The sequence below is a fragment of the Apium graveolens genome, unplaced genomic scaffold, assembly GCF_009905375.1.
Source record: "Apium graveolens cultivar Ventura unplaced genomic scaffold, ASM990537v1 ctg988, whole genome shotgun sequence".
NCBI classification, from domain to species: Eukaryota; Viridiplantae; Streptophyta; class Magnoliopsida; order Apiales; family Apiaceae; genus Apium; species Apium graveolens.
This window is the reverse complement of record NW_027421890.1, coordinates 76,142-148,230: the sequence shown is the minus strand read 5'-3', so window position 1 is coordinate 148,230 and position 72,089 is coordinate 76,142. Positions and strand designations below refer to the sequence as shown.

Here is a 72,089-nt window from a genome sequence, read left to right as displayed (position 1 = left end):
CTGACAATTTTGTCTAAATATTAGGAGTACTAAAAAAATTTGAAATTTTCATTGAAAAATATTAAATATTAATTTTCCCTAAAGAATATTAAAAGAAATAAATAATAAATAATTCTGTTATTTTTATGCATTTTAAGTAGAGCTCTCTGTTTTGGTATATGAGTGAACACTGTATTAAATGATGCGATTAATTAGTGTGTAGGTACGAAAATTTGGTATACGAATACGAAAAAATATGAACTTAATTATTTTTCGGTTTAATTTTCTGATATAGGTACACGACACGAAATGAAAGTAAACGGAATAGATAAATGATTAATTTTTAAAAATATAGAATATTTATAATATAATTTATATATCTTATTTTATACTCCCTCCGTCCTTTTCAATTGTTTACATTTTTTAGAGAGTGTCCGACACGCATTTTAAGGTGCATATAAAGTATAGTTTTGTAACTTTTTTTTACAATTTTGTTTTTCTGAATAAAAATTAAAACATTCAACTTTTATTCAGAAAAAGAAAATTGTAAAAAAAAGTTACAGAACTATACTTTATATGCACCTTAAAATGCGTGTCGGACACTCTCTCAAAAATGTAAACAATCGAAAGGGACGGAGGGAGTACTTAATAACAAATAAAAATAACATATTCCATTTCTATATAACTTTTAAAAAAAATAAATAGATTATATTTGACTGATATATTCATTATCCTGCTATTTAATCATCATGCATTTTCTAACAATTGATTTCTTTCCGTATATATTCGTGTATTTCCATGTATCAAACGGGTAGACACGAATATATTAATTTTTGGTTAGTGTCAACTAAATGGTACATAAATATAATCCAAGTCGGGTTCGGTTTTAAGATTTCGACACAAAAATATGAAATTATATTAAATTATCGTAAAGGACCCATTTCCAGGTCTAATTTTAAGTTATTATGTATAACTACCATAATTGCACGGGTCATTTTCTAGAATATTATTATTTATCATGCAATTATAATGTTCTTAGAGCAACTCCCACATTATCCCTATATAGGCTCTTAATTCAAATTTTGAAGAAATAAAAATAAAAATTTTCTCCAACAAGCTCCATGTCCCTTTCGATGACATTAGGAGCTCCGAATATTTTCTCACTTTTAGGAGTGAATACCCCCTCCTCAATTATTATTATATTATTTTTTTTTACCCGTCTATTTAATATAAATGACTTTCATAAGTAAAAAGATAGATATAGAGTGAGTTTAAAGAGAATTGTTGGAGAAATTGTTTGATTTTGGAAAAATAATTAGGAGCTCATTTATTTATATTATTTGTAGTGAAAATGCAAGGAGGTTGTTGGAGTTGTTTTTAGTTGTTTTCTTATTTGTAAATGTCATATAATGTCTAACGTATATCAAATACAAATTTATTGTTTATCAATGTGAATTATTTTTATACAAGACATTACTAAATTAGACAACGTTTCTAATATAGTTCATTAAGCAATATATATATATATATTCTTGTTTGTGTTATATAATTTGTATTTAATTAATGAATATAAACAGAATAGTCAGTGTATGTTTAAAATGAAATTATTAAACTTAATTTGTAGAATGCCGTTAATATGTTACAAAGAAAAAACTAAAAATTAACACATATGTTGAATACAGAGTTGACCAAAAATTTGAATTTTATTTAAATAAACTATATGTACTGGTCTATATTATTATTGAGTTCACTACTAACTTATAATTAACTTATTCAATTTAAAAAGATAAAAAAATGCATAATTGAAGTCAGAATGACCTGCAATCATAATATACAATAATGTAAAATTTATATTAGTGTTAATATAAAAGTTGATTTTAATGAAAAATGTTAGTTTTTGAAATTGAACGTATGTATGTATGGAACAATGTTACTTTTTTATTTACACGATTGTTAACAAAGTAACATTAAGTTATGTGTGTGTTGGTATGTAATTATCGTATTTTCTATTTCTTAGTAAATTATGACAGTTTCAATTATTTATATGCTAAATAACTGATTTATATACATGTATAATCGTTACTAACATCTAGTGAGACAACTGATTACTTAAATAACATGCATTTATAATTATTCAAAAATTAAAATTATGTAATAAATAAATTGCTATAATTTATATATGGTATTCACATTATCACCGACAAACAATCAATATCTATATTTTACGCAACCGAGTATCAATCATGGTTGTAACATAAAAATAAATTATATTTTTTAAGACTTATTATTGATATTCATGATTTTTTTCAAGAATTTGAAGGAAATTTTTTAATTATATTGTTATTTAAACCGTTTAAGTTTCTTTAATTATGACTCTAATATTTCTTCATATAATAATTTGATAACATTGTATACTATTGTCCTAAAATTAAATATTTTTCAATTCGATAAAGTTTTATAAATATCAGTTGAATTGGTTAATTCCTTCAAATTATTGAATAATATATATTTTTCTTTAAATAATATAAAATGCATTGAATCAAATGCTAATATTGTATAGATATAACCTTTATTTGAATAATTCAAAATATTAAAATAATTCAAAATATTTGTACAATATTATCTTGATAAATGAATATTGCTTATCTAAAATAATTATTTTGAAAAAGTTAGTTTTTTAAAAGTGAAAAATGAAAAATAAATAGATTTAATATATCATCGTAGTTTTAACAAATCTCGTGAGATCTCATATCAAATTTCGAATATTCTTAAAATCGGGACAAATCCCAAAAATAACAATGTGCTACCAGTGAAGTTAGTAATTTTAATACAAATAATCAATTGACTTGATCATATAAAGATTTCAAACACTTTAATTTATATTAACATAAGATATTAAAAAAAATTACATTATTGGTAGGATATTCTCGTCGAACTTGTAATTTAAATTTACTAAACGTAGAATGTGACGATGTTTTTCGGTCGGGTCATGTAGTCAAATTTTGAGTATTTTTTGAACAATGAGCCAAGTTCTGATTTAAAATTCGAAATAAACTAAAATACATTGACTCATTATAATTCGAAATTATCTAAATATGTAATACCGATATAGATTATTTATATATAAGCGATTCTATTTTCAATATTTTTTAAAAAATTATATATGTACATTTTAATTACTTTTTATATTAAAAAATATGTTAAAAATATATGAGATATATTTTCAAACTAAAAAATGATTAATAAATAAGATAATAATCCATTTATGTACTATGCCTAACTTTATATCTGGAATTCAAATATTTAAAATTAACTGTACAAATATTTAAGTAACTATCCTTTTTTTACGAAATTCAATTAACTATCTTTTAGTTAATTAAAATATTCATTTAGCACATTTAGCACACTTACATATTATGTGTATGATAAAAATCAGATGTGACAATATGGTGTAGTGGTACGAGGTTGTATAGGTGAATGAAATATCTCGAGTTCAATTCCCACAAATCACATCTTTTATATAAATATTAAAAATATGGGTAGTTTAGTCTTTTAAATGAGACTTTTTTATCTCATTAATATTATCTCATTGTTCTCCTACTATATATAAAAGAGTAAGGAAAGCAGAATACTAATATCGGATAAAAATAAGAAAACGCGAGAGTTCCCGAAAAGGTTCCTGAATGCTTAGTTATTATTTTTTATTGTTTATTCTTTAAGAATTGTGATAGGCTCTCTTGTGCATAAATATGAGTTCATAAATAAAAACACGCCACGTGTAATTTGAAAAAAAAAACTGAGATTACTTTCGGGGTATGTAGCATTTCTCGAGAAATATTTTGAAGTATTGAGATTTATTAGAAATTTCAGTTTGCTAATTAAGGGAGTTCACTACTAGAAAAAATAGACCAGATATCGCACTTTAGACATTAGTTAGTAATGACACCGATGTTAAATGTTTAACTAAGAACCGATGTCTTTTATTTTAGTGGACATCAGTTGAGTTGTTAAACAATGTTTAAGACTTGTGTTTAAAAAATTTAAGTGTGACCCTCCTGTTCTCTCCCCACTTTAGCCAATTTTTTTATAAATTAACTTCCGCCCTTAACATTTTTTCACTTCTACTTTATTAAAAAAACACAATATGTCTCCCACCTTAAAAAAATTCATATAGAATAAAACAAAAACAATTGAAAGCATATTACTATATACTAAAAAACATTAATGTTATGTATATGTGTGGACGACTCTTAGATTTCTCATCTTTTAGATTTCTCACCCTTTTATATACTCTCATTATTAGCTAACCTTTGGCCCTTCATTTTCCATGTAACTTAGATTTATAGCCCTATATATAGAGGGATTGTATGAGTTTGTAATATACATCAAAATGATAATGAGACAATGAGACTGCATTTCACAAAATTTCTTGTTTTGCCTTTTCAAATTTTGACTTATCTCCCCTAATGCAGGAAAAATTGTCTCATCAAATCGGCAATCAACGAATCTTGCCTTGAATAAATCACTAGTCATGGGCTCCAAATATTTAAGGGGGAATCAAATCCGACAGATACCCCTAATCTTCTTTGTGGTCCCATTTTTGTTCATTGGGAAGGAGATATTGGAACATAAACTGCACAACCAAAAACTCTTAAATGAGAGATATTTGGTTCCTTACCATTTATAAGTTGTATAGAGGAATATATCAGATAAGAAGTCGGTCTTAACCGAACTAAAAAGGCCGCATGTAAAAAATATGAACTTAATTATTTTTCGGTTTAATTTTCTGATATTGGTACACGATGAAATGAAAGTAAACGGAATAGATAAATGAATAAATTTTTAAAAATATATAATTTTTAATATAATTTATATATCTTATTTTATACTTAATAACAAATAAGAATAACCTATTCCATTTCTATATAACTTTTAAAAATACTAAATATATTGTATTTGCCTAATATATTCATTATCCTATTATTTAATCATCATGCATTTTCTAACAATTGATTTCTTTCTGTATATATTCGTGTATTTCCTTGTATCAAACAGGTAGACATGAATATATTAATTTTTGGTTAGTGTTAATTAAATGCCAATGCCTCATATTAGGTCTACTGGTAAACCTTCCCAGCAATCCCACGACATAGGCTATGTCTGGTCTAGTGTCATCAGTAACATATCTAAGGATGCCGATGATACTTGCATATTATTGGCGTCTTACACCATATCCCTTATTTTTAAATAACTTGTCACTGGGGTCATATGGTGGACTAGCAGGTTTGCAGTCAAAGTAATTTATATCTCTTTAAGATCTTCTCAACGTATTGAGACTGAAAAAAAGAAAGTCCCTTTTCTGACCTAGTAATCTTGACACCATGGATTACATTTGCTTCTCCGAGATTTTTCATTTCAAAGTTGGAGTTCAACAATAATTTCACTTTATTTACTGCATGAATATTTGAACCAAATATCAGCAGGTCATTTATATACACGCGGATAATAGTGCAAATGTCATTTTTGAATTTGTATGAAATGTATTTGTCACTTTTATTGACTCTAAAGTCATCCGACATGATAAGTTTGTCGAAATTTTCATGCCACAAAGTAGGTGATTGCTTAGGACCATATAAAGTCTTATCTAAATTGGACACCTTTTTTTCCTTCCCATGGATCACGAAACCTTCGGGTTGATCCATATAAATTTCCTCCTCTAGTTCACTATTTAAGAAGGCCGTCTTAACATCAATTTGGTGAATCATTAGATTATGGATAACAACTATAGAAATAAAAATTCTGATGGACGTCATCCTAAGACTGGTGAAAATGTGTCAATGAAATCCACAATTTCTTTCTGTTGAAAGCATTTGACTACTAAACGAGTCTTGTACCTTTCAATAGTATCATCGGGTCTTAACTTCTTCTTAAAAACCATTTACATCCTATTGACTTACAACTAAGAAGTAAATCAACTAAATGCCAAGTCTTATTGGATTCCAAAGAATTCATCTCATTATTAATAGCTTATTGCCAAAGGTCAGCATCTGAAGAAGTCATAGCTTCTTTAAAACTAAAGGGATATTCTTCCAGATTACAAGCATAGAAGTTGATGCCAAAATCTTTGGCGATTCTAGCTCTCTTGCTCCTCATCGGTTAGATATCTGAGTCCTCGGTTTGTTCTTTCTCCTTTAATAAAGGAGTGATACTCGACGACACACCCCCACTATTCCTCAATTTAAATGGAAACTTATCTTCATAGAAATCAACATCAATTGACTCTATTATAATTCGTGCATTTAAATCAAATAAACTGTAGGTTATGCTATCGAGGCCATATCTAACAGATACATACTCATAGGTTCTACTCGCAAGTTGAAGCCTCTTAGGATTAGGAATCTGAATATAAGCTAAGAAATCCCAAGTCCTTAAGTAGAAGATATCGGGTTGTCTACGCTTAAGCGTCTCATAGGAAGTTATCATACTTCTAGATTTAGGTACTCTATTAAGTACATGACAGATTGTTATTATGATATCCCCTCACCAATGAGATGCATCACCAGAACCAAGCATAATGGAATCTACCAACTATATGAGAGTTCTATTTTTTCTTTCGACATTTCCATTCATTTATGGTGAATAAGGAGTAGTTCTCTCATGAATAATTCCATAAGAGTCATAATATTTGGTAACTAGATGTTCATTTTCTTAAGAAATAAATCCTTCTGGTTGTGTATATACACATCATCTTCAAGTTTTTCATTGAGGAAGGTCGTTTTTACATCCATTTTCCAGATCTCATAGTCATAGTAAGCCGCAATCGCAAGCAAAATCCGAATGGATTTAAGCAAGGCTACCGGCGAATAGGTTTTATTAAAGTCAATCCCTTGTCTTTATTTAAATCCTTTTGCCACAAGTCTAGCCTTATAGGTCTCCACCTGGCCATCTGCTCCAATCTTTCTCTTATATACCCACTTACACCCAATAGTCTTAACACCTTCAGGAGCCTCAACCAGAGTCCACACTTGGTTGGCATACATGGAGTTCATTCTGGATTTCATGGTACTCTGCCATTTCTTTGAGTCTTCACAACTCATAACCTCATCATAAGTTATAGGGTCTTCCCCGTCAAAAAGTGACAAGTCATTGTCATTCTCAATGACAAGGCCATAATACCTTTCAAGTTGACAATACACCCTATTTGAACTACGCACAGGCTGTTCTACAGAAGGTTGTACTTTCTGAATAGGTACTTCCTCTTGAACCATTGTAGGTTATGCTTCTTGAACTTCATTAAGTTCAAACTTGCTCCCACTATTCTTTTCAAGGATAAACTGTTTCTCCAAGAAGGTCGCGTGTCTGGAAACAAACACCCTTTGTTTGGTGTAAAAGTAATATCCTAAAGTCTCTTTTGGATATCCCGCAAACCTACATTTTATGGATCTTGATTCCATCTTTTCATGTTCAACTTTCTTGACATAAGCTGGACATCCCCAAATCTTAATGTATTTAAAACTTGGCTTTCTTCTTTTCCATATCTCATATGGAGTTTTTGGAACAGATTTAAAAGGTACTTTATTCAGTAAATATGCTGAAGTTTCTAAGACATAACCCCAAAGGGATACTAGAAGATTTGTATAGCTTATCATGGACCAAACCATGTCCAACAAAGTCTGGTTCCTCCTTTCGGAAACTCCATTCAATTGTAGAGTTGTAGGAGGTTTTCATTGTGATAGTATACCGTTTTCTTTGAGATGATTCAGGAATTCCCCACTTAAGTATTCACCTCCTCGATCTGATCGAATAACTTTAATACTCATTTTGGTTAGTTTCTCTACTTTATATCTATACTCTTTGAACTTTCCAAAGGCTTCAGACTTGTATTTTGTGGCACCCTCTAAACCCGGGTCAGAAGTTTGGGGTTCACAACACACACCCAATATATAAACTTGTATATAAAATATTATATGTATTGACCGTTCTTTAAACAACCACGGATCGCAACAAGTTAAAGTATGAGACACAACCTTAACTTTTATTACATCGTACCAAATCCCAACTAGCCCAACTTACAACTAAGAATGATGTCGTTCTTAGAATCTTGCATAACTCATCTACAATACAAATCTCCTGCTAGCTCGATCCAACTAAACCTGGAATCCTAGCTCACACACTGGACAGGGAATCCTCGTTACCAATAATTTCCTTTTAAACTGTTGTAAACATAAAAAGGTTTGCAAGAGTGAGCTAACTAGCTTACAAGTCATAATAGAAATAACTGAGGTTAAACAATGACCAATTGAAATGATTCAGAAGAATCAAGTTTCTGGATAAGCAATGATTAGAATTGGATATTCACTTTTTATTTTGAAAAGCAAGGTTAGGTTGCTGATCAGTCACGCACTAACCCCGAGCAAGGCACACAACACTGCTCTCTATACTGGATCCAAGGCACGTATTGGCCTATTATGACCACGAATCTGGTCTGACCACGAATCTGGTCCACATTTATAAAACCATCCAATTCTAAAATGATTCAATATGATAATCATTGTAATTTAATAAAAACAGAATCATAATTAACATTGATAAAGCATTTATCTCAGAGCATAAACCATTTCATAGGTATCACCAGGGTATATCAAGGTGTAAAGATGAAGAACGGCTTCAAGCATGATAAAGAATCAAGTATCTGATGAACAATGGTTCAATGATAAAGCAAGGTGTAGATCTTTGAAGATATAGGGTATTATATGGTATATCAGTTTCTGTATGCTCAAGTAATTCGGTTTCAGTATTTTGTTTATGGTGGGTATGTATTTGTGGACTAGTATCGTATTTGTATGGTTTTATATTTGGGAAATCAATTGTTGGTGGTTTACAAGAATTAAGGCTTACAACTCAAGTTCAATGATATAATCAAGGTTCAAAGTTGAACAGTTTAAAGCGCTTGCAATATAAAACAAGATTTATTTTGAATACTAGCAACATGATATGAGAAAGTTCAGAAATATTTGCAAAATATCTCGAAGAAAGGTTCAGAAGTACTTGCCATATCATAGATGATTTCCAACTTTACTTGTACTCATCTAACAGTTTTATTCAACAATCATTTTCCTTCTCCTTCTATGTCTTGCTTCTATTCATCAATCACTTGCCTTCTCTTTCTACGCTTCAGTTCTATTTATGGATCACTGACTTTCTTTTTTCTATGCCTCGATTGCTCTGCTAGACATCATAAGTATCTAACAATACTCAATATCATATCATTCTAATCGTCACATAGACGTCATAAGCTTTTATCTACCCTTCGTTTTACCCAAATCCGATTTACGGATTGAAAGTTACAGCAAAAACAGCTAAACAATAACCACATAGGCATATAACACACCAACCAGATAGCACGTAGCACATGGCACACAAGATATTCGATCAAAATAATTTTATAAACAAGATTCGGGTCAAAATGATTTTCCAGGTATTTAATACGAATTTTTAAATATTTTTCGGAATTAAAACGGGTCTCCGAATCATTTTATAATTAAATAATATGGTTCGAACACCCGAATCTGACTTTAAAATAATTTATAAAAATTATCGAGCTTTGAAAATAATTTTAAATAATATTTTAAAGCTTGAAACTATTTCTCGGAATTTTTAAATCAAAAATAAATAATTAAATCTAATTATTAAATTGATTAAAATTAATAAATAATTAATTAAATTATTTAATCAATTAATATTAAATTAATCGATTGACTAAAATAATTAAAAACTAATTAAAATTAATTAATAAAATAAATCAGATTTATTTTTAAGTAAATAAATAATTAAAAAGAATTTTATAAATTTAAAATAATTAAATAAATAATTTTCTGATTTTTAAAATAACAGAATATCGTTTTTAAAATGTTTTTAAAAAGAAGGGACTGAAATGTAAATTAGGTGAAAGGTGGGTGATGAAACTGCAATTTCATCACCACCTCCACCCTCCGCCACCGGTAGCCATGGCCGCCGCCATCGAGCTCGCCGGCGGCAGCCCCAAACCGCCCCGAATGGCGTGAAATTGTGCAGATCAGTAGAAGGCAACATCCGGAATTGATTTACATCCTCAAAAACGCAATAAGTTCGATCAATTCGTAGGAAATCGATCCGCCTTTCCACTGCCGGCGAGTTTCCGACAAGGCATAATCGGCCTCCAACACAGCTTCTCAACATATGAATATGTTCCAAAATCCACGATCTATCTGTTAGTATGCTTGAAATCTACCCAGAACTTGTAAAAAACAAAACCCCTATTTTTAATTAAAAAGCTTCAAGAACTCCTATAAACCCTAATTCGAATTTTCCCAAAATCAAACCTCATTTTCACCATGTTATTGACCTCTATTTTTGACATATAATATACCAAATTAATCAGGAGAAAATTATCTACAAGATTAAGCCATCAAATCACACAAATAACATAAAGAACAAAAATTCCTATTTTAATCTTTAATTAATTCGAATTAAAATAAATCAATAAGAAAATTAACTCGACTTCTGCACCAAAATAGTTGATTGATTCAGAAAGGTCTTTTCGAGAGTTTCGATTTGATATATTGCACGCTTAAATCGGAGTTCGATAACGCCTTCGTTTGTGCGTTTAATTTTCAAGAACGTAACGTTTAATTAGGGTTTTCTCTGTATTTCACTGGATTTTACTGACTGATTATGATTATATGAATAAAATGGAATAAGAAAAGGGCTATTTATATTTATGAAATATTGGTTCGTGTTGGATCGTATTGGATCGATAAATTAGTTATTTAACCGCTAAGTAATTGCAAAAACGATCCGATTTGATACCCGTAGTGGATATTTATCCAAACCGGATTTCTTATATAATACTTTATACAATAATAATGTAATAATATCCCGTCTTTCGAGAATACGGGTTTTGTTGTTTTATCGAAATGATTATCGTATCAAAAATTTTGCTCCGGGCCGCGCACGGGTTGAACCGTAATTCGGATCGAAAAAGTTAAAACACAGAAAATGTCTGGAATTACCAGATTAGTTTAAAAAGGAGTTTTCGGAAGAGTTTCGGGTTGTAAAAATGTAAAAACGGTTGAAGTTGGACGATTCCCGGCTTTATAAAATAATTTTGTAATTATTCAGAAAATAATTAATAAATTCATAAATCAATATAAAATCATATAACAGTCCAAAAATTACCAGAAAAATACCGTAATTATCTATATTTTATTCTGGTCATAATAAAATTAACATACTTATACTTTACCACATATAAGCATCCACATATCCACACCGATCATTAGATAATTCACCAAAAATTACATAATAGTCACATAATAATTATTTATCAATAAAAATAATTATACACTATGTCCCGGATATTACATCCTTCCCCCCTTAAAAGAATTCTGTCCTCAGAATCACACTAAGGATCAAGTAATGATATATTCAAATATTTCACTTCCATTTTCTCAGGTTGATCCCTCAACCTTACAACTTTTCATAAACTTTTACTCGCAGCATCACTCATTACTTAACAGCCTCTTGCTGACATCATATTCTATTAGTTGCTTATATAACTCAACTCAAGTCTCCATTTTATATATAATGGAGTTTAATTACTTTTCCTGAATATACACATATAAACACCCTATGAACCAGCTATATGTGTGGTGATGAAGCCAACTCACTTACAATTATCCTGCCTATTTTACTGTTCCAAAAAGACCAGCATAATGCATATTAATTCTCTTTTCTTTCTAATTCTAGTAATTCATGCTCATGAACGTTTGCAATAGTTATTGGTTGTTGAACCTCATTCCCACATGTTTCTTTGTTCAATTAACTTAGTTTGAAATCGCTTCCAATCACATTCGAGGCTCTTTAATCATTCTCTTAATCTTACTGTCCATCTACGAATGATATACTGAGACCATGGCGTATTCGATTTCTAACATTCTCGAAATTATACCAGAATTAAGAATTAACGAGAAAATTTCGATTGGATACAATTGACGCACAAACGTATTATCAAACGTTAATTTCCTTGAATCACAGTCGAGTATATTTGTCGAGCAAATACACTAATCTGGAGGCATCACAAGCATATTCTAACCCATATTATCATTTATTTTAGTTCTAGAGAGTTCTCATACGAAACTGACTGCAATTCTCTTCCTTGACTTTTAGTCACATATAATGTTTATTCTTTCTTTATGCCATACTATCAGAAAGTCTTCTTTGACATCTATGTCTTGTATCATAATCTCGTAGTTGCTTAAATCCCTTGAGTTATCGTAGCCAAATTCCTATCTTTTAGTTCTGCCTTACTTAATGCCCGTTCATCTAGGAGTGGTATATACTATTCTGGTTCGACATAATTCATCGTATTCTGAAAACTTCTGTCAAATCTCAAATCAAATAATTTTGATCATTTACAATCAATTTCCGGATCTGATAGCGTACCACCATTTCTTCATGCAACAACTAACCCACTTATTGGACAAACTGTTTATTAATAAAAGAGAATGATTAGGTTTGGGATAACCTCTCAATAATGATGCAATTCACGCTTTCCTCACCTTGGGTTCTCAGGTGACTTCACTATGACGTGTCCTGGAGAAATGTATCCATCTAGTCTTTGATGTCCCGCCTTAATTCTTGGGCAGGTATAATATTTACTTACTTGTTTTCCCCTCATTTTCTCCTCATATATGGTCACTAAATATTTTCTTTTAGCCCTTGGTACTTGATCGTACTCCTGGGATGCATTCCCTATATCAATTTACAAATGTTTCCTAAATTTTTCATTTTACTTCTGTCGCACATAATACCATATCTTACCTATATCCTGGCATCTTATAAGGGTTTTTTATCATCCTTTTGATTCGACTTCCTTTCCCATTTCCGTTCTTCATTCTCATAGCTCATTCAAAACCAAACTCTTGATATTGATACTCATTTTGATGTCATATCAAATTAGATATCAATACGAACTTTGATACTCACAACATCCCATGCTGAAGTAAACATCAATCATCTATATTAATACCACTTTTGATATTTAACAACCTAAGTATCAACATCAATCAGAAACTGAATTAAAACTGTATCTCACATTTTATCCAAAACAGAAATACTTGATAAATCATTTATTGTGTGATTATTAAAACCATTTAGAAACAGGACGTCCTTTAATAAAACTTTATTACAGATGATAAAATCTCTTTGATTGTCTAATAAAATCCATATTGGTGTAGTTATTAATCTCTTCTTTATTCCACCTCCATTATTCCCTTCTTTCTTTCCTTCTTTTAGTCCTGAAAAACATTCTTCTCACTTTTCCATACCAATAACCTTTTTATTTCTCTTGTCCATTATAAAGGGCATATTCATCCAAGTGAAGCCCCACACACTTGCAGCAATTTCTGAATTCTACTGATGTCCTTACCTTCTCCAAATTCCTCATTGTTTTGATTTCGGATTTGAAAGTCACATCAAAATTTGACTTAATCTAATTGGAATCGGTTTCCATCTAACTGACCATCAATTGGTACAATTAACCAATTAACTCACTTAATTGATCAATTGTACCAAGTGATGACTAGCTAAATAAAATTAAAGACCAATTATATATAGTCGGATTGGCTGTAAGAACCTCTTCAAAAACCGAGATCACAATTATTTAGAGTATCAACAGGAATATTAATAACACACGGAAGTATATTTTCTATCTTTAAAAGTAGGGTATTTTCCGAAAATTTGGGCAGCATCTCCTTTATTATTGACTATCAGCCGGACTCAAGCCGACACCAATAATGAATCAAACAACCAACAATCAACCCACAAGTAGACCAATCAACTTCCGCCTTCTAAACTTACCGTTTCACGACCATACATAATACTTACCAGTATAACCCATATTTTCAGTTAAACTTAAGATTGTAGCGAACAATTCTTATTATACCGTACCTTTTCTCATATATTCTGATTATAACAGAATATCACTAATGAATACAATTACAAATTATTCTAGAATTTTTCTAGTTCATGATTCAATTCAAGCTCTCTAATTAACAATTCATCTATCCTTGACAATATACATTTGTTCTTATTAGTTAACTTATTCAAGTTTTGATAACCAACACATGGTCTCAACCAACACTATCATAACCTTGTGAAAGAATTCAATTGGTTTTAAAGCATCACTTCTTAGAAATTGTAGCAGTTAAACCACCATATCTTCATCTCCACCTATGTCTTTCCATACTGAACCTTCTTCACTGGCTCCGTTATGAGCATCAAATTTACCATAACTCACTTACTTGAGTGGGAAAGCCCAACCATTCCTTGAAGAACACACTCAAAATTTATTCGTAACTAGCATTTCTTCGATCTTGAACCTTCATGACAAGTATCTCCCATATGTTCTATAGTTAGACAACTCTTGTCAACTACATCTCATGTTATTCCCTATAATCTTTTAGCCTCTTGAATCATTGAGTCTCGGTTGTAGCACGACTCACTCAATATTATAAGTCAAGTTAAACCCAACATCTTGTATAATTAAAATAGACTTCCAATAGCCCACGGCTGTGGCACATAAAAACCATTGAATCCCAATTGATCATACACATCTCATGTGATAGAAAAGCATCTTTTAATCTCAAAACAAAACCCTCAGCTGTAGCACGAAATGACAATATCTCAATATAAGAACTCTCCTTTCTATTATGTTGAAAGGCTATGACTGATACAATCCCGTTGTGTCATTGGTCAATTTACTACTTGATATTATTTTATGAGGGATCATATTATGTTTCAACCATAATCAATTATAATGAGATTCTCTTTTTCTTGAATGAAATAAAATAATGATATATCAATGGACAATTTCCATGTGATTGGAAGGGGTCACATCGGTCCTGCTTAAAACCCAACGGCCTAGCCATAATTTCCATATTCAACATCAAAATAATATTTCATTCTATGTTTCATAAACATAAGAATCTCATGATTGTATTTATAATATTTATATTATAATCATGGAACACTTTCCTTAAGCCTAGATCGTTTAACATACGCCCTATGTCAAATAAGTTCAGCTAAATCTATCATCGCATGATAACTCAAGCATATATCACATATATAAACATAAAAGAGCATATCAATCGGCATGTTATAACATGTAGTGCAATTATATACAAATGTAAGAATTAATCATGTATCTAATATTATCAAATAAATCACTAAATAAATTATATAATAAGCTATAATAAGTTTAAAACCAAGTTATTAAAATTAATAAATTATTAAAATTAATAAGTTTAAAACCAATTTATTAACGCGTCTGATGACATCAGCTGTTGATGTCACGCAGACGTCATCTGTTGACGTCACCACATTTTCTGAGACTACTGACATCATCTGATGATGTCACCACTTCTGCTGAATCAGTGCCACCTTCTTCTCTCCAGCTAATCAAAATCAGCCACATGTATTAATAATGTCATTAATCAGAAAACTATTTTATGTTCAAATTAAACTTTAAAAATTCAAAACAAAAACTTTCTGAGATCGAAAATTTTCAAAAAAAATATGTAAATTTCCACAAAAATATGAAGAACCCAGATCTACAATAAAAAGTACCATATTTTAATTTTTTTTGATTTAATTAATAATTAAATCGATATATTCCTCGAATCAAAAAATCAAATTAAAAATTCATACATGTATTAAAATTATGAAATTTTTACCATGAATCTATATATATACAACCTAGACTCTGATACCATTGAAAGAATTTATTGCATACACAGAATCAAGGATAAAAAATTTTTACGCATAAAACCCTTATTATTCGCATACGATTCGTGAATATAGTTATAAAATCAAAAACTAACTTTTAAAGCAATCCAAGGATGGTGTATAGAGGCTCCTAACAGCTGCTCCTCAATCTGAAAAGCACTCTGCGGTATCCACCAAGAGATCGGGTCGTCGGATGAGAAAGAATGATGTGGAGAGAATTATGGTTGCCTCCCTCTTGTTAAATTCTTAAGAAAAATTAGGCACAAAATTTCCAACTGAATTTTTTCATAAAATAATATAATTATTAACCCTATATATTTATTAATCTCATTAATTCATTAATTAATAATTAAAACTCTTTTAATCATTAATTCTTTTTCTAAACTCTTTAGATAAATAATTCTCTCACTAATTTAATTTTATAAATTAAATTTCTAATTAATATTATTAATTTATAATAAATTAAATTATATTTAATTAATTATAAACAAAAACTGTTAATCAGTTATTTATTTATAAATAAATAATGACTAACTATTATTAATTAACTTCTCTACTTATAAATCATTCTTTTTATGGTGTGACCCTATATGTTCAATATTAAAGCCAACAGTAGAAATAAATAATAATAAAACTATTTTATTATTATTTATATGAGTTCTTTAATTCATTAAATATAATTAATAAATTAATCATATTTATTCTATATCGCGAGGGACACTTCTCAATATATGATTCAGTAAATAGTTATTGTACAATAAATTCCTTCTGCCTTATAATGTCCCGATTAAAAATGAGGCATGGATCTCGTGTCAAGCCTATTTAATTTAATCTTATATTTTCCTCTTCACTATGCCTAGTTCTGTTTGATGCAAATTAGAAATTTCTTTCTAATTTCATTCACCCTGCCCAGAGATTCCTGAACTAGCATAAGTGGAATAGCATAAGACATCCTCTTCTTTCACTAGAAGGAGCATTTCCTTTATTGATCGTTCACTAGATGGAAAGATGGTAACTTTACCGAACAGTAAAAGGGTAAAGGTTGCTAGCATTTGCGAGGTAACAATGATACGTCACAATGGACGTGTTCAGGAGTTAAATCAGGTAAGATATATACCGGAGTTAAATCGAAATCTAATTTCATTGGGTAAATTAGTTGATTTTGGATATATTGTATGATGAAGAACAATATGTTGGAATTTACAAAAGGGGATTTAGAGATACTCAAAGGTCGAAAAGATAAGAGAAATATTTTTGTGCTAGAAGGAGGGATTATTGTTCGAGGGGAGGTATTGGCGGATCGACGTCGATGGCTTGATGGTGACCGTTAATTCAGTTGTGCATGAAACCATATTGGATTGAAGGGGAGGATTTTTGGGGTTAAACTCAATAGGTAGTATGGGCTTGGTGATAGAAAATATAATTGGATTGGGTAATAATTGTATGAGTAGACAATTATTATCATAACTGAGTTGAGTAATAATTGTATGGGTAGACAATTATTATTATAATGGGATTAGGTTATTAGTCTTGGCGGTCAAGTTTGTGATGGTTATATATACATAGTCATGTTATTGTTTTGATGTATGCTTGAGTATTGTTTGATTTCAGTATCGCGTGAGTCAATACAGTTTGGTGAGATTGATTATATTATTGATAATTGTTTGGATTAATAATACAAGTTACAAATTGGGACATGAATTTTTTCCGCGTCATATATTGTGCGTGTGTTTTGCATTATTTGTTTGGTTCTATTTTTGTGTGTATTCCCCTTAACACCATCCTTCTTTCGGCCTACTGCATGTCACAACATTTGTTTAGAGAAGTCTTTGCATAAAAACATTTGTTGGAGCTTTGGCTTTAACGAAAAGTATCTCGTAACTTTCGCTGCATCTTTATTGTTATTTTCTGACCCCGACCCTTGTGCCTCAGGCCTCGGCCTTCCACCTCGAAACACCAAAAATTTTGCACTTAACTTCTTTTTCATTCTCACCCCGATATAACATGCACTCGTTTGGACATGCATGTATTTTTTCGTACTTAAGACCTAAATCCTTGATGATAGTTTTAGCGGAATTAAAAGATTTAGGCAATCTAATATGGGGCACAACCTCTTTTAATAACTCTATTATTTCACTAAATTCCGCCTCGATTATTCCATTAAGACACTTCCAATAATAAAGCCTAATTAAAAAACTTAATTGTGAAAATTTCTCACAACCTTAATATAATAATTGTCTGCCTTCCTCGACAAGATATAGAAATTTCTTTGCGTCTGCATTCGGTCCCACGTTACTAAACGTGACATTTAGCATCCGCCAAATTCAAGACAAATAGCAAAAGCTGCAAAACCAAATGAAAATGGACTAGTTGACCATTTTTCAGACATAAATTAGAGGGAAGTTCATTACAACAATGTCCAAAAAATGGAACATCCTATCTGCATATGCCACTTCTCACGTAGAGAGAGATTTGTGAGGTGTTAAGGCCTCAGTATTGAATTTAACTTATCACAATGTTATTTGTGAGGTATCAGGCTATCAGCTGCTGATTAAAATGACACGGATAAATTTATACGATTTCTTTGTCATGATAAAATTTTACAAGTAAAAAGGAATTAACTACTGGTATACATTGATATAAACTATCTACTTGACATCAATTGTGTCAATTCTGCTGGCTTCATAAGATGCCAAACTTGTTGCATTATCTGGGGTAAATTCCTGTAATTGATGCATCATCCACAGACCATGATGTGGCATACTTTGTTGAATCATCTGATTTCAATCCTTCTTTCATCTTTGTAATGCTTCTACTGTGTTGAAAGAATGGCGGTTGTTGAGGCATAATTATGGTAACAGAGTTACTATGAAGCATGAGGACCACTGCATCCATTGATGGCCTACTATCTACATCTTCTTGAACGCACAATAGTGCTATATAGATGCATCTGACTACTTCATTTCTTAAATATGAACATGATAACACTGGATCCACTAGTTCCAAGGGCGTTCCGGCCCTCCATAGTCTCCAAGCCTGTAATGTTCTTGAATTATCTGACTGAACTATTTAACGGAGAAATAGAACATTGCATATCAGGAAGGAAATCATTAAATGTATTTGGTGTAGAAACTTACATGGCATAGTAGGTCACCACCTTGGTTAGATTGATAGAAAGAACTGTTTCTTTTTCCACTTATGATCTCAAGGAGTAAGACGCCAAAACTAAAGACATCAGACCTCACGGAGTAATCTCCGTGCATTGCATACTCAGGAGACATGTAGCCGCTGAAAGTGGATAACATGTCAAGTAGATAAATTAGAGCTAAGACTATATGATTGTCACCGCATCAGCAGTTGGGACTGAGGTTCAAGTATTTGCATATCTGCAATTATCAATTTCAAGAGAAAGCATTGGTAACTGTCCAATCATGTGCAATGAAAAGAAAAGTGATTTGACTTACTAAGTTCCAACAATTCTACTTGTCTTTCCATGGTGTTGATCGATGCCAAAAATCCTTGACATGCCAAAATCAGATACTTTTGCATTCATTTCAGCGTCTAACAAAATATTGCTTGGTTTGAGATCTCTATGAATAATTCTTATCCTGGATTCTTCATGAAGATAAAGCATCCCTTTAGCAATTCCTCCAATTATATTGTGTCTTCTCGTCCAGTCCAATTGTACTTGTTTTTCTGGATCTGCATTTAGGAAGATAATGAGTTTAGACAGTCAGCTGATTTGCTTTTGTAACTTTCTGAACTTTCTTAACAATGCTCAGGGTCTGAATATACCTATCTATCTGTGTTTATGTACAATTTTTTGCGGTTAGTGGTAGATATTTTTATTAGATTTTATGCATCATGTTATACAGAGCTTGATGAGAAGAGCAGGCTCTAACCGAATAAAATGTAGTCAAGGCTTTTGTTGGGGATGTATTCATAGACGAGAATTTTTTCCTCTCCTTCAAAGCAATATCTCAAAAGCCTCACAAGATTTCTATGTTGAAGCTTAGCCACTAGAACAACCTCGTTCTTAAATTCTTCTGCACCTTGATTTGAACTTTTAGATAGTCTCTTGACTGCAATTTCTTTTCCATTAGCTAGTATACCCTGTAGTTTGAATTAACACATCAGACATTTAGAACTTTAAAAGACCAAATTTTGAGATTATTGATAGGAATTTTACTAAGATACAGAACTCTTAAGCTTTATACCTTGTAAACCTCACCAAATCCACCTTCACCTATTTTGTTATGGACAGAAAAATTATTCGTAGCTTCTTGAACAGTTTTAAAATCCAATCTCAAGGATTCCACAGTTGTGATATCATTCTCCATCTCCACTACAGCCAGTTAAACATTGTTACTTGAGCATTTGCAAGATCTGTAATCTTTGCCAGTTGAAGATAAATGTTAAATTACATAGGAATGTGAACTTACTATTGAAAGAATTAATGTTATCTATGTCAGATTCTTCTGATGAAACTTGTTTCTTTCTAGAAGCTTTTTTCCAAACATGGAGAAAGTAGCCTATGCTGCAGAACATCAGGGAAGCACATAGTAGAGCAATAAGGATAAAAAGCTTTTTGGATGAGTTCCGTTCTTTCCCTGAACAAAATTGTAATCCCATTAACACAATATAAAATATGTCAGGTTAATAAAATTCAGATGCAACTTTGGTAGAAACTGGAAACGCAAATATCTATCTGTTAGTATACCTTTATGCTTCTCTAATGAGGTTGGAGTTGGAGTTGGAGTGGGAGAAGGTGAAGGTGCAGAGACCAGGATATCAAAAAAGGGGTACACCTCATATCTGATGTTACAACTATACAGCAATATTCTGCCACCTTGCTTCCTATCACAGCATTTTGGCAGATACCGCGTAGCCTCTCTGAGGCAGTGACCACAGTCATTCCCTGACAAGTCTGGTGTACACTGAACTAGCTCATAGAGAGTTAGCGCGCTAGTATAATTAACAATCTGAGTTGCAAACCCCCTTTTAGCATGGTTAACTTGATCTATTGTTACAGTTGAAGCCCGGGTTATTAAGTCACTTAAACTACTATCTAGTACCTTTTTAAAACCTGTAGTCTCTCTTACGCTACTAGGATTGCCATAATACAATCCCAGTGTTTGATTATTAGTACTGAAAAAAGGCCGGCTTGCATAACGTACCATGCAATCATCATACCAAATTGCAGCCGCTTTCTCCTTGGGACACTGAGTGAGAATTACTTTTGTGGCTTCAGATACGCATGCTTGACAGACATCACTGCTACAACCACCTCAGCAAAGGAAAAGACCATAAGCTACATCAGGGGATTCGTGTCCAACTGTGGAGTTAAAGAAGCCATGGTTTTGTCTAGCATTTGAGGAGAGAAAAGTGAGGAGCTTTTTAAGGTTAGCATGAAATGTGCTACCGGGAGCGTAACTATTTTCACCAGAACATGATGGGTAACCAAAACTCAGTGCAGCTTCAACAGAAACACTGCTATATAGGCACCAACATATGGAAAACATCATAATTGTACTCGTTCTGAAGCTCCACATCGCAGCTTCTAGATAGCAATTGTTAAATTTGAAGTTTTATAGCATGAGCAGAATGATAATTCAGATTTAAAAGCTCGAGAGTCCAAGACTTGTGCTGCTCATAGTCTATAGAGCAGCATTATTTTTTATGCCTTTTTGGTGTATGTTTGTAAGCTCCATACATTTGGTCTGTCTTTCTGTGTTTTATAACATTGAGATTTGTTTGTTATTGTTATTTTATAGTGATTATGTGAAATTTTGTTTATAGTCCGGTCAACATCGGAATGCAAGGTAAAAGAAGGTGAGGACAACTTTAGTACTTGAGTCTTCGGACAAGTCTTCCAGATAAACATATAATAACTTTTGAAAAATAACCGCCCACGCAGCAGCCAACCTTCTACATTGCATGGTTAAATAGAGTGCTAGACAAATCATTTTCCTCGAATGATCTCCTATATCAGGTTATCAGAGAGTTTTCGATTTGAACTATCTTATGTATCATAATTTGTAAATATGATTTGATCACCTAGGTTAAATACATCTTGACAGATGGATGCTGAGAGATCTCTCGCTAATTTTAACTGGTTACACCATGTGCACGAAACTTTGTCTGTCGTAAAGAGATTACTTGATCCAATTTAGCGCAAACTAAACACATCTTTCACACCAATTTTATATGTGTTAGAATACTAATATAAGATCATGGAAAAGGTCTTTCTACAACAATTTAAGATTTTAGAGCAAATGGTTCCTTAACATATATACTAATAATATCTTCAAGCCATGTGCATGGGACATTGTTAATTACAAGTGATTATAGCTGAATCAGAAATGTTCACCAATCACCGGTGGTATATGATTAACATACTGTCCCGCGTTCCTAATATGTCAACACTGTTGGATTACCGAACAACTTTTAGTCTACTGGTATCACTCTCTACTGTTGAGTGATTGAGTGTTGAAACGCGGTGTGTGAATGTTTGAAAAAAAAATAGTCTAAGATTCTTCTGAAAGTTTTGTAATGTTTTTACTACGTAACAACTTCGGTTGTTAGCTAATAGTATATGATCATGTGATACAGCTCAAGGAAGTATCAACACTTGGGAATTTTTGTCTCTAAGCTCTGCCTTTGAAGTGTATATCATAATTAAGTTTCATTGAATGATTTTCAGTAGAAGTCTTAGGGTTTTTACTGGACATTGATGTACCGCAAGATTCAACCTGTGCAATCATAAAATTATTGACAAGTATTCTTTAGACTGTAGCTAAAGCTTGCCTATTTTGATCTTAAAACAAAAATTGCCAATTTTCGTTAAATACCACTTGATTTTTTAAAATTTTATAAATTCTGAATACTTCTAAGCTATTGATATAGGAAAGACGAACGTGTAATCTCTTAGCTGAGTACTGTTTAAATCATTTTATATAACTTACAGAACTAAATTCTAGAGTAATTTATGCATGCTTGAGTCTTGATTCGTTTCAACTGTTGTGCAGGGAAGTTTTGGTGACTATCTTTCTGAATACACATTCACCCCGTGTTTATGATATTAACCAGAAATTGTTAAAGGCATGAAGGCGAGCAGATAAGTTATCAAGAACCCGGAGATAAGTAATAAGTTGGCGACTGAGGTCTAATTTCTGGATTGTCTGTTGGCATCGCTCATTAGACAATGGGGCTTCCAAAACAATGCTACTCCACAGTAAAAATAACAAAGCATCCTCTAGAGGTACTGCAATAGTTAGTGAGAAGCTGTTGAGCATAAGCATCACTGATGCGACGATAGGTATGTTGTTGATTCTTCTTGCACATGAAGAAACCACAGTTCATCATCTGCAGATAGAGATACACATCAAATTGCTTGATCTCAAATTTCTTTTACTGAACTATATACTTATACAATATACTTGTGATTTTGTTACTTTACGGATGTGAATACTGAATACTTATGCTTACAAGTAGAGTTTTCATCAAGCTTAGTTTGCCAGATTATATTAGAGCCTAATCTGTTACATTTATAGGTTACTGAAATAGGCTTTGCCGTTCTAGTTAGCATCATTATATGGCAGACTTATTGTATTATCTGGGGTAGATTCCTGTAATTGATGCATCATCCACCGACCATGATGCGGCATAATTTATCAAAGGAACCGACTTCAATCCTTCTTTTAACTTTTCCCTGCTTCTGCTGTTTTGAAAGAATGGGGGTTGTTGAGGCAAAATCATGGTAACAGAGTGACTTTTAAGCATGAGGATCACTGTATCCATTGATGGCCTACTATCGACATCTTCCTGAACGCACAATAATGCTATATAGATGCATCTGATTACTTCATCTCTTGAATACGAGTATAATAACACTGGATCTACTAATTCTAAGGGTGTTCCGTCCCTCCAAAGTCTCCAAGCCTGTAATATTCATAGATTATCTAACAAAATGACTTTGTGTTGAAACAGAGTGTTGCATAGTAAAAGGAGATCATAGCCCGTCTCCAGGGAAAAAAACTTACATAGCAAAGTAGGTCGTCAGCATGGTTACAGTGGTAGAAAGAACTGTTTCTTTGGCCACTGATAATCTCAAGAAGTAAGACGCCAAAACTGAATACATCAGACCTCACAGAGTAGTCTCCGTGCATTGCATACTCAGGAGACATGTAGCCACTGTAAGCAGCAAAAACATCAAGTAAATATTCTAGAGGCAACAGTTTACCATTTGTAGAAAGAAATGGGAGATTCTTAAAATAGACAGTTTTTTTATGAGAAGAATTTAATAGTCTTACTAAGTTCCAACAATTCTACTAGTCTTTCCATGGTTTTGATCCACACCAAAAATCCTTGACATGCCAAAATCGGATACTTTTGCATTCATTTCAGCATCTAACAACACGTTGCTTGGTTTTAGATCTCTATGAATAATTCTTATCCGGGATTCTTCATGAAGATAAAGCATTCCTTTAGCAATTCCTCCAATTATTTTGTATCTCCTTGGCCAGTCCAATAGCACTTGTTTCTGTGGATCTGCATTTACGAAGATACCAAGTTATGCCAATCACCTTACAACTTACACCCTTACATCTAACTAAATCATTGATACTTATGCATTCAGTGTCGGATATTGTTATCAGATCTTATCTATATATTATGTTATATAGGAAAATGAAGCGAGTCTAACCAAACAAAATGTAGTCGAGGCTTTTGTTGGGAATATATTCATAGATGAGAATTTTTTCCTCTCCTTCAAAGCAATATCTCAAAAGCCTCACAAGATTTCTATGTTGAAGCTTAGCCACTAAAACAACCTCGTTCTTAAATTCTTCTGCACCTTGATTTGAACTTTTGGATAACCTCTTTACTGCAATTTCTTTCCCATTACCAAGTATACCCTGTAGCATGAGTTTATGCATAAGACATTTAGAACTTTAAAATTTAACTGTGATCAGTATCACTATGATTTTATAATTCTTCTAAGATGACTTGCAACTTTCAAGCTTTGTACCTTATAGACCTCGCCAAATCCACCTTCACCTATCTTGTTATCCACAGAAAAGTTGTTTGTAGCTTCTTTCACCGTGCTCAATTCAAATCTCAAGGATTCTACAGTTGTAATGTCGTTATCCACTACAGCCAAATTAACATAGTTACCAAATAATTGTGATTTCTATGACTGTTACCAGTTAAAGATCGATAGTCTGAAATTATATTAGAATCTCAGCTTACTGTTGAACGGATTAATAGTATCGATATTAAGTCCTGCTGAAACTTCTTTCTTTCTTGTAGCTTTGTTCCAAACCCATAAATAGTAGTAGCCTATGCCGCAAAGCATTAGAAAAATACATAGTAGAGCAATGAGTATGAAAAGTTTCTGGGGTGATTGATGTTTCCCTGCCAAAACATTTTATTGCATTAGTATAGCATCTAGTAGGTCCAATACATGATAACATTAGATCAACTTTTGGTTAAAACTGGCATAATTTATTCATTATGGTATACCTTTATGCTCCTGTAATGAGCTTGGAGTTGGAGAAGGTAAAGGTGAATGTGAAGGTGAAGCTGCAGAGTCCGTTATACTGAAAAAAGAGTACACCTCGTATCGAAAATGACAACTATATAGCAAGACTCTGCCACCTTGCTTATTATCGCAGCATTGTGGCAGATGACGTATCGCCTCCCTGAGGCAGTGACCACAGTCGTTTCCAGACAAATCTGGTGTACACTGAGCTAGCCCATAGAGAGTTTGTGCACTAGTATATTTAACAATTTGAGTTGAAAACCCCCATATAGCACGTTTATTATTAGACACTGTTACATTTGAAGCCCGAGTTATCAAGTCACTCAAAGTTCTATCTAGCACTTGTTTAAAGCCTGCATCTACTTTAACACTACTAGGATTCCCAAATTGAAAACCCAATGTTTCATTATTGGTGCCAATAAAGGACCGGTGTGCATAACGTACCATGCATTCATCATACCAGATAACTGCTTCTTTTGCCTTTGGGCATTGAGTGAGAATAGCTTTAGTAGCTTCGGATACGCATGTTTGACAGATGTCACTGCTACAATCACCTCGGCAGAGTGAGAGACCATAAGCTACATCAGGGGAATCGTGACCAGCGGTGGAGTTATAGAAACCGTTGTTTTTTGTAGCATTTGAGGAGAGAAAAGTGAGGAGGAGTTTAAGGTTAGCCTCAAATCTGCTACCGGGAGAGTAACTAGAATCATCAGAACATGAAGCGTAACCAAAACTGTTTGCAGCTTGAGCAGAAAGACTGGTGAATAGGCACCACCATATGGACATCATCGCAGTAAGAATTTTCAGGAAGCTCCACATTGCAGTATTTAGCTATCTGATTAAAGGGTCAATTTCTCAAGAAAATCTGTTAAGTATTAGAAGAAAGATAAATCGAAATTATTTGCTTGAGAGTCCCAGACTTTATTGTTTGTAGTCTATCGAGCAGCTCGCCTATTTTTCAGTCTGTCTTTTCTGGGATTATATATTTAAGATTATGATTTTGTGTCATTGTTATTTTTAATGCAAGTCAAGAAAGAAGAAAACCCTCTAACAACTCTATTTTTGTAGTCTTCAGAGAAGTCGTTGATAAATTTATATTCATACTTCCATGTACAGGAGGGTGGGGACTGAACTTAAAATTAAATGTAAACGTGAAACTTAACAGCACTGTGTTAACTATGACTTTTCCAAGATTATACTTGGTGGCTTCTGCTGCATATAGTTGTCCAAGTGTTTGCCTTCCACTAGAAATGCCTTCAGCTCGAAACTTGCCTTCAGCTACAAATTGTAGCGAAAATGTTTGCCATCCCCAAGGAACTGTATTATAAGAAAAGAACCTCTTTCTGTCATCATTTTAGCTGCATAATTTACATCAAGATAAGTCTTGTGTAGTGTAAGATTACATATCTAGATGGGTCAAAAGTTGCTCATAGACGAAACAATTTTTGTTAAAAGTGGTTGTTATTAATTGGAAATGTCACTATGATAGAGGTAAGTACAGGCTCAAATCATCATAAACATGTTTCAGGAGAGCTGTCATGCCATGCATAAAACTGAAGCATCAAACACTTGTCCCCCCTCCTGAGTTGAATTGGCAATCACCTGTCACCGAACCTTACCGAACAAATGAGTGCTCAAGACTTTTATTCAGGGACATGTTCAGACATGAGAATTTTTTGTCCTCACAAGGCAAAAACTCAAAATAACCCCCACAAATTTTTGTGCCGAAGTTATGTCCAGTCATTATTAATCGGATAGTATGGGATAATTGATCATCTAACAACCATGAACCCCAATGAAGATAGATGCTAATAGGTCACTTAATAGGTTCACAGCAAGGAGCAAAGATGCACAAAAAGACTGGGCCCGAAAATCTGGCCCGACCCGATCCGGTCAAGCCCGGCCAGGTTCAGGCCTCGACGGACCCTATATTTTTAGACAAAACCCGGCCCGGCCCAGTTAAAAGCCCGGGTTTCGGTCCGGCCCAGCCCGGCCCCGCCCAATTTAAAGCCCGAAAAAGCCCGGTTAAAATCTAATTATCCTAATATATTTTCTTATATATTTATGAATTCACATATACTATAAATATAAATAATACTTTAAACACGTATATATTTACATATTTGTGATTAATAATATTATTTATACATTTCATTGCATAAATAAAAGATATAGTAAATACACTATATATATTTGGATAACAATGATAAAACATATTATTTTATAAACATGTTTATTTTTTGCCGAACTTAAATATTTTCAACGAAGTAATGTTTTCATAATATATTCCATGTAAACTAATACATTTTTACGATGACATAGTTGCTAACATATGTAGTCTTCGGAATCTCTAATAATACTCGATCTGATTTAAATTAGAAAAAAGCCAGGCCCGATCCTATCCGGCCCGAAAAAAAAGCCCGGTTAGGCCCGCCTCGAGGATCCAAACGGGGTTTGACATTTTCAGAAAGCCCGGTCCGACCCGGCCCGGTCAAAGTTAAAGCCCGAAAAACCCGGCCCCGTAAAAGCCGGCCGGGCTTTTAAAATCACAATTGATTGAAACTGCAGGGTCAATGACATGAACTAGTCTCCCCAATTTAATGTTCTTGCTTGTTTTCTGGGACATGCAAGATTCTACAATCTATTTTAAGATCAAAAAGTGGAAGACTTTCATCACAAAAAGATATGAAAAAAATGGATAAATTAGGATTGCTGTCTGCCAACACCTTTATTCACTGAATTTGATCCACATCAAAGAATCCTTGCAAAAGATTAGCCAATTTTTCACTCATATTCGTATCTGACCAAACAGTGCTTGCTTTCAGTTTCAGATCGTGATGGATAAGTCTTGCCCAGATTTTCTTAATGAATATAAGGCATCCGTAGAGGCCTTGTTATAATGTTGCTTGTTTTTTATCATCAGCATTCTTCAACTGAAATTAAATTGCATTGCTATTTCAGTTAATTTTCGTTTCAAGTACACGTTGGTCACGTTGTAGTAGTGAAAATGCTCTCAATCCAAAACTCATGGGATAAAATTAGCAGACAAGTTATTAAGAAGGCGACTGTTATCGTGGATAGATATATATTTGCGATTGATGGCTAATGTGTGGAGTCTTTGTTCACATTGATCACCCCTGAGTTAACACTATCACTAAACAATGGGACTTCAAAGTTAGAGTTTGTCACATTACTCTGCATAAAAAAGGCAGGCTCTGAAGGCACTTGAAGAGTGAGTGAGAAGCTATTGAGCATAAGCACCACTGATGCCATGGTAGGTCTGTCTCTGACATCTTCTTGCACACAAAGTAACCCGATATGAATGCATCTCATCATTTCATGTATTGAACCTGAACTGTTTCTTAATATTGGATCTATAACATTGGATGCAGTCCCTTCTCGCCAATTTTTCCAAGCCTAACATATAATTCAATAATAATCAATTGCGATAAGTAAATCCAGTCCTTCAAAATTTTAGAGAAGGCATCAATGTATTGATAAATTTTCGTGTATTAAAACTTACAAAGCTTGCAAGGTCCCCTAAGCTCTCCCCATTCTGAAAACTGTGGTTCTTTTGACCACTTACTATTTCGAGAAGTAATACACCAAAGCTAAACACATCAGACTTTACTGAAAACTGCCCATACAAGGCATACTCGGGTGCCATATATCCACTGCAGTGCACGGATAGAGATCGTTAACATCAAATTCATTTAAAAGCAGGAATTAATTTTTTTTTACGTCAGTATATAAAAATTTTATGCATTTGCACTTTAGTGGTAAGACTTACTATGTTCCCACTATTCTGTTTGTAATTCCTTGAGTTTCATCCAAGTTGAATAACCTTGCCATTCCAAAATCTGCAATTTTAGGATTCATCTCCCCATCTAGCAAAACATTACCAGCTTTAAGATCACGGTGAATAATTCGTAATCTAGAATCTTCATGCAGGTACAGAATTCCCCTGGCAATTCCTCCTATGATTTTGTATCGTCTTTCCCAATCCAAAATTGAACGCTTCACTGGATCTATAATAAAGATTCTTATATGTTATTGAGTCATGATTAATCATTGTAACCATCCTAAATCATAAACATAATAGGAGAAAATAGGAATACTTAAAATTTCCTTACCAAAGATTAAATGGTCAAGACTTGCATTAGGCACAAACTCATAAATTAAAAGTCTTTCCGTTCCTTTTAAGCAAAAACCGAGGAGTCTAACTAAATTTCTGTGTTGCAGTTGTGCCACTAGCAGGATCTCGTTTTTGAATTCTTGTTCACCTTGTACTGAACCTCTAGAAAGCCTCTTCACTGCTACTTCTTGACCATTTTCAAAAGTGCCCTACAATATTAAAGGAAGAGATGCAAGGTGAAAATTTGTGGGAGTCTAATATAACAAAAAAAAAGGTTATCATAAGTAACTCTGGTTAATCTTATTTTTTGCTGCTTTTGACAAGTGAAACATGTTTTTTTGCCAACTTAGCTAAAACATGTTTTTCTTAAACTTAGATATTTACCTTGTAAACAGCTCCAAATCCACCTTGTCCAAGCTTATTGCTATCTGAGAACTTATTTGTAGCAAATTCTACTGTACTAAAGTCGTACTGCAGGGATTCCACGCTGCTTATATCTCCCACACTGCCGTCTGAAAAACAAACACATGCACTATTGAATGGACAAACATATCCATTGCACACTAGAAATGATAACACCAGCTACATAATGCAATATCAGTTTTCTTAGATGACACTTAATTGATATGAACAAGTTAATACAATCTTTAGCCCTACAACATTTCAAGTTGATGAAGAAAGAGCAATTGTATTGACAAGCAACAAAACTTACCCTGCAATCTCCCAGTAATTAGACGATGCTTTGTCTTTCTTCTTAAGACGCAAAACATAACAAGCAAGAGAATAATAACACCAGAAATCACAACTGCACTTATGATGACTGTTCTTATGGTATTATTATTTTTTCCTGCAGAAACCAGGAAAAGTATTAATATTACTCTTATATGGACTACTATATTTCAACGTAAAAAATACACAAATTTAAGGAGACTGAAAATCTGTCTTTACCAGGAGGCATGGATGGGGGCGGTGGAGGCAGCTGTTGCATTGGCGGTGGTGGATCAACTGGAGTAATTTCGTTAAAAAAACGTGTGAGCTCATAAATTAGCTTACAGCTAGGGTTAAAAATTTGCATTCCAATTGTACCACTTGATGAAAGTTCTCCAATAAGAATATCAAGACAATCATTGCACTGTGTTGAAGATAAATCAGGGCTACACTGCACAAGCCCATAAATGGTCAACAGATCCGGACCACTTATATTCCCTGTAGCAAACTTTTCCTGTGAAGCTTGGACTTTCAAATTATCAAACAATTTTCTTAGGTCCTGATTAAACTGAGGAACATCAGTTGCATTGTTGGAATTAAAATATGACCAAATAGGCTCAGTCTCAACCTTGTTAAGAAGGAAGCGATTTGAGTACCTTAACGTGCACTCATCATACCATTCAACAGCCTCATTTTGGTTGGGACATAATTCTCTTATCCTGTTAACTGAGTCATTGACACATCTTCTACAAACATCGGGTAGAATGTCGTTTCTACAAAGCACAAGCGTGTTAACTCTGTCCAGGTTTTCACCCACCGAGGCGTTGTAGAAGCCAGAGTTGCTTAAATTTGCAGTGGTGGCGAGGGTGGCTAGTGCCCTGTCCAGGTTCTTTTCATATGTACTATTATTTGTGTAGTTACCACTTGTTCCGCAGCTGTGGATTATGTATTTGGACCAGGTAACAGAGATACTTCCTACAAAAACACAAAAAGCGAATACAAGCATTCCGGGAGAAGTTACCACCATCGTTTCTTAATCAACCTTGACAACCTGATATGAAATTTTGATTCTTATTTTCCTGCTGCTAATCTAATACATAGAATGGTTAATGCTGAAAAGTCAACTTCCAAGGTGACATCAAATTTTGGTTAAGCATATAGTAATAGTTAATGATGATTCTAATGCATATTTTTTTCTTATAATGTGTTATATTCCCGGCTAAAGCTACCTGTCAATGCCAACTCTTATATCATCTAACCTGTTATGGGTCACTGATGAGATCATACATACATTTAAACCAGTAAATGTGATTAAAAGTCTTCTTTAGACTAATATGTTCATGGGTGAAGATAAACAAAAGGATAATGGAAAATCGACAAATCGAAATCCATTTTTTTTTAGCAAATTGCAGCTGATTGAAACAGCAAGGGGAAAGACATAAAATAACTAGTTTCCTTAATTGTACGTTCCTGTGCATTTTAAATTTTGACAAGGATAGTTTTGGCAGGGCTCTATTCCTGTGCTCAAACTCAGAACTAAAATGTTTGGGATATTTTTTTGTATAAATATTCCTTGTATTGAGTTTGACTGGGCTTCCAATCCCCAAATATTTTTATTATTTCAAATATTCTCGGTTTCCACAAGGCTGTTGCGCAGCTCATCAGCCTTCAACGCCACATTAATATGATAGTGTCCATACAAATTTGTTCTTGGGCTCTTAAAAGATCTCATTGAATGGATTTGTCTGCTTATATTCAAGTAAATCTTCTTTATCTCCTTAATATAGGACTTGAGATGAACGCCATCTACAAAGACACTTTGCTTAATATTGGATCAATGACATTTCATGGAGTCCCAGCTTCTCGCCAATTAATCCATGCCTGAAAGAACTCAACATGATCAAATATGATAAAAACACTAGATGTTTAAAAATGAACATTTATGTAAACATTCAACTTACATAACTAGCAAGGTCTCCTACATTCTCCCTGTTTCCAAAACATATGGTTCTTTTGGTCCAAAACTAATATGCATTTTTTTGAAGTGAAATAAAGAAATCTGAATGCTTGCCATCTGCATCTTTTCTCGAATATACTTTATTTAGCCTGTCAAAAAAATTATAGTTCACGTCCCTGGCGCCCCAGCGATGAACTGCAGATGCATGATGTTGTGTTTGAACTTTGAAGATATGGTTTTGGAAGACTCTGATGCATGATGAAGACGATCTCGTTATTCTATTCTAGTTGTTGAGATTATTAGCTGCATCAGTCCTATCTTGGTTGTTGCTGGGTAGATGTTGTTAGAAATTAGTAGTAAGCTTATTTTCATTTAGTTCTTAGTTGTTGTTCGTTGTTCTTGAGTATGTTTAGGTGTGGTTTGCTTTTCTAGTTCAGTCCTTGTCTTTGAGTAGTTGTTCTCCTTCCTCCTGCTATATTTTGAGGTCCTGTCTAATGCAATGGCTTTTCGAAAAATAAATAAATTTTAGGAGCACTTTCTTATGGAAGAGGGGTTGTCCGTTAGGCTGAGCTTGGCAAACAATCACACTTGATTGAATTAGCATGATCAAGAACATAAGGGCAAATAATAAAAAGCTTCTGTTTAACAAACTTTTCCAAAATCTAAAGTGTTTGAAGTTTAATTTATTTTGCCAATGACCAAACATAAGTCATAATAAGCATACAAAATCTAAAGGAGTAAATGACTGCTGAAACTGATCACAGTTCACTAGTTCAGCAAGAACATATCTAATCGAACACTCGTAGCACACATCATCGTGGATATAGATCGCTGAATGAAGTTTCATTGATAGAGTAGTTATCAGAATTACTTTTGATGTTGCTAGATTTGTTGCTCACCCTGGAAATAACTGTATTGGTAGGCAATGCCACTTCATGAGTGCTGCTGCTCTGCATAAAGAAAGCAGGCTCTGAAGGTACAGGAATGGTTACAGAGAAGCTATTCAGCATAAGCACCACTGAGGCCATGGTAGGTCTGTCTGCAACATTTTCTTGTACACATAGCAGCCCGATGTGAATACATCTTATCATTTCGTGTATTGATCCTGAACAGTTTCTCAGTACAGGATCTACAACATTAGATGGAGCCCCTTCTTTCCAATTCTTCCAAGCCTAAAAGAAATCAATATAATCAAGTATGTTAAGTTGCTAATAGCATTTAAGTTCTAGATATGTTGCATATAAGTAATAAAATCTTATGTGCAAAATAACTCACAAAGCTCGCAAGGTCCTCCACATTCTGCCCGTTTTGAAAACTATGGTTCTTCTGACCACTTAGTATTTCCAGAATTAAAACGCCAAAACTGAACACATCAGACTTAGCTGAGAACTGGCCATACATAGCATACTCGGGTGCCATATATCCACTGCAATATACAGATGCAATATATTGACATTGTTAATTAAATAAAATTTTAGAGCACTGATGAAATTACATTTGTTAGTAGTATGATTCTTGATCATTGTGCTTTTTTTCCTTTTGGCCATTAGTGATATTGAACAGTCAGAATACTTACTATGTTCCCACAATTCTACTAGTAATTCCTTGAGTTTCATCCAAGTTAAATAGCCTAGCCATGCCAAAGTCTGCAATTTTAGGATTCATCTCTGCATCTAGCAAAACATTGCTAGCTTTCAAATCGCGGTGAATAATCCGTACTCTAGAATCTTCATGAAGGTAAAGAATTCCCCTGGCAACACCACCTATGATATTGTACCGTTTTTCCCAGTCCAAATATGAACGCTTCACTGAATCTACAATAACCTTATACATTATTGATTAGTGTTCTGTTAAGCATCATAAACTTCTTACAGAAGGACAAAAAAGACACATATCTCATAGCAAATAAAAAGGGTCATCGAAAAAACGATCAGCAGTAACTTATATACCAAATATGAAGTGGTCGAGACTTGCATTAGGCACAAACTCATAGATAAGAAGTCTTTCAGTTCCTTCAAAGCAGAAACCAAGTAGTCTAACCAAGTTTCTGTGCTGCAGTTTTGCCACTAATATGACCTCGTTAATAAATTCTTGTTGACCTTGATTTGAACCTCTAGAAAGCCTTTTTACAGCTATTTTTTGACCATTTTGAAGTGTGCCCTATTAATTAAACATCAGAAGTGGAACATAAATATCACAGAAATGTATAAGTTACAAAGTAACTACGAGCATATTTAATTTTAGGTTTTTCTAATAATTAAAAAACTATTTTAAGTTGAACTTTGTTCATACCTTGTAAACAGCTCCAAAACCACCTTGTCCTAGTTTATTGTTATCTGAGAAGTAATTTGTAGCAACTTCAATAGTACCAAAGTCGTATTGCAAGGATTCAGCGCTACTTATGTCTTCCACATTGTCATCTGAAAAACAACCCAACCATAAGAAGATAAATCGACAAACATGATATTGAGAAAATAGTTGAACCACAAATGCAATTTCAAAAACACCACAAGATCTTTGACATTGGATATATATATCTGAGCAATAAAAAAAGTGCTCGGATGAAAATATACTCAGCAATCTCCCAGTAGGAGTCCTCTGCTTTCGCTTTCTGTTAAAGATGCAAACCAGAACAAGCAGCATCAAAACAAGCCCAACAAGGACAGCAACAACAACAATTACTGTTCTTCTGTTTTTATCATCTCTACCATCAACTACAAAAAAATGGCGTGAGGATATGTTAATGATTTAAAAATCTGTTTAGGAAATATCAGCACATAAATTGGACAAGTACATTAAGCTATCCCTGCAATACCTTAAGGTTTTAAAAGAGTCGGTTAATTAACAACCGAAGTAGTATCACAGCTCTTTTAGCAAGTACTAGCCCATAAGCATGATAAATTTATTACGCTCATTTTCTAACATCTTAAGATATTAGACAAGTTGTTGACTTATGAACGATTCATTAATTTACCGGGAGGAGGCACTGATGGTGGTGTTGCAGGAAGCTGTCTCAGTGGAGTTGGTGCATCAACAATTGTGTCGTTGTAGAAAAGATCATTAGTCGTAAATCTAAGCTGGCAGCTTGGATTAATTATACGCGCTCCTAGTTTTCCACTGCAACATGATTGAATACTTCCCATAAGCCCATCAAGACAATTATTGCACTGGATTGAAGATAAATCAGGACTGCACTGCATGAGGCCATAGATAGTCAAGAAGTCCAGACTTCGTGTATCCCCTGAAGCAAATTTTTGTTGTATAGCTTGTCCCTTCAACTTGTCCAACAAATCTCTAAGGTCCTTATTAAATTGATCCATATCACTAGCATTTCTTTGAATCCATATAAATACAAGTGGCCAAGTCTCAACGTTGTTAAAAATGGAGGCATTCGAGTATCTAAGCACGCACTCATCATACCATATATCTGCCTCCTTAGTGGTAGGACACGATTCTCTTAACTTGTTCATCGAGTCCTTCACACAGCTCCTGCAGATATCAGGTTGAACATCGTCTCTGCAATAAACAAGGGCATTAACTTGGTCCGGACCTTCGCCCACAGTAGCATTATAGAAACCAGAGGTGCTAGTGTTTGCAGCGGCAAATAGGGTGGCTTGAGCAGTGTCGAGGTTTGTCTTGTAAATGCTGTTACTTGTGTAGTTGACGCGGCTGTCACGGCCACAGGCAGTGTTGTAAAGACCAGATTGGGCAACTGCGACAAGGCATATTAAACATAGAACGAATACGGATGATCCTCCAGAGGTTCCTATTATCATATCTTCTTATATAGTACTAACTCTTATTTGCAGAAAGTGTGATGCTGCAAATTTGAGTTTTTTTTTAATGGAAACTATGCTGCTGTTCTGATTTAGTGCCTGTTTTCTTAAATTGTTGTAAAAGTTAAATGTTCCAAAATGTGAAGACAGACTCGATGCACAAAAGTCAATTTCCGTGTAAGAACAACTCTACCGCTTTTAAGGCCCAAGCCTACCTCAATAAATAGGGGTCCAAGCCAACTTCTAAAGATGGTTTAATGTAGAAAAAGCTTCAAGTTTGAAGCGGGGTTACTTGGGTCACATGCGAGTCTCGTACTTGAACACACATATCCTGTATTGGGCACATAGATTCTTCCATCATACTAATTTGAAATTTTATCTTCAAAAATTATAGTTAAGTTTTATTTTAATAAACTAAATTCACAAAATTAAGTATCGGTGTTTATTGGTTAGTACAAAACTATTGTTCTCGAATTCCTTTTTGCTTAAACTAAAAAGTTTAACTTGTATTTTGGTGTTTTAGAATAATAAATGATATATTTGATTCATTTCTCATATAATTTTTGATTTTATTAGTAGATTTTATTATGTTTAACATGAAATATATATATGGAATTATTTATTTATTTTTCCAGTATCCCCATATTTTTGTATTTATCGAATTCATGTATTTCTAGTGCTCCCGTGTTCTTCCTTCCCAGATACGTACGTATTAAAAGACATATGACTGAGATAGTGATTCAAGTAAAATTCAGAATGATCCCGTGTTTTTTGGATCGAGACAAATGCAACTCTAGACCCGCTCAACAATTTGACTACAGTTTTCAAAGTCTTAATTTTTGCTGTCTGGTCCAAAAAACGGCCTGAAAAATGTTAAATTCAAACAAGTACCAACAATCATCTGCCAAGATTTTACTAGAAATAATAAAGCCTTTATCGTCCGGAATATAGCAAAATTCCAAATATCGAATGCCTGTAGTTAAAGATGGAAAATTTGAGATTATAGATATGAGGTTCAACACCACCTCTACAATACATGAGTTCATCACGGAGGCATTATAGAAACCAGACTTGCTAGTATTTAAAAATCGAAGCATTTGAGTATTTAAGCACACACTCATCGTACCATATACGCGCCTTGTTTTAATTTTATACTTGTATTCGTATTTATACTTGCTTAAACATATCTTTTAATATCATAATTATATGAAACATAATATTTAAATACGGACAAAGATGATCCTGCAGAGGCTGCTAAATTCTGTGGTCCTTCCACAGAAAATGTGTTTGCTACTTGATCAATAATATGTTAAGCACCATTTTTTCCCCTATCCTAACATTTCATTTTCTGAAAATATTAAAATGGGCTATGAGGAAACGCTTTTGATCTAGATGTAGTCTGAGAACACTGCATAATATTTGTCTGGAACAACACTGAACAATGTTTGAAAAAACCTAACAGATCACTTCACCTATTTCAAATGACTCGTGTAACATAAAGCCTGTTCCTAGCACTACTTCCTACAGATTTTAACCCTGAAAAATCACCCAGGGACAAAAGGACAGTATTAATAACTGAACAACCAAGTATACTGCGATTATTACTGTATGTCAGATACCATCTAAGACGAAGTAACCGTCATCGAACTCACCTTTTCCAACAGAACTTTTGCCTCCCTCTCCAAATTGGATTTCATCTCCAGAGAAATTCTACCACCACAGCTTTCCACTATAGAAGACAACCTCTTGAGCTTTTCTCTTATCAAGCCCAGCTGTGTTGCCTCATCATCACATGGCTGGGTTGCCTTTCCATTGTCAACAGAAGATTTAGGAGTCCTCTCGCTAGCCTTTGAAGACACGGGAAGATACAGAAGACGGTAATTAACATTCACTTCTCCAAAGGGATTATTCTCAACTGAGGCTTTGTAAGCTTCTTCCGCATCTGAACTCCTCAAGTAGGAAACCCGAGCAGAGAAAGAACTGTATAACAAACAAGTTTCCTCGTCATTCAGGGGTCCAAACTTCCCATATATTTTCATCAGCTCATTTCTTGATGGCAAGGGATATGCCGGAGGAAATGTCAGCATAAGTACTGTAGCTTCTCTTGCATCCTCATTGTTTGACACTGTCTTGCAGCCACTAACAGCTCTCTTAGCAGGCGGCAACTTCAAGTCTTCGCCATTACTTCCATTCTCTATCAAATGAGACATGTCTTCAGGCTTCCTCTTCATGCTGCCTGGTTCACCTTTCTGCTGCACCTTGTTTCTGATTGAGGTGATGTTTTCTGTGATAAACTCAACCTCGCTCTTCTCTGTCAAGCACAAAGGATCAGCAGCTGCAGATTGAAGTTGAGAGAGCAGTTGTAGTGGAGTTGCATTTAAGTGCATTGAGATATCAGTTTTACCTGACTTGGCATTACTGCTTCCTGTTCCTATAGGAGGTCCAGTCTGGGAAGTCTCGTTGCTAGAACCCTGCAACCCAATCAGTTGACCAGCAACCCTAGCCATTCGCTCCCCGACTCTACTATTTTTCACAGACTCTGTTTCAGAATCTCTTTTAAAGCTTGAAACTTTCATTTTTTCGCTAGGATTTGTGAAAGGAGAAGATAGATACTTGCTCCTCTTCCTTTCCCTTAATCTGGTGCTCTTTGCAGTCTCTTCTTCCCCCTCACTTTCATCACCAAAAAGTATTTTATTCTGTAGTTCCCCGGATGGAAGGGTTTCATTAGCTTCTTTTCCCCCAAAGTCATCAGATTCGCGAGTTGCGATTTTTTCACTCACAGACCTAGGAGATCGAGATGCTACAGCCTTCTGTCTTCTCCCTCTTTTCCCAGTTGATAATACATTAGAGACGGACTCATTCACAATGCTCTCCTCCTTTCTCATTTCATCCTCTATAAGTTCTGCCACACTTTTTTGCTTCCTTCTCTGATACAGGATATCACTTGATGTTTCTTCACATTTTTGCAACAAAGATTGGTTGGAAAGATTGAATCCTGAGACAACTGCTTCCACTGGGCCAGATAACAACTCTTCTCCATCTGGGCCTTGGACAGAAACTTTCACTGGATTGCCACTTTTGTCTTCAAGACCTTCAATGCCTCTAGGATAATGGTATAACGGCAACGGGTACCCTCCTTTTGCGCGAGAATAGACTGTTAGCCAGCTCTTCAAAACAGTGAGCTCAAGCAAATTCTTCATAGATACTGTCCCCGCATAATTTCTTAAACTGTTAATTAGCTTTTCCGGTTCACACTGAGCAATAAAAGATTTCCCAACACCTACAGGAACAAGAACTCCTACCTTGAGTCCGCTGTTCGAAGCCATGCTAGGTTCAAGTTTACCATTTTTTTCAGCTAAACATGAGCAAGTCATCTGTAGTTCCACAACTCTACTAATCTCATCCAAAGCAGCCTCAACAGCATAAGTAAAATTTTTAGAATTGGTTTGCTCAGACAGAACCTTAAAATTCTCAACAAAAGGCTTCAACTGAGACGGGCTACACCATGAGAAAGAACCATCCCCAAAATATGCAACAAGATAGCGATCTTTCTGCTTTAGCTTAAGAGCATATTCTGATGCATCAGAAGCACTGTAAATCTGCCCAGGCCACCAAGGATAACTCCTAATCTTCCCCCAAACAAAATCACCGACCCGATACTCACAACTTTGATCCCCAATATGATCATCATCATCACTATCATAATCCTCCAGACCATACTCCTCATCTTCCTTTTCCTCAACACCGTTTTCATCCATCTCTTTTAACGAACTCTTATAATCCGAAACTTCGCCCCTTCGTAACCCTTCACCTCCATAATCTTCACTCCCACTACTATCATCTCCACTACCCTTAGAACCAACATTTTCACCAAGAACAGACACATGATGCAAAACTAGCATACTGCTATCATTATCAGTCTCAACAAATTCATCCCTAACTTTAATTTCCTCATCAACACCACCTATACCATACCCCTCTCCAACACTGTCATTTTTCACAGCTACTTCACCCTCAAGACTCGTACCATTTTTACTAGCCACCTCAGCAGAGCCAGCAAAATCAGAACCCTGTTTAACCCCATCACCGATATCATCTTCAACACCTATTTCACCCTCAAGAACAGCATCTTCTCCGCTACCAACCTTAGCAGAGGCAACTACATCAGAAACCCCATCACCCGTATCACCTTCCACACCCATTTCACCTTCAAGAATCACACCATCCTCACTACCCACCTCAGCAGAGGCAACGATATCCGGACCCCTTTCAACCCCCTCATCTTTAGCACCTCCTTCACTCTCAAGAATCACAACATTTCCGACCTCCACCTCCACAGACGCCACAATATCAGAACCCCTTTCAACCCCCTCATCTTTAGCACCATTTTCACTACCTGCCTCAGCAGACGCAACAATATCGAAACCCCTTTTAACCCCATCAGCCATACTATCAATATCACCCATTTCACCCTCAAGAACCACATCATTTTTACTACCCACCTCAGCAGAGGCAACTAGGGTTTCATTACTAGCTTCATCTACTTCCATTTCAAGAAACAAAATCACCAAACTCCACTCAAATCTTTAACTGCCAAACACATAAAAACACAATCTTTTAAACAAAACAACCATAAACAACAAAGCCCCACTAGGGTTTTCCAATTATTAACATCAACAACTTAAAAACATCATACCATTCTAAAAGCCCGAATCTTTAAATTAAAGAAACTAAACTAATATCAAAACAAACAGTTAACACAACAAATACAAACACAAGCACAGATATAAGTAGAGGAGTGGAGAGAAAGAGATACCTTATGAACAGAGAGAGAGAGAGAGATGTGTGTATTCTTGGCAGATAAAATACAGGTGAAATACAACAAACTGTAACTATATGTAATGTAGAGATGGTGGCTTTATTTTTTTTAACTTTCTAAAGGTGAAATACTACAAGCAGTTAAAGATATATGGGCCGTCCATTTTGCAGATTTGAAAAACTTAAGGGCTGTGATCGCGAGTACAGATGCTTGTCTAGTGACTCTGCATTAACAGTATACTGTACAATAAAACAAAATGTATTCTGGCTGTCAAAAATAAGGAGGACTGTAATATCCAGTTCAGGTTACAGACAGCTGTCCGTTAATATAGAATATTTATTCTTTAATGTCTTGAAAAAATTACAAAAATAACCGATTTTTAAAAAAAAAATTAACAAAAATAATCATTCTGAACAAAATGGTCAATTTTAGCCGATTGAGATATCCAATTTGTATAAAATACTTCACCAATAATTGAATATTTCATATATAGGATACTTCACTTATAGTTGTGTATCTTATATAAACCAAATACTCGTTAGTTGAATATCTCATCGGATAAATTTGATCAACTTTTTAGAAATTGATTATTTTTGTCAATTTTATATAAAAATAGGTTAAAATTGTGCGTACCCTAATTACTTCAATTTTGAATTTTTTTTCATGTTAAATGGAGTTGGACTAAATTTAAAACTGGCTTCTAATTTTGCTATACATTTAAAAAGTTGAGTCGATAGCACAATTAATATAGACTATTATACCGCAATTTTATAAAAATTTATGCCTTATGTCTATTTTTTTTGTTTTTTGTTAAAAATATGTTTATTACTAATATAAGTAAAGTACAATTTAAAAAATTTAAGGCATAAAAACTTAGTCAAAAAAATACATTATAAAAACACATCTTATCAATCTGATCAAATTTAAATGAAAGTAATAAATAAATTAAATGAAAGTAACAAATAAATTAATATGGGAAGGAATCCCTTGATGAAATACAACATTTATTTACTCAAATGAATATAGTATTACAATTTATAACAGAGTTTAGGTCAAAATTATCACATTTATTAAATTCAGTGATAAAATATCAAATTAGAATTTGAGATATGTGATTAAAAATATTATCGAAATACGTTTTTTTTAATCGTAGGGAACACGCATCCGCTACCCTTCGGGTGCGCACTAGGTAAATCCCACGGACTTACGTAATAGCCAGTAAATCACATGAACCAAGGTAAACCGCATTTAAGCGACAGACTCTGGCTCAGAAGGCATAATCATAAATTCTACTCCCGTCGGATTCAAACCTGTGACCAAGAGTATAGTTATTCCCTTTTTAACCAACTGAGCCAACCCTTGCAGATCGAAATACGTTTTTTTCCAATAAGGTATTTGAAATATACTATCTCGGACAAGGTTTTTGACCAAATTTTTGCGCATACTCAAGCTGAATATACAAGATACGCTTTTCAGACAGAGTATATGCCTGAATATCCATTCTTAGACCGGGTATTTTAAACATTTTTTTTGTAAAATGCATATTTACACAAAAGAAATAAGAAAATATTTTTTGTTAAGATACCAAGTCAGAGAATGAGTATCCGGTTGGTAAAAATGGCCAAAATATTGAAAATAAGTATTTTTGTCACTTAATCTAAACATAGTGTCACTTTTATCATTTTTTCTTTACAACACCAAACATAAAAGTACATTACATAAAGTATTATGGTTCTATAAGGGCTATTACCTTGTAAAAATTATTATTTTTTAATTTAATTAGATGATTAGCAGTGAAATGAAAAGTATAATTTCGTTTGTTTGAATGTTATGATTTGTGAGATTTGAGTTTTAATAGGTACACTTGAATTTGAGACTAATCAGTCGTCAGAAGATGCCTAAGCACCTCTATGTTGTAAAGAGTCAAGTCAAAATATAGTTACGGGTGGAGGAGTGAGACCCTGTTATACCTAGAACTTTAGATTAGGTTTGGTAGACTTGGAAAAAATGTCTCTAACTTAGATGGTATCTAGGAATTCTCTAAGATGGTGGATTCTAGATCCTTTCTTCTAGGAATTTGCTTCCGTGTTGGACAACAATTCTTAGGTCGTGATCGTGACGAGTCTCCACCACGAACTGCCTCCTTCGTAGTCGTGATTGGCCTTGATCACGAACGACCTTCTTCGTGGTCATGACAGGTCTTGATCACGAACTGCCTCGTTCGTGTTTGAGATGGGCCTTGAACACGAATTCTCTAGACATCCTAGGTACAATTAATACAACATTAATTATGTATTTAGGGTTTACTTTCAACACATATCTAGTCGAGCTTAACAACAATTATAACATAAAAACTCATTTGAGTGTTTAGAAACAAAAAAATCATCTGAGTAAATGACAATGAAAACTGATAACAATTCAACTAAAATGCATAAATTTGAGTACTATTAAAACTCATTATCGTTGTTATGGATCGTTGAAGGAAGCCTCATTGATAGAGTACTTGATAGTATTACCTTTTGTTCGCCCTGAAATTTGTATTATTTGTAGTCGATGACATTTCTGGACCAATGAACCGCATAAAGAAGGCAAGCTATGAAGGTATAAAAGTGTGAGAATTAGCTACTTGACATGGCACCACTGATGCCATTGTATCTGTCCGCTATATTTTTTTGTACACATAGTACCACAATGTGAATACATCTTATCATTTCGTGTATTGATCTTAAGTTTCTTAATACTCGATCTATGACAGTAGATGGAGTTTCATCTCACCACTTCTTCCAAGCCTGAAAGATATTAACATAATCAAGTTCGGGGTAATAGTATTGAATATGTAAGAATATTGCATGTAACGATAAATTTGTATGTACAAATTAACTTATAAAGATGGAAAGATCCTCCCCATTCTCCCCATTTTGAAAACTATGGTTCTTTTGACCATTTAGTAATATCAAAACTGGCGCACCGAAGCTGAACACATCGAACTTCGTTGAGAACTGGTTGTACATTGCATACTCCGGTGCAATATATCCACTACAATATATGAATTAAAATTGATGACATCGTTAATAAGTATTCTCTCCGTCCCTGTTTGCTATAGGCCCATCGAGGCCTACCAGGAGAAGGCCCAAAAGGACGAAAGCCCAGTGTGGACGAAGGGCCAAGGCCCATCAGGTTTTTAACTTTATCGTTGGAAGACACAGAATAAAAATGCCCCACCGTTCCAACCTCCAACGTTCGTTAGTATATTCAACATAACGGACGCGCATTAATTGCCCAAGTTTAACGAGTATAAGTACATAGTGAAAGTAAGAGACAAAGGACATAATTCTCTACACTCTCAAACTCTCTCTAGTTTCTTGTAGTCTCAAACCTATTTCTATATCCAGATTACCGATTCTCACACCGGAGGTGAATCGGGGGACAATCTCTCGAATTCTCTTCTTTTTCACGTATAAACTGAAGACTGTTCTTAGATGACCGAAGGACGTTCTTGCACCCAAAGGAATATGGGCGTAACATTTGGCGCCATTTGGGGGACATTGAATAATTGTTACGAGACACTGGGAGAATGACGAAGATAAGCAATGATCAGATACCCACTTGGTTTCTCTCCTCATGATGGAGGACAAACATCAAAATAGTCTTTAGTTGACGCTGATAGGGTGCTCAAACTGACTCCTGAAGAAGAGGCTTTGGTACTAAAGATTCGGGCTGACAAACTGGCCGCGGAGAAGGGCAAGGATAAATAAAATAAACAAGCAGAGAAAGAGGCATAGGCCAGGGCAAAATGAAGCAAGGTCGATGCACTCTAATTGAAGGCTCTAGAGCTTTATAGGGAAGAAATCGAGCTACAGGAGAAGGCCCTCCGTGAAGCATCAGAGGGCGATGATATGGTGGTAGTCACCAAGCCGAGAAAAGATCAAATAGGGTTTAACGCAGAAGATGAGTATGACTCTGATTCGCATCCCAAAAGAAAGCTATGTTCGGTGGCACAAGGGTCGACCGAGATCCAATCGTGGCAGAAGAAATTGAGCAGTATCGAGCTCCCCCGGGCGAGGAGAGGCAGTTCCCAAAGATGAGCGAGTTCAACGGAAAGAGAGACCCAGAAGAACACTGTGAGAAGTACGAATTATTGATAATAAGGATGGGCCATAACGACATCATGCTCTATAAGATGTTTAAAACTTACATGAAGGGATCAGTTTTGATGTGGTACAAGTCCCTCAAACCAAGGTCCATCGGTTCATTCAAATAGTTGAAGAGGAAATTTACGAAGTATATTCCCAACTGTTTCGGAAGGTTAAGGATATCGAAGCAATGGTTCATTGCAGGTATAGGTTAAACGAAGAACTTGGGGATTATCTGGCTCGGTTTAAGGAAGAAGCTGGAATGGTCACCAATTTGGACAAAGTCAAAGCAATGGGCTTCCTCACGGTGGGGTTAAACCCTTACAAAGGTAAAAAGCTTCGCTCCTCTCTTTATGATTTTTCCCACAAGTCCCTCAATGATATTTATGTGAGGGGAGAAATATCCGGAGAAAAATGGAAAACATTAGGGGTTAAAAAGATTCCGGAAGGGACGATCATTTCAAGCGAACATAAAAGTACGTCTACTCAAGGTCTACCAGTGACCGAATGGGTAACAGAAAGGGGGGGAAAAGAGATAGACCGTGGTGCAGAATGACGACAAGATAGAGATTCAGTTGTGTTTACTTCCTTGAATGTACCAATCTCCTAAATTTTCCACGATATCAAAGGGAAGCCAGGATTTGTTCAGCCATCCAAGATGAAGGTCCTAAATCACAAGAAGAATCCTAATAAGCACTGTGACTACCACATAGACAAAGGGTACAATACTGATGAGTGCTACCATCTTAAAAATCTAATCAAATGAATGATCAAAGAGGGCGAATTAAATAAGTTCGTCTGAGATATGAGGGACAGAATGAGACCGAAGGTCAATCAGGAAGAACCTGAGGCCGAAGAACCCGAAAGGAGAGACAAGATCAGGGGCGAAGTGAAGACCATTTTGGGGGGGTAGCGTACTGGATCGTGATAGCAAGACAGCAAAGAAAAAGTATGCCAGGAAAGTGTAAAACCTCTACCAATTCAACCTAGTGAAGCCCCACATGTCGATGACATTCAGTACCAAGGATTATGAAGATGTCATCCATCCACACGAAGACTCCTCATCATCAATCTCTCATCGGGAAAAACAAAATCTGGAAAGTACAGGTTGACACCGGTAGCTTTGTCAACATCTTGTTCCATAAGACATACTGTAAGATGAAATTGGCGGGCGAACAACTAGAACCTTGTGACGAAGCTCCCCTCTACGCCTTCGGTGGACACCCAATTCAGTTCGAAGGTACGATAACTCTCCCTGTCCTCCTGGGTAAACTGTCGTATACTGTTGAAAAACTAGTGAAGTTCTATATGGTTCAGATGGAGAGTCTATATAATGCGATCATGAGGAGACCTTTCCTGTCAACTTTCAAAGCAATAGAATATATACCCCACCTCAAACTGAAGTTCGCAATGGAGAAGGGGGTAGGAGAAATGTGGGGTCACCAAAAAACTGCTAGAATAATCATGCTGGAAGATTTGGAGAGGGATCAGTCTTATGAAGGACCAGATGAAACCGAAAAAAGAAAAAGGGGCGAAGCCGAAACAAGTGGCAGCCGATAGACCCTTAATATTGAACTAGAAAAATTTGGGGCAGACCTCTCAAGTCCGATATCCGAACCAGCCGCTGAAGTTGAAGAGGTCGAATTATATGCTGGTCATTCGGATAAAATGGTGCGCATTGGGAAGGGCATAGAGGAAAATCTAAAAGAGAAGGTCATTGCAGTCATCCGACAATACCATGATTTGTTCGCCTGGGGGCCAGAAGATATGCCTGGTTTGGATCCCAAGACGGCTACGCATTGTCTTAATGTGCAGCCCGAGGCCAAACCAGTCAAGTAGAAGATGAGAACTTTTGCAGCCGAACGGGACATAAAGTTATTGAGGCCGAAGTGGAAAAGTTGCTAGAAGCCAAGTTTATAGAGGAAATTGAGTATCTCGACTGGCTGGCTAATGTGGTGGTGGTCAAAAAATCCAACGGGAAGTGGAGAATGTGCGTGGATTACACATATCTCAACAAGGCCTGTATGAAGGACCATTACCCTATTTCCAACATTGACCAACTGATAGACGCCATGACTAGATACCAGGTACTTAGCTTTCTCGATGCATTTTATGGATATCATCAAATTGCTATGAATTATAAAGATGTGCCGAAGACAGCGTTCATAACTCCAAGGGAACCTATGCTTACATCAAAATGCCCTTCGGACTTAAGAATGCTGGAGCCACATTTCAGCAAATGGTGAACAAAGTGTTCAAGAAGCAGATTGGCCGAAATATGAAAGCCTATATGGATGATATGATAGTGAAATCCTTGTTCAGAGATCATGCTGAAGATCTGAGAGGGTGCTTTGAGACATTCTGAAGAAATAGTATGAGAATAAATCTGAAAAGTGTACGTTCAGAGTAGCAAGTGAAAAATTTCTGGGTTACATGGTCAGTGCCCGAGGGATAGAGGTGAATACAGATGAAATCCAGGATGTCATTGATATGGAAGCTCCGAGATCAATCCAGATATCCAGAAGCTGACAGGGCGATTGGCGGCCCTTCGGCGCTTCATCTCAAGGTCGGCCGAGAAAGCACCACCCTTCTTCGTCGTGCTCAAAGGGTCAAGGAATTTTGAGTGAGGGCCCGAACACTTGAAGGAATTCGAAAAAGTAAAAGAATATCTCAACAAGGCTCCCCTCTTAATGAGACCTGATCCAAAAAAAACCCTTCAGCTCTATCTAGCCATGTCCGATCAAACTCTTGGAGCCGTTTTGGTTAAGAATCACGAAGGAAATCAACATTTTGTCTTCTACGTCTCCCACGTGCGGAAAGACGCAGAAACGAGATAACCCAATGCCGAGAAGTTCGCATATGGGCTGGTCATGGCCTCCCGATGGAGGGTCATAGCTTGGTGAATACGACCTTGAGTACGTCCCTCGAACATCAATAAAGGCCCAAGCACTGGCCGAATTTATAGTCGAATGCACTTTTTCAGGGCCGAAGGACCTTACACCATGAGGAACAACTCATTCGGACTCTTGGAAAATGGAAACTTTATGTAGTGGTTTGGTCGTTGGGAAGAAACGTGGAGCAGGACTAATCCTTTCCAGTCCCGATGGGTTTAAAATCTGCCAAGCCATCCAGTTCAACTTTCCACTCACCAACAATGAGGCAGAATATGAGGCTCTTTTGGCCGGAATGGAACTAGCCCGAAGCCTTGAGGCAAAGCACTTAATGGTATTCAATGACTCCATGCTGGTGGTCAAGCACTTCTCGGGGTAGTATGAGCAAAGAGATCCCTGAACAAAAGCTTATGCTACAAAGGTAAGAGAAACCTCCCTAGAATTTGAAACTTTATAATTAAGTCAGATAGGAATGGAGAACAACAGTCGGGGCAGATGCCCTATTTAGGATAGCTCGGCTGAAACACAGATCTTAACTGGCTCTATCTTTCTAATCGAAGCCAAGACGCCTTTGATCAGGAGAAAAGATTGCCTAGAAATACACTAAGGGGCCAACTGTATGACCACCATTCAGAATTATTTGGAGAAGAGAATCCTCCCCATAGACCGAAGGAAGCTCTAAAAATTAAATATAGGGCGGAAAACTAAACCATTGTCAACGGGAAGCTATATCTCCGATCTATCACTCAGCCCCTACTAAGGTGTTTGGATCCAGAAGAGCAGCAATAAGTTTTAGAAACAATGCACGAGGGTATTTGTGGAGAATATTTGGTCGGTTGGTCTTTAGCCTTTAAGATCCTTTGACAAGGATTCTTTTGGCCGACTTTGCTAGCAGATGCAAACGAGTATGTTAAGTAGTGCAAACAGTGCCAACTTTTCGTGACAGTCCCGAAGTAACCTCCAGAAGAAATGGCTTCAGTCCTTTACCCCAAACCTTTTGTAATGTTGGACATAGACATTGTGGGAATTCTATTTACCACCATGAGACATGCGAAATACTGCATCATCGCCATTGATTACATAACAAAATGGGTCGAATCCAAACCACTGTCTGCCATAACCGAAGAAGCAGCAAAAAAGTTCTTTCTCGAGCAAATTATTTTGAGGTTCGAAATTCCGAAGGTATGTGTTTCGGACAACGGAACGCAATTCATGATAAATAAGTTCAGGAAGTTCCTTCATCACTTCGGGGTCCAACAAAAGCTTAGTTCAGTTGTTAACCCAAAAAAATGGGGCAGTCGAGGCAACCAATAAGATAGTTTTTTAAGGAATAAAGAAGAGATTGGGCAAAACCAAGGAAAGATGGGCAGAAGAGTTATCATGGGTCTTATGGGCTTACCAAACCGCGCCAGGATCTTCTACAGGAGAAACTCTCTTCAGATTGGCCTATGAAACAGATGATTTGGTATCGGTATAAGTGGGTCTAGAATTTTACAGAACGGAGGTCTATAATGTGGAAGTCAACAACTTTGGCCTAAGGGCGAACGTGGACCTGGTAGAAGAAGAAAGAGAAGCATCCCACCAAAGGAATGTAAAATATCTGTTGCAGGCCGCACAATACTACGATTCAAGCATAAAGAAAAGGTCATTCGGAATTGGTGACTTCGTCCTAAGAGAGATAGTTATATCTATGCCAATGAAGCAAGGAAAACTTCAGCAAAACTGGGAAGGGCCTTATAAAGTAATTGAGGTCGTCCGCCCATGGACTTACTGTTAGGTAATGAATACAACATAGGGGGTTAGTGTGTTTTAGATTATTTTTAAGCTTTTTGAACTGTTATGGATATGGTGAACATAGCAATCTAATATTTAGAGATTAAGTGTTTTAACAAAAATATTAAAACATGCACATAAACACCGTATCTTCAAAACTCACTTAATTTTATATTAAAATCAAGTATGTCTTGCTACAAATTTCTGGGTTCTTAGTTGATAAAGAACTCATCTTCTTTCTTGAGAGGGTTACAAGAAAAGTCTAGATCTGTTTGTTACATCTAAAACTAAGGACCAGTGTTTACTTTATAGATTAGTAAACACGAGTTTTATAAAACATGAAATAGCATGTACTAAACCCTATTTTAAGTTATCTAAAGCTTTCCATTTACGGCTTAGTGTATCTTTATAAATCGTGCATGTCTGTGACTTTACTTTGTCAGTTAAGTTTGGCCTTTGATCTTGTACTCTTCAAGCTGCTTTTGTAGACTTTTCAAATCGGTGATTGATTTGTTTATTGATTGATAATCTTGGATCTTTAACTGGTCTGCATTATGTACTTGAGGTTTATATCGAGATCTCCAGTTTGAACTATAAAGAACTGATATCTCGATAAGTATAAAGGCTTATCGAGATCTCTTAGTTCTCTACAAGTGTTTTGACTTATCGAGGTCTCTGAGTTCGCGAATGTGAACTTGACTTGTCGAGAATTCTGAGTTCTCGAATATGAACTTGACTTGTCGAGATCTCTGAGTTCTTAAATGAGCTTGGCTTGTCGAGGTCTCCAAGTCCTTGCATGTAGAATTAACTTGTCGATATCTCTAATCTTCATAACTTCATTTTGGTTTGTTGATATATCTGAGTTCTCTAATGCAGAAATGACTTGTCGATATTTCCAATCTTCATATCTTCATTTTGGCTTGTCGATATCTCCGAGACTTCTCTATAAGCTATTTTTGGACTTCTCGATAAGTCATTCTGAAGTTCTCGAATGACTTCTCTATATTACTTGATCTGTGACTTGTAGATATCTTGACTTAGAATATTTTCCCCAAAACAGATTTATTCAACGCCAAGCTTCTTCATATTTTCTCTGAGGCATGATCTTCTTCTAGTGTTTATTCTTAGGCTTGAGACTGTTTACAGAAAAATACTCCAGTCTAATCTATTGACACTTTTACAGACTCAAGTAATACAATACAAAATGCAAACTTAAATTATCATACAACTTACTTAGGGCTGTCAATTTGACTTAGTCTTGTTATAGTACAGGCATGTCTTGTAAAACAATCTCCCCCAATTTGTGAGAAGATTACTTATCACAAATTCATGCCTGGTAACAAGACTAACCCCAAGTTAAAATGAAAAATAGAACATTACATAAGAATTGACAGAAATACAACTTTTATACATTAAGTGATTTCTTGAGTTTGAAAGATACATTCATCAGACAAATTTCTCATCTCTAGTTTCTTCTCTAATGAGGTCCTTTAACTTTACAAGTACTTCCAATACCTCTATGATTGGTGTCCCTCTTAGAGCTTCTACAAGCTTGAGCTTAACATCTAATGGATAACTGTACAAGAAACCAACCCTAATTCTTGAGAATCTGCCAACCTTGATGTTTAGAAATTGTCCATTCTTGGTAATTCTGCTCATCCCATTTGCCTTGAGTTCTTCAGATCTTTATATAAAAATTTCTATCTCCTCAATATAATTTCTTTTCCTCTCCTCTCTTTCAGCCTTCTCTTTTGCTCTTCTTTCTTCCCCTACTACCAACCATTCAGCCAAACCAGATCTCCATGCCTTAGTTGTAGTATCCTTGTCCTTTAGTAAGCTTATCACCCTTTTGATCTTCGTGGGTGAAAATGTGTCCATTAAGTTTCTGCCAAGAAATGTGAAGGTTCCATCCTGATAGTAGATGCTTAATTCCCTTAATGTTACAACCTAAACTCTCTGACCATTTCTTCAGCTAATTGTTGAAAGTAGTCTTCATCTGAGGTGCACCAGTTCAGAGGTAGAAAATCACTTTGATTGAAACAGTTCCAGATGACCCTCTCTGTAACTTGCATTTTATTTGGTTTTCTCCCAACAGATTTGTAATGAATTTTGGTTGGTGGCTTAACAGAAGGTAGGTTTGAGATTTTCTTTAGAGATGTTTGGCATGAGGTGATTGGTATTTTCAGTAAGGTGTTGGCAGTTTGTTTGTACAAGAATTTGGGCTTAGAGGTTTGAGATGGTTTAATGTTTGAGTTTGTTGGCTTAGTAGGTTCAGCTTGATTGATTTGGATTTGTAGGGTTTATTTTTGTGGTTACGAGCCATCTTCATTCTTCTTCTTTCTTTTTTCATCACTCTTCTTCTTATCATCCCCCTTCTTCTCATCTTGTTTCTTTTCTTTGCCACAAGTTGCTTCAGAGGTCTGACTTGGATTTGAGCAAGAAGGTGGTTGATCATCTTGCTTCTGCTCATCATCCTTGTCATCCCTTAAGTTGAATTGTGAAGTTGGCAACATGGTTTCTGCATTTTGAAGATATCTTCCCAAGATTCTGATCATCTCCTCATCTTCAGGTGACTTGTTTGCCTTGGTCTTGAGATCAGATTCAAAATTCATTATCAATCTCACATTACTTCTTACACAGTTCTTTGGAACTGTGAAGTATCTGCATTTTCTGGATTGTGAACAGATGTAGGCAATTCCCTTTGCTAGGATAGAGATAGGATTCAGGAAAAGCAGCTATCTGAGCATTCTTGAGTTCCTTTAGCAATTGGGTGTCCTCTGGAATCACTATATGTACTTTATCAATCATTACATCCAGCTCAGATGCCCTAAATTTTTGAAGGTTGGAGAGAGACACCTGTAGACATATGTCCAAACCACAGTCATTCACATTTGCAACAATCCTTTTCTCCAAAAAATTATCAACTTTGACAATCACCACTCTGATAAAATTGATATTGTTGGCCACTGCTCTTTTGTAGGTTACATAGTTGTTGTGAAGAGACACTCTTAAAACTGACATAAGTTCATTAAATTATTTATCTTGACAAGGTCCTTCTGCATCTTTTAGAAGTCTATCATTCCCAACATCTTTAGATAATTGAGCTTTAGAAGAGCTTTAACCAGTGTGATGTGATGTCAATTTGCTAGTCTCCTTTGATTTACCAGCATCCTTGGATTGTTGAATCCTAGCTTCTATCTCCCCCTTAGTCTTGTTGACAAGCATGAGTAGGGGAGTTGGTAATTTTGGCCTCACAACCTCAGGAAGTGCAGGAAATGGAATGTTGAGTTTTCCCATGATGGCTCCCAAAGCCATAGAATTTTGCATTTGTAAATGCTTGTGAGAGTCCACCAAGGTCTGGATATCATCATGTTGAGTCTGCACCAGAGAACTGAGAGCTTGCACTTGAGCTGTGAGTGAATCATTGGAAGACTGCATAGTTGAAACTTGTTGTTAGAGAGCTTGCAGTTGGAGATTTGATGAAGTGGCAGATAGTGGTTGAGAGCTTGAAGGTACTGAGGTGCCAAAAGTAGCTTGCACAACCTCTTTGATTCCTTCCATGAGCAATGCAGAAGGCTCATACCTACTTTGATGAAGGTGGTTCAATTTGAGTTTTGTATCATTAAATTAGTAATAGGCTGTTGAAATTTTAGAGTCACGTTGCACCCTATAAAAGTCACTTGCCACTATATGGTACAATTACATGTTAACATCATATACATCCAATTTGACATCCTTTTACCAGCTTTTGATACCATATTCATACGAGTCAATTTTGGGCAACATTTTAGCTCTAATGAACCATGTAAGTCACTTTTCACCATATTAGAGTCACTTTGCACCCTATAAGAGTCACTTGCCACCATATATTTTTACAATTAACATGTTAACATCATATACATCCAATTTGACATCCTTTTACCACCTATTGAAATCATATTCATACGAGTTAATTTTGGGCCACATTTTAGCTCTAATCAACCATGTACAAAAGACTGTCTGAGATTCTTGACAATTTTATCAACTTAAGTCAGATCAAATCTTCGCATTTGGTCAGCAAAATACTGAAATTTTGAAGTGATCTTGACTTGAGAAGGAATAATCTCATCCATCTTTTCTCTCACCAGCTTTCTAATCTTGTCTTGATGACCAGTCAATGTTAATTCTAGAGCTTTACCAAATAGGTGAAAATCCTTGAGTTGAGCCTTGTACACTTCATTGACTGCATTATAAACCTCTTGAGGAGTCAGGTCCTTGGCATTACTTCCCAATATGGTGACATATTCATCTCTAAACCTTGCCAACACCTGATCCATCTCTAAAGTGAAATCTTTTGATAATCTAGCATCCACATTCCCATCTTACTCAGCTTTATTGACTATATTCTGCTTCTGTTTCTCAACTTCTTCATTGTAGGTGAGAAGAATAGCCTGATAATCTTGATTGCTCATGTTTGAAGTGAGAATGTGCTGTGAGATGTTGGCAAGACCAGAGATTTATTCAACAAGAAGATTATTCACAGTGCTTGGTTGAGATTGAGAATTTTTCAGCCACTGTTGCATAGGGTGAGATGTTTGTTGTGAAGAGTTTGAAGTTGATGGAAGTGCATCATTAGAACCACCTGTGACAGATGTCACAGTTTGACTCACAGCCTGAGCTGTGGTTATGACAGTTTGTTGTTCCACACTTGTAGTGGGAACCTCCATTTGAATTGGAGGGGAGTTAGCTAGGCTACTTGTTAGGGCGACAACACACGCTAAAATTACACGCAAGTATACGCATTCGTAAGTAGTATAAGATATAAATCAGATTCGTACCCATAAAACTCTTTTTAGTTAACTTAAGATTATGCACCTATACAACAATGTTATGGTTATCGCTCAATGCTAAGACAATAACAAGTTGAGATGTTTATAACTAAGATTAAACTAACATGCAATTAACTAAGAATAAAAGTGATTGAATTAACTATATGAGACAAACATGAGATTCTAACTTCATTAATTACTTCATTCAAAGTCATTTTTCTAATCCTTAGCATGCAATGGTGATGACAACTAATCAGATAACACGAAACTAGTAAACGCCAACTTTCGTTGTACGAATACCCTACTACCAGACATCCACAAAAGAGATAGAAGCTGAATAGACACCAATTATGTTGAGACCCTATATGTCTATAGAATTTGACAACATAAAGGTTTAATGAACAAGTTATCTATCGTGATTACATAGGGCAAGTAAGATGGTTAAAATTACCTACGAATCATGCATAATAAATACATGAACCTATGCTAGCAAGGCAAGTTCTAAATCTCTATATTCACTGTTGCTTCAATAGAGATTAACAAACTATCTTATATGTTCGCGACACATATAAGACGAATATGCACAACCAATACTAGGATATCATACAATCACCACACACTTAGGTATCAAAACAATTAACTATAGAAATCCATATGTAAATCTGTTAGAACCCCATAACAACGATTAGTTCATAACCGAACTCATTGTCACCATGGGTTCCAATGAAAGCATGGTAATTAAGATAAACTAGGTCTGAAATAACTGAATAATAATAACAAAGTATGTTAACAAGAGTATTAGGTTCAAACAACAAAGAAAGCAAGCATCCAAGATTACAACTTAAGCAAAGAATCACAAGTAAAAATAAGATCTTCTTCTCCTTCATTGTATTGTGCTATTAGGTCTTCTTGCTGCTATCTCTTTGCTCTTCTACATGAAAAACATCTTTTAAAAGTCTTTAAATACCAACCCAACAGATCAGGAGTCCAGCAAATCAATCTTATAATAGAATCAGAATTCCTGAAATTTGACATAGCACGACCGCCCTCAAATCCAGCGCGGCCGCCCTGAGTTTCTGAAAAATGGGTGCGGCCGCTCCCAAGACTAGCGAGGCCGCCCTGAACTTCTGGAAAATCTGAATTTTTTTGCTTTCTTGACCTTCTCGTGCTGGTTTCTTGTGCGCAATCGACCGAGGTTCTATCCTAACACTCTTTTAAGCATAAAAAATGCAATATCCATTCCTTTTTTCGAATATGCCCTGAAATGCAAAACACTACAAAAACACATCAAAAACACAAATAACTTGAGTACAAATTACCAATTCGAGCCTTTATGAAGCGTTCTAAGTGGATATAAATTCCACTTATCACACCCCCAAACTTGAATCGATTCTTGTCCTCAAACATAAACAGACTCAAAGAACAAAACAAAAATTCATGAATGCAACTAACATAAATGCAATGATCCCCCCAGAAAAACTAAACATGTAATATCCAAGAAATATCGTGCAATTATTTTTATCAATAAATAATTAATATTTGATTATTATGTGAATTTTTGGTGAATTATCTGATGATTGGTGTTAATATGTGGGTATTTATATGTGGTAAAGTATAAGTATATTAATTTTATTATGTTCAGAATAAAATATAGATGATTATGGTATTTTTCTGGTAATTTTTGAAGTATTATATGATTTTATATTGATTTATAAATTTATTAATTATTTCTGAATAATTACAAAAATATTTTATAAAGACGGGAATCGTCCAACTTCAACCGTTTTTGCATTTTTATAACCCGAAACTCTTCAGAAAACTCCTTCCTAACCTAATCTGATAATTCCGGACATTTTCCGTGTTTTAACTTTTTCAATCCGGATTACGGTTTGACCCGTACGCGTCCCGGCGCAAGATTTTCGATACAATAATTATTTTGATGAATCAACAAAACCCGTATTCTCAAAAGACGGGCTATTATTACATTATTTTTGTATAAAATGTTTTATAAGAAGCCGGTTTGGATAATTATCCAATACGGGTATGTTAGGTCACACACTGTAGAAGGGGGTTGAATATAGTATTTACTACAATCAAATCTAATATAAGAACTCAAGTAACAGAACACGGATTTTATTCAACACAATAAACTCTGTTACAATATGGAACTGTCCTCTCTCAGTGATGAACAAATTATCACGAGAGCTGCTTGGGTTACAAAGAATAATAACTTTGATAATGATAACACATATAGTGTAAACCTTATGCCTGTATTTATATACTACACAGTTACAAGATAAGTCCTAATTGATATGGAATATAATTCTGCTTCCTAAAATATATCAACTAGTTATCTTTTCTTCCAAGTATTCTATTCTTCATAGAATTCCTTTCTCATGCATATTTCCTTCTGTCTTAGTCTTGATCTTCTTTCCTTTCAATCAGCCGCCTGCCTTATCTGAAAGTCATCTTAAGTCCTGATATTATCTCCTGATATATATCTTCTGATAACTTAAGTTCTGATAACTTAAGTTCTGATAACTTAAGTTCTGATAACTTAAGTTCTGATATCTTAAGTTCTGTCTTCAGTATAAGTGCTAATTTCCAGTTAAGTACTGATTTGTCCTGTCAAGTAAGATCTGAAAACTAAACACAAATCATCTTTAGACATGACAGTATCAAATATATCTAACAATCTCCCCTAACTTGTAAATTAGCATAATATACAAGTTCAACAGATATTTGATGATGTCAAAAACATTAAGTACAAATGCATGAGAATTTGACTAGATAACTACAACTTACAGTCCTTTTAGCTTTACCATCCTTAAGATCTGATATCAACTTAAGTCTGTATATACTTCAGAATTTAAGCAGTTGTAGATCTTTGACTTGCTTCAATTTCTGATCTCTTTGATATTAGGAGTTGTTCTGAGATAATTCTTCAACAAACGTCTCTCAGCATATTCAAGTTCATTGACCATCCTCCTTTTAGCATTTATCAATTCAGCTGTATCTTCACCAGTTTGAAAAATAGCTGCTCTGAGATCATTTATCTTAGCTTTTCTTATGTCATGATCTAGTCTAATCAGATATGCCTTGTCAGACTCTAGATTGAATTCCACAGCCTTATAACCCAGAAAAGTAGTTATAATCTTAGCAGAGTTGGGCTTCATTTCGACAATATCACCTTTGTGATCTCTGTACTTGGGACAGTATGTGCTGTCAGACTTTACAGAATAAAGCTTCTTATGTCTTTGAATTTGTGACTTTAAATAACCTGCAACACTATCTATTAATCTGTCTTTCACTTGAAGTAGGAATAGAACATGTTCCAGTTCCTCAAAATACTTCAGTGGTATAGCATTCTGCCTAATATGGTCTATCTGTCAAAAAATATAACACGATATGTTCTCTCAAAAAGGTATGGTAAACCATTTGTATAGATTCAAGTCGATTCAATCTTTTAGGAGTTGCTCCAACACCTGGTTCACTTAAGGAAGTTGGATCATTGGTAGTGTTATGTACTCTTCTTTCATCAGAACTACCCAACCCAGATTTAACTCTTGCTTCCTTTCCTGTAACAACTCTTGCTTCAAAACCACTTGTTGCAGTCTTCAAAGATTAAGTCTGTTTAGCTTTGGTGAATCCTGGTAGGAGTATCTTTGAAGGTTTAACCTGAGCAATGTCAGAGGTTTCCTTTTCCTTAACTTCTGATATCAAGCCAACTTGAGCTATGTCAGAGGTTGCTTGCTTCACTGTCATATCAGAACTTACTACATCTTGACTCTGAACAACATGAGCCATGTCAAAGGTTGTTTGAAAAATCTTCTTTGAAATCAGAGTAAGACTAGCATCTTCTTCATCATCAGTTATTTCTTCATCCATGACTAGCATATAAACCTTTATAGGTTCATCAACTTTTTCTTTGCCCTTGGACCTTGGATCAATTTCCACTTGTGATTTAGCTTTGGTTGCCTCATAATTTGTTCTTTCCTTTATCACAATACCCTTAGGCTTTGGAAATTTCTTTTCAACAACAGAAGCTTTAGATTTTGTCTTGACACCTTCTGCTTTGAGTCTAGCTTCTTCTTCCTTTAGACTCCCAAAGTTCATTCCTGGATTTTCTTTAAGAAATAACTCCTTTGAAATTTCTTCATCAAGTTCCAGATGCTCACCAGAACTTATCCTTTTACCAGTATCAGAACTTATTCTTCTCCCAGTATCAGAACTTGTTCCTTAACTTGTAATTCTGGCTTTACTTGATGAAAATCCTTTGCCTTGACCTTGAACTCTACCCTTATAAGAGTTTCTGTAACACCCCCAGATCCGGGGTCAGAGATCCGGGGTCAGGGATCCGGGTCGTCACGGTCTTTCTTTCCATAATATCACTTCACTTAATTAATAACAGTTAACCTTATGCTGTGACCCCACACTAACACACACCACAACCCGTTATAGTCTCAGAGATGAAATTGAAATAGGTACAAGTCTTTGAATCCATAATTTAAAAGTTATTACAACCCAAAATGATTACTTGATAAGTTTACAATTAATTGCCATTATCTGCCACAAGTTATAATTATACATAATTGATTCCCAAAAGTAGAAGGTCTGATCTATAGATAGATCTACCTCTGCAGCTATAGCAGCTATGATCTCAACGGGAAGGCGCGGGACGCTTCCCTTTTCAGGAAAAGATACCAATAAGTAACCTTTTATACTAGTAGATGGATGAATCCCCCACCGGTCATCACCTTACCCACATAAGGACCTTGTGCTGGACCGCCACCCAGCCTCTTATGCGTTGATGGACTGCCACCCAGCCACTTACACTTTGATAGACCGTACCCCGGCCTGTCGCTTATGCCGACTCAATTAGAGGGACTTACTTCCCGAACGTTGGGCAAGTAATCAAATTATTTTCTCAAAACAGCAACCACGTTGCGAATGTAAAATACACCACAGAGCCGGATCCCCCAGGTTTTGAGCGAGTATTTAAATCCCCTTCGAAAGGAGGATCTTAAATATAAAAGAATGAGTTTTGGGATCCGCCCTAACTTTTGAAAATCATTTTGAAGATTCGAAAACATTTTTAAGAATGTTTGGAGTATTGCTGATTTATTAAAATAAATCAGTCCCGATATATTAGAAATATCTGAATATTATTATTTAAATAATATTCTCATAAAGATAATCCTTATAAAAATAATCGAAGTAGAAGTTTTAAAACTTATACTTGAAATGAATAATAATTAACCAAAGATATACTTATACGAAAGTACGATCTTTATTTGAATAATCGAAAATAAGTTTAATTATCGAAACATTATTCTTTAATAAAATAAAGAATATTATTAAATAATAAGCGGAGTCATAATACCTCGAATGAATATTATAAATAATATTCATTAAATAAAATAAACGGAGTCATACATCCTCAAATGAATATCCAATTAATAATCATTAAATAGAATAAACAGAGTCATAAGTCCTCGAATGAATATTCAAATAATATTCATTAAATAAAATAAAGTTATCGAATAAACCTTATTCGATCAATAGTTTTGAAAACTATATCCATATATATATAAATATATATATATATAATATACTCGGGAGCATCGACTCCCGGTTTAGAAAATGTTCGCCTTTGGGTCCCCTATACTAGGGGTATACGTAACTACTGCTTATCTCTAGCATAGGTATTATGCAACTAATAAGCATTGAAATCAACAGATAGATAACTAGATTACGAAACAGACATGCATATATACCATATCAGCATGCTCCAATATATCGCAAAATTTGCTAATAACAATCATGCACTTATCGCAAGATAATGCATATACATATATTTACATCACAACAACAGTATAACAGGTAGAAAACTTGCCTGAGCGACTGGGGGTTACAAATGGCTCGGGACGAGTCTGGTAACCTATAAACAACATGTGAGTTGGAATTAAACCAAAGTCACTTGTAAATCTATACTTTAACCAAATTAGACTCTAACGCTCGCTTTGCGCTTACTGATTCTCTTACGTCACTCGAGTACCCTCGGCTCCACCATTTTTAATAATTTAACCATTACGAGTTTTAAGGCGATTCCTTGGCGGGTGTCTTACCAACTGCCTATTACACCTTACATAAATGTTTCATACTTCAATTAGTCCTTTAAGGTCTTTAACCTATGTGTTAAAGTAAGGCGAGGGGTAAAGGTTCATTCGCGTAACGTCGTTACTTAAAACGGCCGTTTCTCCTAAACCGTTCATCGGAATCAAACGAACCGCATATCAAAACGAAGCTCGTAACATGAACTATCTAAACATGGCAATGGTCAAAACCTAGCAGTGAGTTCAAGGGTTCTGATGTTAAGAACAAAAACAGTCTACGGTAAATTGGGCATTACGACGGCTATGTTTACGCGATTTCCCAAATTTATACCATTCCAAAACAATCACCAATCAACCCCAATCCATTCATACAACCAAAGTCCATCCATATCACACTACAACAGCCCCCAAAACCTTAAGTTCTCCAATTTATGTTATTCTCAATCATGAATTTAAAACTATACTTAAGTCCTTTACTAATCAACAAGTTTCAACATTCAATTCACTACAACTCCAACCCAAACTCTAAACCTACAAGCATTAAGCTACTCTTTTACCATAACAACCAAAATCATCCTAATATACAAAGTAAAGCTAGGGTTTGGAGATGATATACCTTCCTTGAAGTGATGTGAGTAGCTAGGAAGCCTTAAGAAGCCTTGAGATGTCTTAGGGATGCTTGGATCTTAAAGGAAAAACAAGAAAAATCAAGTTAAAAATCTTGAAATCACTATTCATTATCTTCTTCATTGATTTCTTGGAGAAGATTGTGAATGATTTGGAGGCTTAAACTTATAGAATAGCCATAACTATGCATAAGGAGTACTAGATAATTATCTTACCAATTTAGGAAGCTTGGAACTTGAATTTTGAAAATTCTTCTTCTTGAAATGAAGAAAAGCCGAGAGCTCCTTGGTTGAAGAAGAAATGATTTTGTGTTTTGCTTTGTTTTGTTTTGGTTGGTTGATTTTCTTTTGATTTGTTTTGGTTAATTACCTTTGTAACCTTGAACTTTGTGTGGTTTTAAATCATCCAACAATTCCTTCCCTTATGTCATGCTTATGTCATCATGTGATATCACCCTCCCCTCTTTGTCCTCTTCTCAATGGTTGGATGACATCATCCCCTCTAATCTCTTTGATTAGCTTCTAATTACTTGGCTAATGACCGCTGATCTGTTATACGGTTCACTTAACTTTCGTTTTCGTTTATCGTTTGATGGATCATACCCGGGATCTTATTACTTAGGTTCCCTTAACCTTTCTCAATACATTATATTCCTTTTTATGATCCTCTATTAAAATCCTTGAATTTAAATCCTTTTTATCATGTTACCTTATACTCAATTCTTTCGATATCTGGTGGATTTTCGGGAAAAATCAAAAGGTTCAAATTTGGATTCTGACGATATTTACATACACTTATATATTATATAGAGTACCAATAAAATCTCAGAATATCCATAAAAGAAACCCTACATAGTGTGGCATGAACAGTTTTCTTATTCAGCAATATCAGCAAAAACACTATTCATAAGGGTTACAAAAAGTTCAAAATTTTGGGGTTATTACAGTCTCCCCTCCTTAAAAGAATTCCATCCCGGAATCAAATAGAAAACAAATGGGGGTACTTCTCTAGCATTGCGCTCTCTAGTTCCCAAGTTGATTCTTCCACATTATGATTCTGCCATAGCACTCTGACTAGCTTGATCACTTTGTTCCGAAGCACCTGCTCCTTCTTATCTATAATCCTTACTGGTTTCTCCACGTAAGTCAGATCTGGTTGCATATCCACATGCTCGTACTCCACTATGTGTCTGGCATCCCGATGATACTTCCTTAGCATTGATACATGGAACACATTATGAACTTGTTGTAGGTTCGGGGGTAAGGCTAGCTCGTAAGCCAACTTCCCAATCTGTCTTAGTATCTCAAAAGGTCCAATGTATCTTGGGCTTAGTTTTCCTTTCTTTCCGAATCTCATTAACCCCTTCCAAGGGGATACTTTTAGTAGTACTAAGTCCCCTACTTCATACTCCTTGTCCTTTCGGGCTAGGTCTGCATATTTCTTCTGTCTGTCTTGGGCTGCTACCAGCCGTCCTCTGATGAGATCCACTATGTCTTTGGTCCTTTGGACCACCTCGGGTCCGAGCATCTTCCGCTCTCCTACTTCATCCCAGTATAAGGGAGATCGACACCTTCTTCCGTACAGGGCCTCATAAGGTGGCATTCCGATGCTAGCATGAAAGCTATTGTTATAAGAAAACTCGATCAACGGCAAGTGATCATCCCAACTTCCTTTAAAGTCTATTGCACAAACTCTCAACATATCCTCTAGTGTCTGGATGGTCCTTTCACTCTGCCCATCCGTCTGGGGATGGTACGCGGTACTCATTTTTAACTTGGTCCCCGCACATTCTTGAAAGCTCCTCCAAAATCTGGAGTTGAACCTGGGGTCTCGGTCTGAGACAATAGACGCTGGGACTCCATGTCACGTCACTATTTCCTTAAGGTAAATGTCCACCAGTCTATCGACTGTGTATCTCTCATTGATAGGAATGAAATGAGCTGACTTTGTCAGTCGATCTATTATCACCCATATGGCATCATGGTTGGCTTTCGTCCTTGGTAAACCGACAACAAAATCCATGGCTATCTGTTCCCATTTCCATTCGGGAATCTCCAAGGGTCGTAAAAGTCCACTGGGTCTCTGGTGCTCTGCCTTTACTCTTTGGCAAGTCAAACATTTGCTTACCCATTCTGCTACGTCCCTCTTCATGTTGGGCCACCAGTAATATTCCTTCAAATCCCTATACATCTTGGTGCTTCCCAGGTGAATGGAATACCTTGAACTATGGCTTTCATCCAAAATCTCATCTTTAAACTCTTGAACGTTCGGAACCCAAATCCGGTAGGAGTACCTCATTATCCCTTTATCATCTTTCTCAGTATGGATCTCTTCTCCAGTCATTGACTCTCTGCCTTCATTCATTATTTTCTCTTGGCACAATCTGATCTTTTCTAATAACTCTGGCTGTATTGAGATTTCAAACAGCTTTTCAGTTCCGGTTCCGGTTACCTTTACTTCTATTTCCATTCTTTCGAAATCCCTGATTAATTCCTCCGAAGTCATTATCATTCTGAGCCTTTCCTTCCTACTGAGGGCGTCAACCACCACATTGGCTTTCCCCGGATGATAGAGAATCTCACAATCATAGTCCTTGATTAGTTCTAACCATCTCCTCTGGCGCATGTTGAGCTCTTTCTGCGTAAATATGTACTTGAGGTTCTTATGGTCTGTGAAAATCTCGCACTTCTCTTCATACAAGTAGTGCCTCCAAATTTTTAGGGCAAAAACTATAGCCGAAAGCTCAAGGTCATGAGTAGGATATCTAATCTCGTATTCCTTCAGTTGTCTCGACGCATACGCAATCACTTTACCGTGCTGCATAAGCACACACCCTAATCCTTTGTGCGACGCGTCACTATATATCACAAAATCTCCTTTTCCGTCTGGCAATGCCAACACCGGGTCCGTTGCCAACCTTTTCTTTAATTCCTGAAAACTGTTCTCGCATTTCTCCGTCCATTCAAACTTCTCTGTCTTACGAGTAAGTCATGTCAAAGGGGCTGCGATCTTCGCAAAGTCTTGTACAAATCTACGATAGTAGCCGGCCAATCCTATGAAACTCCTTACCTCTGTGGGTGTGGTTGGCCTTTCCCAATTTGAGACCGCCTCTATCTTGGAGGGGTCGACCAATACTCCATCTTTATTGATCACATGTCCTAAAAACTGTACTTCATTGGGCATTCCCTCTTCCAATGACCCGGGCGTCCATACTGATGACAAGTGGTGGTTGGGCGGGTAATGGGGGTTAGCGAAGTGCACTTGTCCGAATAGTGACCCTCTTGACCATACTTGAAGCAGATTACCGGCTTTCCTTTATACTCCCCAGAATGCATCCTTCCACAAGTGTTACAGGCTGGCAATGGGGGTCGAGACTGGTTGGAATAGGACATTCTTGACTTCAGGCCGCTCTGGCTCACATTTACACTCATTGGTCGCTTAAACCCAATGTCCTTTCCCGGTAGGGACACTGCTCCCCTATTAACTCTGTTGTGAATATGTTGTGTACTTAATGATCACTTAAACAAAATGTCTAAGTAGATTTTACTTAGTGAAATAATGTAGCACTCGACGGATACGAGTTTTAGTCCCGACGGATAACTCATTATAGTCCCGACGGATGATTAACTTATTATCCATCGAGTGAGTAGCTTATGTAATAATAAGTTTGTAGCACAGTGTTGTATGCACCTTTGTATAGAATCTGTAGTAGCATATAAGTCATGTTGACTTTAACTAGATATGCATAATAGGTTGATTAACTGTACATAAGCAATGTCTTATAATTCTGTATTAGTGAAATGAAGTCAAGTGCCAAAATGGCTACCAACGGATGATTAACAGAGCTTCGACGGATGACCAAAATAGCTACGAACGGATGCTTAACAAAGCTTCCACGGATGATCAAATGACTATCAACGGATGTTTAACATAGCAGTCGACGGATGATCAATTAAGTCATCGACAGATGATCTGAAAGTCGACAGATGATCATATCAAGATTCAAACATCAGTTAAACAGTGAAAGCTGACACACAGCCGTTGAGTTGGATACAAGTACACTGTGGAAGCCCATTAACTGGGTAATAGAGGACAAAAAGCAGCAAAGATCAAGACTGTTAGATTTTATATTTGTTCAGTTCTTTTGACTTTGTAATCTTGGTAATATATAAACCAAGAGAGTAGCAAATAGAAATATAACTGAGAAAGCTAAGAAACAACAACAGAGAAATCTTTGTAAGCACTATCTTTAGCATTTTCTGTGTTCTTAGCAGTTCTATTTGTGTAAGCAGCTGTGAGCATTTCTGTACACAGAGTCCTCTCGATATATTAAATATATCTCTGGTGGAATTGTTTAAATCCACCAGATTGTTTTTAAAGACTCTTGTTTTTAATTACTTATGTTTTGATTCATTCAAGTTTATATTCCGTATTGTGCTAATCAAAACAGATATATCAATAATCGAGTTGAACATTTTTATTTCAAGAAAAAGGTTCAAGAATTCCATTCAACCCCCCTTCTGTAATTCTTGCTATATTGTTAAGGGACTAACAATTGGTATCAGAGCAAGCTCTTAATCTACAAAGAGTTTAAAGATCAAAACAATTCAGCAAGATGAACAAGAAAGATGTTGGAGTCAAGATTCCTTTTCTTGATAAAGATAATTACCATCATTGGAAGGTAAAGATGCATCTTCATATACTTTCTCAAGATAAGGCCTATGTGGACTGCATAGAAAGAGGCCCTCATGTTCCAATGAGAGCTGCAACAGGAAATGAACCATCTGTTCTAAAGCCAAGGCATGAATGGTCTGATCCTGATATTGAACAAGTCAGGAAAGATAAAAAGGCCATGAACATTCTGTTCAATGGTGTTGATGCAGACATGTTTGATAACATCATCAACTGCAAGACTGCCAAGGAAGTTTGGGACACAATACAGATAATTTGTGATGGTACTGAGCAAGTAAGAGAAAATAAAATGCAGCTCCTGATTCAGCAATATGAGCATTTTCACAATGAAGAAAGTGAGTCACTCACTGACATTTTTAGTAGATTCCAAAAGCTACTAAATGCTCTTAAATTGCATGGAAGAGTCTATCAGACTAAAGACTCCAATCTGAAATTTCTCAGATCTCTTCCAAAAGAATGGAAACCAATGACAGTCTCATTGAGAAACTTACAAGATTATAAGGAGTTTACTTTGGAGAGACTGTATGGCATTCTGAAGACCTATGAGCTTGAGATAGAGCAGGATGAAAGAATGGAGAGAGGAAAGAAGAAAGGAGGATCTATTGCACTAGTGGCTGAACTGGAAAAGGAGAAGGAAGTGAAGATGGAAGCTGTGGAATCAACTTCAAAGGCCTGTGAAAGCAAGGGTAAAGGGCTTGCTGCAGAAAGTGAAGATTCATTGAGTCAAGATGACATGGAGGACATTGATGAGCACCTAGCATTCCTTTCAAGAAGATTTTCCAAGCTCAAGTTCAAGAAGAACTTTGGAGCTGCCAAGCCAAATAGAAACATGGTGGATAAATCAAAATTCAAGTGTTTCAAATGTGGCTTGGCAGGGCATTTTGCAAATGAGTGTAGAAAGTCAGATTCCAGTAAGAAAAGATTTGAGTCTGTGGATTATAAGAAAAAATACTTTGATCTACTCAAACAAAAGGAAAGGGCTTTTATTACACAAGAGAATGACTGGGCAGCTGATGGTTTGAATGAAGATGAGGATGTCAGCTATGTCAATCTAGCCCTTATGGCCAAGTCTGATGAAACAGAGACAAGTTCCTCAAGCAATCAGGTAATCACTACAAACCTTGCACATTTATCTAAAGCTGAGTGTAATGATGCAATAAATGACATGTCTACAGAATTGTATCATTTGCGTGTTACACTTAAGTCCCTCACTAAAGAAATCGCTAAAATCAAAGAAAACAACTTGTTTTTGAGTGAGAGGAATAATGTGCTTGAGTCTCAGTTTGTTGAGTTTGAGAAACTAAAAATTGAGTGTAGAATTGCCAAGGAGGAATTAACTGAGTCCTTGAAAAAGGAAGAAATTTTAAAGAAGCAGCTCGATCGTGAACATGAGGTGATTAAAGCATGGAAAACATCCAGAGATGTTTATGCTCAAATCACCAAGGTTCAAGGAATTGAGTCTTTTTGTGATGAAGCCTGGAAAAAGAATAAGGAGAAACTAGAACCTATTTTGGTAGATGGATTGCTGACAGATGTAGACTCGACGGATGATGAGGACTATTCGTCGGATAATAAAAAGTGTTATCCGTCGAATGATAAAAATCCTCATCCGTCGGTTGTGAGCAAACCCATTAGCAAAGCCAAATTAACCAAGCTAAATGAAAAGTATGGGTCTGTTTCCAAGAACTTTATTTCAGGAGAGTCAAGTCAATCCAAGAAAGGGAAGAAGGCTAATGTTGGTCACATGACTGTCAAACAGTTAAGTGACAGACTTGAGAAGATAGAGGTAAAAACAGAGACTAAAAGGAAAAACAATAGGAATGGTAAAGTAGGGATTAACAAACATAACAACTACACACCTGACAAATATGCTCCTCGAAAAATCTATGTCAAGTGTGGTAGTGTAAATCATTTGTCTGTTAATTGCAAATCTGCCATGCCTACTCCCATGTATGTTCAACCTCAATTCTCTAACATGAATGCCATGCCTCCCATGCCTGTTAATGCTATGCCTACACAGAACATGAATGCACAGTTTGCTAATATGCCATTTGCACCTAATCCATATTATGCTGCATATAATATGCCTCAAATGCCATTTAGCATGCCTTACTGGAATAACATGTTTACACCAAGCATGCCATTTCCTGTTAGCCATAACATGCATGATAATTCTGTTGCATCTAGTGGTTTTAAAGGCCCAACCCAAATGACTAAGGAAGAATCTGAAATTCCTAAGTCAAATGAGTTAAGACCTAAGGAACAGAAGAAGAAAGCTAACAAGGCAGGACCCAAGGAAACTTGGGTACCAAAATCAACTTGATTTGATTTTGATGTGTGCAGGGAAACAGAAGGAATCTTTGGTACTTGGATAGTGGTTGTTCAAGACACATGACTGGTGATTCTACCCTGCTCACAGAGTTTGAAGAGAGAGCTGGCCCAAGTATCACTTTTGGAGATGACAGCAAAGGTTATACTGTGGGATATGGCTTAATTTCAAAGGACAATGTCATCATTAAAGAGGTTGTCTTAGTGGATGGTCTCAAACACAATCTGTTGAGTATCAGTTAGCTTTGTGATAAAGGCAACTCAGTAACCTTCAACAAAGAAACCTGTGTTGTGATTAATAATCAAAACAATAAAGTGGTTCTCACTAGTGTGAGAAGAGGAAATGTGTATCTAGCTGACTTTAACTCAACTAAAGCAGAATCTGTAACTTGTCTTCTTAGTAAAGCAAGTTAAGATGAAAGTTGGCTATGGCACAAGAAGCTATCCCATTTGAACTTCAAGACCATGAATGAGCTGGTAAAGAAAGAGCTAGTTAGAGGCATTCCTATGGTGGAGTTTACAAAGGATGGACTGTGTGATGCCTGCCAAAAAGGGAAGCAGATTAAAGCATCATTCAGGAAGAAACTTGATTTAGCAATTGAAGACCCTCTACAACTGCTTCACATGGATTTGTTTGGACCAGTCAATATATTGTCAATCTCAAAGAAAAGATTTTGCCTAGTATTTGTAGATGATTTCTCAAAGTTCTCTTGGACCTATTTCCTAAAGTCCAAAGATGAGGCTAGTGAAATCATCATCAATCACATAAGGCAAGTTAACAATCATCCTGATTTCAAAGTTAGAAGAATCAGGAGTGATAATGGAACTGAGTTCAAGAACTATGTCATGAGAGCATTTTGTGAGGAAAATGGAATCTTGCATGAGTTTTCAGCAGCAAGGACTCCACAACAGAATGGAGTAGTGGAAAGAAAGAATAGATCTCTTATTGAAGCTGCAAGGACAATGCTTGAAGAATCAAAACTACCAACATACTTCTGGGCTGAAGCTGTAAACACTGCATGCTACACTCAGAACATCTCTCTGATTAATCAAGCAAGATGCATGACACCTTATCAATTATTCAAGAACAAGAAGCCAACTCTGAACTTTCTTCATGTCTTTGGCTGTAAATGCTATATTATGAGAAATCAAACTGATCAAAATGGGAAGTTTGATGCTAAAGCAGATGAAGAAATTTTTGTTGGATATGCTGTTGGAAAAGCATATATAGTCTACAATCTAAGAACCAACATTGTTGTTGAATCTATACATGTTGTGTTTGATGATAAAAAAATTGAAGGACTAAAAGATGGAGATTACCATGAGAGCCTCAAATTCGACAATGTTGAGATGGTCAGTGATGAAAGTGATGATGAGAGTGATCAAGAAACAGTGTCTAAGGATAATGCAGACAAATCTACTACAAATGAAGCACAAAACTCAACATCCGTTGAGTTACATAACGCTTCATCCGTCGGAAGGTAATCTGTATTATCCATCGGAAGACAACCTGCCTCATCCGTCGGTACTCAAAATTCACCATCCGTCGGGTTATCAAAAGGAGCAGGAAGTCAAGGCAGATCACCCATATAAAGCACCCCAATCTCAAATCAAAGATCCACAAACTCAGGGGGAGTTTCTAGCAATCAAAACTCAATCACACATCAAGACAACATTGAGGTCTCTTCATCTAGGGCTAATCTACCTCAACCAAGAAAATGGACAAAAGATCACCCCTTTGAACTGATTATTGGTGATGTGTCTTCCAGAGTTCAAACCAGGAGAGCAACTCAAGAAGAATGTTTATACAGCAGCTTCCTGTCTAAGGAAGAACCAAAGAAGGTAGAAGAAGCCTTGTTAGATCCTGATTGGATTGTAGCTATGCAAGAGGAGCTAAACCAATTTGAAAGGAATAAAGTATGGAAGCTGGTACCCAAGCCTACAGGAAAGAATCCAATAGACACCAAATGGGTATTCAGAAACAAGATGGATGAAAATGGCATAGTAGTAAGGAACAAAGCAAGATTGGTTGCTAAAGGCTATTGTCAGCAAAAAGGAATAGATTTTGATGAAACATTTGCTCCTGTTGCAAGACTTGAAGCCATCAGAATCTTCTTAGCCTATGCAGCCCATGCCAATTTCAAGGTCTATCAAATGGATGTCAAAAGTGCCTTTCTGAATGGAGATTTGGAGGAAGAAGTGTATGTAAGTCAACCTCCTGGCTTTGAAGATCCAAATTTCCCAGAGTATGTCTATTATCTACTGAAAGCACTTTATGGACTGAGGCAAGCACCTAGAGCCTGGTATGACACTTTTCAAAGTTCCTTTTGGAAAATCACTTCACAAGAGGTACTGTAGATACAACTTTATTTTTCAGAAATGTGAATGGCTCTAGCATACTTGTTCAAATTTATGTAGATGATATTATTTTTGGCTCTACAGATGAGAAACTTTGTAAAAAGTTTGCCAAACTGATGCAAAGCAAGTATGAAATGAGTATGATGGGAGAACTAACTTACTTTCTTGGTTTACAAGTTAAGCAAGTTAGTGATGGAATATTCATTAGTCAAACTAAATATATTTTTGATCTTTTAAAGAAGTTTGATCTAATGGATTGCACATCTGCAAAAACTTCCATGGCCACTGCAACTAAGCTTGAACTAAACACTACTGAAAAGTCTGTGGATATTTCAAGTTATAGAGGCATGGTTGGCTAACTTCTATACTTAACAGCTAGTAGGCCAGATATAATGTTTGCTACATGTTTGTGTGCTAGATTTCAGGCTGATCCTAGAGAGTCTCATTTGATAGCTATTAAGAGAATTTTCAGATATCTCAAAGGAACACCAAACCTTGGCATTTGGTATCCTAGAGATTCTGGTTTTGATCTAACTGGTTATTCAGATGCAGATTATGCAGGTTGCAGAATTGATATAAAAAGCACAACAGGAACCTGTCAATTTTTAGGAGACAAGCTTGTGTCCTGGTTCAGTAAAAAGCAAAATTCAGTTTCTACTTCTAAAGCTGAAGCTGAATATATTGCTGCTGGCAGTTGCTGTGCACAGATTTTATGGATGAAAAATCAATTGCTAGACTATGGTTTGCAAGTTGAAAGGATTCCTATTTTCTGTGACAACACAAGTGCAATTGCCATCACTGAAAATCCAGTGCAACATTCAAGGACAAAGCATATAGACATCAAGTACTATTTCATAAGGGAACATGTAATGAATGGTACTGTAGAGTTACATTTTATTCCAAGTGAGAAGAAACTTGCAGATATTTTTACCAAGCCACTGGATGAATCCACCTTTTCTAGGTTGGTAAGTGAGTTAGGTATGCTTAATTACTCTTGAATTTATCTGAATTATCTTGCAAGTTGAAAAGTAGCTTTAACTAATTTTTAGTCTTGGATGAAAAATTTGGCTAAGTCAAAATTTGCATCTCGACGGATGACCATTATCCATCGAGTTGAGTCATCCGTCGATATACAAATTGTAAATAAAAATTAATTACTTTTCTGGAGTATTTAAAGCTCGACGGATAACAGCTTATCCTCATCCGTCGAAGTGTCTAAATCTTAACCGTTAATTCCCTGAACATTATCCATCGAGTATACTTACAGTTTGTAAGCATTACACGACGGATAATGGGTATAATTTTTACAGTTTATTTTAAAACGGCTGTTTTAGGCAATTTCTTTTGGGTAATTTACTTCTCTTTATTATTTTTATCCATTGATTTTGAGTAAAGTATAAAAGCTTATTTCATTCTAATCATTTTCTTTTATCACTCTCAAATTCAACTGTGTTATTTCATTCTCTCTCAAGCAAAAATCCTCTTTCTCTTCAAGCTTTTCTTCTCTAACAATGGCACCCGTAGTAAAGATCATGTCACAGACTGGGTTCATCTATGAGAAGAACAACTTCACTGCCTTGGTCAATAAGGGGATTCAGCAATCTGAAGACTATCATAAGATGA

At 35.5% G+C, this 72,089-nt stretch overlaps 4 protein-coding genes and 1 pseudogene across 9 annotated transcripts; all 5 read right to left on the bottom strand.

Annotated features, from left to right (window-relative positions):
* Positions 1-18,327: 18,327 nt before the first annotated feature.
* Positions 18,328-21,515, bottom strand: LOC141705770 (cysteine-rich receptor-like protein kinase 25; annotated as a pseudogene).
* A 1,137-nt stretch (positions 21,516-22,652) lies between these two features.
* LOC141705775 (cysteine-rich receptor-like protein kinase 10) lies at positions 22,653-26,320 on the bottom strand. 3 transcript variants are annotated; one of them, XM_074508664.1, is made up of 7 exons: positions 25,327-26,320; positions 25,054-25,218; positions 24,833-24,954; positions 24,509-24,719; positions 24,117-24,354; positions 23,847-23,997; positions 22,653-23,169 (listed from the first exon to the last, which is right to left on the bottom strand). In XM_074508664.1, exons 1-7 carry the CDS (start codon positions 26,162-26,164, stop codon positions 23,029-23,031), a joined length of 1,866 nt encoding a protein of 621 aa, XP_074364765.1. In that variant the 5' UTR covers positions 26,165-26,320; the 3' UTR covers positions 22,653-23,028. The 3 variants fall into 3 exon arrangements, with proteins under 3 accessions (XP_074364765.1, XP_074364764.1, XP_074364766.1); XM_074508663.1 differs by lacking the exon at positions 22,653-23,169 and adding an exon at positions 23,182-23,745; XM_074508665.1 differs by lacking the exon at positions 22,653-23,169 and adding an exon at positions 23,567-23,765.
* A 1,726-nt stretch (positions 26,321-28,046) lies between these two features.
* Positions 28,047-31,378, bottom strand: LOC141705773 (cysteine-rich receptor-like protein kinase 10). Its single transcript, XM_074508662.1, has 7 exons — positions 30,429-31,378; positions 30,193-30,327; positions 29,865-29,992; positions 29,479-29,689; positions 29,136-29,373; positions 28,869-29,019; positions 28,047-28,762 (listed from the first exon to the last, which is right to left on the bottom strand). Exons 1-7 carry the CDS (start codon positions 31,213-31,215, stop codon positions 28,448-28,450), a joined length of 1,965 nt encoding a protein of 654 aa, XP_074364763.1. The 5' UTR covers positions 31,216-31,378; the 3' UTR covers positions 28,047-28,447.
* Positions 31,379-32,768: 1,390 nt separating this feature from the next.
* Positions 32,769-36,108, bottom strand: LOC141705772 (cysteine-rich receptor-like protein kinase 10). 2 transcript variants are annotated; one of them, XM_074508659.1, is made up of 7 exons: positions 35,120-36,108; positions 34,719-34,859; positions 34,438-34,565; positions 34,095-34,305; positions 33,722-33,959; positions 33,421-33,571; positions 32,769-33,317 (listed from the first exon to the last, which is right to left on the bottom strand). In XM_074508659.1, exons 1-7 carry the CDS (start codon positions 35,919-35,921, stop codon positions 32,958-32,960), a joined length of 2,031 nt encoding a protein of 676 aa, XP_074364760.1. In that variant the 5' UTR covers positions 35,922-36,108; the 3' UTR covers positions 32,769-32,957. The 2 variants fall into 2 exon arrangements, with proteins under 2 accessions (XP_074364760.1, XP_074364761.1); XM_074508660.1 differs by lacking the exon at positions 35,120-36,108 and adding an exon at positions 34,961-35,079.
* Positions 36,109-37,316: 1,208 nt separating this feature from the next.
* Positions 37,317-40,885, bottom strand: LOC141705771 (PWWP domain-containing protein 6-like). 3 transcript variants are annotated; one of them, XM_074508657.1, is made up of 3 exons: positions 40,738-40,885; positions 38,326-40,511; positions 37,317-38,256 (listed from the first exon to the last, which is right to left on the bottom strand). In XM_074508657.1, the coding sequence occupies exons 2-3, from the start codon at positions 40,469-40,471 to the stop codon at positions 37,544-37,546; spliced, it is 2,859 nt and encodes a 952-aa protein (XP_074364758.1). In that variant the 5' UTR covers positions 40,472-40,511; positions 40,738-40,885; the 3' UTR covers positions 37,317-37,543. The 3 variants fall into 3 exon arrangements, with proteins under 3 accessions (XP_074364758.1, XP_074364759.1, XP_074364757.1); XM_074508658.1 differs by having other exon boundaries at positions 37,317-38,232; XM_074508656.1 differs by having other exon boundaries at positions 37,317-40,511.
* Positions 40,886-72,089: the final 31,204 nt, after the last annotated feature.

Bases quoted from the DNA above. Each gene is read 5' to 3' on its own strand.
- LOC141705773 (XM_074508662.1), bottom strand. From the start codon at position 31,215: ATGGTGGTAACTTCTCCCGGAATGCTTGTATTCGCTTTTTGTGTTTTT. The intron at 29,690-29,864 runs GTAAATATCTAA...TTAATATTGTAG, and splicing joins GATTTGGAGCTGTTTACAAG to GGCACTTTTGAAAATGGTCA. The intron at 29,020-29,135 runs GTAAGTCTTACC...CGTGCACTGCAG, and splicing joins AACAGAATAGTGGGAACATA to TGGATATATGGCACCCGAGT.
- LOC141705771 (XM_074508656.1), bottom strand. From the start codon at position 40,471: ATGGAAGTAGATGAAGCTAGTAATGAAACCCTAGTTGCCTCTGCTGAG.
- LOC141705772 (XM_074508659.1), bottom strand. From the start codon at position 35,921: ATGATAATAGGAACCTCTGGAGGATCATCCGTATTCGTTCTATGTTTA. The intron at 33,960-34,094 runs GTATATAAGTTA...AGGTTATTGTAG, and splicing joins TCTCGACCACTTCATATTTG to ATTCAGTGAAGCGTTCATAT. The intron at 33,318-33,420 runs GTGAGTTATTTT...GATTTCTTTTAG, and splicing joins TGGAGGACCTTGCGAGCTTT to GCTTGGAAGAATTGGAAAGA.
- LOC141705775 (XM_074508663.1), bottom strand. From the start codon at position 26,164: ATGTGGAGCTTCCTGAAAATTCTTACTGCGATGATGTCCATATGGTGG. The intron at 24,720-24,832 runs GTACAAAGCTTG...CTCATGCTACAG, and splicing joins GATTTGGCGAGGTCTATAAG to GGTATACTTGGTAATGGGAA. The intron at 23,746-23,846 runs GTAAGTTTTTTT...TGAATATTACAG, and splicing joins CTGACGACCTACTTTGCTAT to GCTTGGAGACTTTGGAGGGA.